A 72,089-nucleotide genomic window follows, 5' to 3' on the forward strand; every position below is an offset into this window, starting at 1 on the left:
AAAAAGTTACATCATTGTATGAATTACATGTTTACGAATCAATTACAATATGTTGACAAAATATGAAATAGTAGACGCCTTAGCGTCCCATCCTCAAAAGCACTTGGTTACCTGTTTAATGATTTCCTGAGAATACAAGTTGTTTGGAAAAGTGTCAACACAAAGGTTGGTGAGTTCATAAGCTTTTGTTTGATATTATTAAAAGCCTTTCGTTTGTAAAAGTAGTATTTGTTTTAGAAAATCCAATATTTTCCTTAAAATGTATATGTAGTCTTAAATTCAAAGACCGAAATGTATAAGTAACTTTTCTTACTTATAATAAATAATGTAAGTTTAAATCGACATAAACTCGTTTAATTTTTAATGAAGTTCCCGTAAATTCCAATATTTATTAATACTTTGTGTGAGTTTATTATAACCATGCTATGACCAAGGTTGCCTAAAACGACGTTCTTCGGGCGTCGGAAATGTTATGACATTTGTCACCCCAGACCTATCGGTCTAACTGTTGCATGCAGTTTAGGTGTGGGTTTGTCAAACCCAATATAGATCTATACACAACTATCACGCTCTCCCTCAAGGAGACTCTGGTTACAATACAGGACTTAATGGTAGTTTGAAGTAAATGTCTCACAAAGTCATTAACGGAATTACGTGTTATGAAAACTTGGTACCGTATGGCCGTACCTTGCTTAATGAAAATATCATTTGTATAAATGTACCCTTTTTAAATGTATGTGTTATGTAATGTATCATAAACTATACCTATTATAGTTTATCAACCAAGGGTAGTACGTAGTAATGTATGCAAACTATATTCAAAATAGTTTATTAAATGTTTGAATGTATCGGTTGTACTTTGATTATAATCACTTGTTATTCTTTATATTTTATATGTCCAAATCCATTTGTAAACTGATGTGTGTCTAAATATTAAGATGAAATGTCATATATTGCAATAACATATAATCACATAAAGATATACACCTTGCTCAACATGTTACAAGGTGAAATGAAATTGACAGCAACTTTTCGTTGAATACAGTTTCTGTTACTGTTCTTAGAAAATTTATAGAAAAATCATCAAAGCTCTAAATCCAAATCCGCAAATTCTGGGAGTTTGGAATATGAGTCTAGTTTTTTCGTAAATTTTATCATGATTTTTAGTGATCTCTAACAGAGGTAAAAATGTTCATAATCACAGACTGGTCCGGGTTTGCCTCTAAAATGATAGGCAGTTTTGTAAAAATCACCATAAATTGTAGAAAAATCATATGGAGATGTGCAAGTAGCCATTTTAAAGCTAAGAGTTTGAACTACTTGCACCTGGAACAGTTTTGAAAACTAAAATATTTAAGTTGACCAAAACAGTCCGTGATCGAAGTTCATCTTTTCTGATGTAATCTGATAGAAAAAGTTTAATTGTGTTCTTGATGATTTTACTTGTATTCCCCCCTTAAAACTTAAGAAAAACATGTAAATGTAGGGGTATGAACTCACCCTATGTGGTTTCAGTAGATGAAAGTGAGAGAGAGGAAGTGTTCAACCCAAGGACACTAAGAAGATGTCTTGATGATTCGAGAATCTAACATCGAATAAGATGGAATTTGTGTAAGATATCAATGATTTGAGTAGAATGGAGTGTAATAATTATATGAATGATGAAGATACTTACTAATTGAAGCAAAAAATCCCTGAATAAAGCCTTGAAGTTCTTGAAGTTGAGAGAAAAGATGAGAGAATTTTGGAGAGTGTCCTTTGGTTGCTAAGTGTAGAATGAAAGAACTTTATGGAGAATGAGGAGAGAGAATCAATCCTCCAGCTCTTAGAACGTGGGAAGAGCTGGAGATTGGGTGTAAAGGTCCACTAAGGAGACAAGGTGTAGTGGGAAAGAGTGGCTGATCATAGAGTGAGGTGGTGGTGGTTTGCTTTTGCCATAAATTAAGGAAAAGCAAATATTCCCTCAATAATTAGTTCAACCACTAATTCTTTTAATATATTTTTATAAAACCCTAGAGATTTATATATTTTGGGGCCTTAGTTTATAAAATAAAGTTTTGGGTGAAAATCCCACGTTAAAATAATGAAAAACAGAGTTAAAACGAAGTCGTAGTCGAAAAACCGGTAAAAAGGGGCCGTCTGCGAGACCTCTCGCATGGAGGCCGGATTCGGACCCTCGCATGCGAGGCTGCTGTCTGATGGCTTCGGATTCGGTCTCCTGAGAGGCTTCAGCTTCGGTCCTGATGAGAGGCTTCAGATCCGAGGCCTCGGATGAGAGGCTTCGGTCCTGAAGCTTCAGTTCCAGGTCCTTAAGGCTATTTTACCCGTTTTTACCCCGTTTCAAGCGATTTTTGACCCGATTAAGGGTCGATATGACCCAAATGATTACAAAAAGTTAAAGTAACTTTTGAGAGAGATTTGGGAGAGATTTCAAATAGAAAGAGATAGAGTGAAAACGATTTAGAGAGGTTTCGTTTGTGATTAATTTGAATGTCCGGCTTCACAACGCAAGGTTCGTAAACCCCGTTAAACCGTGTTTTAGTGTCGTACACAATCCCGATGATTGTGCAATAGTGTTTTATCACTTTGGTTCGTTGTTTAGCACTGTTAAGGCTAAGGAAAATCAAACACATGAACTTTCCAAATGATGATTTCTCATTAAAATAGCGAATTGTATAGTGATTACATAACGTAAACCCTAACATACAAGGGTTATTGGAGTTGACCGGTTTGACTTGTTGACTTTGTTTGACTTTGACTTGACCGAAATTTGACGGTTGTCACAATATCTTACACAAATTACATCTTATTCGGTGTTAGATTCTCGAATCATCAAGACATCTTCTTAGTGTTCTTGGGTTGAACACTTCCTCTATCTCACTTTCATCTACTGAAATCACATAAGGTGAGTTCATACCCGTACATTTACATGTTTTTCTTAAGTTTTAAGGGGGGAATACAAGTAAAATCATCAAGAACACAATTAAACTTTTTCTATCAGATTACATCAGAAAAGATGAACTTCGATCACGGACAGTTTTGGTCAACTTAAATATTTTAGTTTTCAAAATTGTTCCAGGTGCAAGTAGTTCAAACTCTTAGCTTTAAAATGGCTACTTGCACATCTCCATATGATTTTTCTAAAATTTATGGTGATTTTTACAAAACTGCCTATCATTTCAGAGGCAAACCCGGACCAGTCTGTGATTATGAACATTTTCACCTCTATTAGAGATCACTAAAAATCATGATAAAATTTACGAACAAACTAGACTCATATTACAAACTCTCAGAATTTGCGGATTTGGATTTAGAGCTTTGATGATTTTTCTATAAATTTTCTAAGAACAGTAACAGAAACTGTATACAACAAAAAGTTGCTGTCAATTTCATTTCACCTTGTAACATGTTGAGCAAGGTGTATATCTTTATGTGATTATATGTTATTGCAATATATGACATTTTATCTTAATATTTAGACACACATCAGTTTACAAATGGATTTGGACATATAAAATATAAAGAATAACAAGTGATTATAATCAAAGTACAACCGATACATTCAAACATTTAATAAACTATTTTGAATATAGTTTGCATACATTACTACGTACTACCCTTGGTTGATAAACTATAATAGGTATAGTTTATGATACATTACATAATACATACATTTAAAAAGGGTAAATTTATACAAAGGATATTTTCATTAAGCAAGGTACGGCCATACGGTACCAAGTTTTCATAACACGAAATTCCGTTAATGACTTTATGAAACATTACATAACACATACATTTAAAAAGGGTACATTTATACAAAGGATATTTTCATTAAGCAAGGTACGGCCATACGGTACCAAGTTTTCATTACACTACACGTAAATTCGTTAGTGACTTCTGTGAGACATTCGATTCAATTTATAATAACTCACATGTGGTATTAACAAACATAGAATTTACGGGGATTTCACTAAAATCAAACGAGTTTATGTCGACTTAAACTTGCATTGTTTTACTATAAGGAACGAACACTACTTGTACATTTCGGTCTTTGGGTTTTAAGACTACATTTACACATTAAGGAAAATATTGGATTTTCTGGAACGAACACTACTTTTACAAGAAAAGGCTTTAATAAACTCACATAAAGTATTAATGAATATTGGAATTTACGGGAACTTCATTAAAATTAAACGATTTTATGTCGATTTAAACTTACATTATTTATTATAAGTAAGAAAAGTTACTTATACATTTCGGTCTTTGGATTTAAGACTACATATACATTTTAAGGAAAATATTGGATTTTTCTAAAACAAATACTACTTTTACAAACGAAAGGCTTTTAATAATACCAAACAAAAGCTGATGAACTCACCAACCTTTGTGTTGACACTTTTTCAAACAACTTGTATTCTCAGGAAATCATTAAACAGGTAACCAAGTGCTTTTGAGGATGGGACGCTAAGGCGTCTACTATTTCATATTTTGTCAACATATTGTAATTGATTCGTAAACATGTAATTCATACAATGATGTAACTTTTTCAATTATATATATGTTGGTTGTGTTTGCTTGAATTACTATTACAATTGTTGTTATGATACTATACATGAAGTCCTCCACCCCCGGACGTTTCCGCCATCCTTGGTTTGGGGGTGTGACAATCTTCAAACACCGTAAACCCGTTTACGGCCGATCTTCAAAGGCCGTAAACCCAGTTCACGGTCGTAAACTGCCTATCGGCCGTAAACCACTCTTCACGATCGTACACCCCAGTTCACGACCAGAAACTCTTGACGGCCGTAAACCCCACTTCACGGCCGCAAACTCTTCCTAAGTGGTGAAGCTCGTTTTTTCGACTCAAGCAAGTTCCCGTAACATTCCTTAACCGAAAACAAGTGTTTTTCTAACACTTTATCTAACGAAATCGCTAATTTAGATACATATATGTATTTAATTGTCATTAGGATTCCATTAAGTGCCGCACTTTACGACTCGAGGGTCTTCATTTCAGTTCGTTGATTCGATGCTTGTACACCACTAACGGTGAGTTCATATGTTGGGTCAAAATTATGGTTTATACTTTGCTTTTCTAGGCAACTGTATTTTTCTGTAATGTTTTATGAGTTTACGGTCAGGTTTACGGCCAGGGAGGTGTTTACGGCCGTAAACCTATTTACGGCCCATGTTTCTCATGTATATATATAGGGTGAGGGGTGTGAGAAAGGGGGGAATAGTAGAGAGAGAAAGGAGCTTATGTGTGTGTGTGTGCGAATCTCATGTAAAGGAGCATCATTCCAATCTATTCAATACATTGAAGATTCAAGTTATTCTTCTCTTCTTCTCTTCTATTTTGATCTGACATCATCCAATTGATTGGTATTCCGCACCATCAATTGGATCTGATTGATACACAAGCATATTTGGGGACTTACAAGTGGTATCAGAGCTTGGATTGTATCAATCAATTTTGTCAGATCTGGAGCTTATTTGATCTTATTTTTGGAGGATTTATGCGTTTTTGGATAGATCTTTGAAAATTAGGGGGGGTTTGTTCTTCGTGTTTTTCATAAAAACGAGTTTTTGATCGAGTTTTGGAGCAAAAATGGTGAAAAACGTCGTTTTTTCGTGATCTGAAGCAGTGTTTACGGCCTTTGAAGGGTTTACGGCCAGTGAGTTTGCGGCCGGAGTTTACGGTCGCCGGAGTTTACGGCGGCGGTTGCGGCTCGGCGGCTTGAATACGGCTTGGTAGGTTAGGTTCGGCTGTCTTGCACGCGTTCATTTAAAAAAAGGGAGGTATCGAATTGGGGGTGCCGGGGATCGAACCCGGGTCCCTTGAGTTATCAACACACACATCAAACCAGTTGGACTAGCAAGTCCTTTGTTCCATTCCTTCGAAATTTAATTCAAAAGCACTCCCATTCGCTTCTAGTTTCGCAAATTTCACACTTTTAGCCCAAAATTCAAATTTCTTTTAATTTTAAATTCTATTTTCTTCCAAAATTTTAGCCTTTAATTTTTTAAATTTCTAAATTGATTTTTTACTTAAAATTTTGACTTTGACTTCTCAAGTTTGACCTTTGACTTAAACTTTGACTTTCTCGCTTAACTTTCAAATTTTCAAATTTAGCTTTTCGGTTTGACTTTTCAAGTTTGACTTTTAAGTTTGACTCTTTAAATTTGACTTGTAAGGTTGACTTTTGAGTTTTTAGTCAAAAAAAAATTTAAGTTTGACTTTTAAGTTTGATTTTGGTTTCTAGTTGTGCTTTTAATGGTTTTTGAGGTCTACGAGGGAATTGAAGACATGAAAGAGAGTCGTCAGGATATGTTAAGACAAAAGTTCAACATGTTCAATTATATCCCTGGAGAAACCCTGGAAGCTCAGTTGCAGCGATTTACTACACTTACTACTGAGATGAATATAGTTGGGATCTTCTTAACAAAATCTGAGATAAACAAAAAGCTGCTGAATTCACTTCCGAAATCGTGGGATATGAACGTGGTTGTCATCAAGAAGACAAAAGATCTCAATCGTCTTAGTCTTGCTGTTGTAACTGAAGAACTTGACGCTTTGAAGTGTGGAAAAACAATGAGTTCCGCAAACATCCCGGTCAATGAAGTTTCATGTACTCCATCTTGTGAAGATACGATTAAAATTCTTCGTGAACATAATGATTTGCTAAAAAGGGAAGTCGAGGACCTAAAATACGAAGGATATCAACTCAGGAAAGGACAGAAACCCCTAAAGGCTGAATTAGAAGCAAAAACCAAAGACTTTAGGAGGCTTCAGGAAGACTATAGCAATAAATGTGAAAATTATGACTATGTTAAGAGACAACTTGCTGAATTAACTGCTGAGCTTGACACATTAAAAAGCAAATTTGAAAATGCAGATTTTGATTTTAGAAAATTTGATGTGTCAAGCGAAGTAGTTGCCAACATGATAGACCATTGCATGCAATTTAAACATAATCAGTCAAAGGGTTTAGGGTATGATAAAGTGCCTCCTCCTTTCAATCACACATATCAGTATCACCCTTTGACTAAAGAGGAGATTGCCAACGAACCATTCATGGTTTATGGCAAACCAGCTGGTTTTGTTTCAGGAGGAATTATTAATATTGAAAGTACTAATGTTTCTACTTCCTATGCAGATCAACCACTAAGCCAATCCAAGCAAGCAGCTGAAGAGAGTGTGTCTGATAGTAAAGTAGCAGAAGATGAGAACAAGGAGAAAACCATTGAACAAACCAACATCTCCTTGAGCTCTGAATCTGTTGCTTCGAACTCAGCTGCTTCTGATCAACTTGCTGTTGAGAAATACAGGCCACCAATTCCAGTGAAACAGAGTGCCTATTGTAATTGTGCTTGTGGGAAAAATAAGAGACAAGGCAAGGATACGCCACCAGGGGCAGGAAGAAACAACTTCACAGTGAAAAAAAGACATGTTTATACTGTGGAACACCTGGACACATTGCCAGAAATTGTCCTAATCGCGCATACGTTCCCTACTATGCACAAGGGTGGCAGAACGCACCAAGAGGGAGATACTCCAAAAGAAACCCCTCAAGGTCACGTTCAGACAATGGTGACCGAAACGCACAGAAGGCCAAGAATCAAACCCACAAGGCCAAGAATCTGAATCCCAAGGGCAAGAAGGGAATGTCGGCCAAGAAGCTCAATCCAAGATATGCTCCTGTGAAACAAAGACCGGTTAGGTCAAAGTCATCTCAGCGGTCGACATCAAGATCAAAAGCAAGTACTGAGCCACCCATCAGATCGAAAAAGAAATGGGTTAAACCCAACTACAAATGGGTTCCAAAGGCTCACTTTCCCAAATCTTCTAACGATTCTAATATTTCTTCATCTTCTGTTTGTGATAAACAGGATATGTCATGGGAGAGAGTACCGTGCAAGGATGAAAAATGTCAACCCAGTTTCAAAATGGACTGGGTTCCAAAGACCAACTAATCCCGCTCTGTGTCGAAGCAGCTATGGAGGCATATCATCAGACTTCGGTTTGTTGGTAGTGGCTGTTCCAGGCACATGATAGGGGACATCTCTCAATTGTACAACATTCAGACCTTTGTTTGAGAGTATGTGTCCTTTTGCGGGAAAGGAGGAAAGGAAGAGATCACAAATGGGGTTAGTGCTTAATGACATGAAGAATTTCCGGATCTGTTTTGAGATTATGCGTGCTGTTCTCAGTCCTTTTGGATGCAAATTCAATCGGTGAATTACGGTTTGCGTTTTGCTCTCTATACTCCTGAGTTTATCTTAAACTGATTCTTTTCAAAGACAATTTTTCATTTTCTTATAGTTTTTCGTTATTAGGTATTGTTTGGGAAGTGATATCAAGAATGTGATAACGGGCAGTCTAAAACATGTGTAAAGGACTGAATCTGAATTGTCTAGACTCTGTGTTCAATGTGCTGGTAGGCACGAAGGATTTGACAGTGTGGATTTAGTTAGGATTGTTTGGACTGACCATACGACGCTCGGGTAGATTGAGCAGTGAGATAAACACAGGAACCCACGGGATACACTAAATTAATACGCATCTAGAACAGTGGTTCAACTTTTCCTTGATGTACGGACTTATGTCCTTAATTCTGGTTCTGATAGGGCGACTGGGGGGTTCTGATAAAGTAGGTCTGTAGGAAATTATTTTCTTGCTTTCTATCTGTCAGTCATATGTTGCTTCCTCTGCGTGGTTGGAAGAGATCCGACCTGGATTGCAACATATGCAACTCTATTTCTATGCATTTTCTTTATCTCTGCAATTCTTCCTATCTGTGAGCCATATGATGTCCCCTCTGCGTGATCGGAAGATCCGACCTGGGACACAACATATGCAACACCCTACTATCTATATAACCCTCTATATCTGTTAGTCATATGTTGTCCCCTCTGCGTGATTGAAAGAGATCCGACCTGGGACACAACATATGCATCTATCTCTAAATCTGACTTCCTCCTTAATAATTATTTACTCACCTAAAGTAAGGAGTCCTTAGGAAGCTCTTGATAACCAGGGTATATCGGGAAGTGGGGAACACGTTCTAGTGCAACTAAAATTGAACCATTTAAGAGGTTTCCTGTAGATCTCGTTGCTTAATTTAAGTGGACAACAATACCCGTGGTCGTCGTCAGCAAAATAGTTTACTTAGAAAAGTTTACGATATCCTTCATGTTTAAGTGGACCACAATACCGGCAATTGATCAGGTCTATTCATGAAGGTGAAGGTACTGATAAACAAGTTCAGGCTGTCTCACAACTTTGATCCCAAATATTTTTCTTTTTGTTAAATTTGTTCATAGTTTTCCTCTATGCACAAATTTAGGGGGAGAATTAAAAAAATTCAAAAATCAAACAAAAATCAGAAAATTCAAAATCCAAAAATATTTTTATTTCTATTTTATTTCTTGTTCAGAAAAATCAAAAATCCAAAAATATTTTTGTTTCTGTTCTAATTTGTGTGCTAAGTTTTCTTTTAGTTTTGTTTTGTCTTGAAAAGTGAATTCAGGTGTAAATGAGACTCATGGAGACTGTATCAAGATTTCTGAGCCAAAGTTTCATCCGTGATCATCGAAGAATTCTCATTCGAAGGAACAAGAAATGAAGATTATTCTTTCAACTTTCAATCTTTCAACCCCAGAAGCAAGGTGAAGCTGACTTGAAGACTATGTGACGGATTGCATTGAAGCCTCCTCAATCAGTCTGCTGCTATCTTAAACCTGCTAAAGTAATCCATAAGATTAGTTCTCTCTGATATTCTCTCTGACGATTCTCAAGCTGAAAGCGCTATCTTTCAAGAATTAGTACAAGAAGCCTCCTCACCCAATGTGCGTTCAATGTCAAATTCTGCAAAAAATCCCAACTGCTCAAGATGAAGTCATTCTTTGAAGATCCATCAAGTTCATCTTGAAGTTGTAAAGAATTTGAAGATAAATGCTGAAGCCAAGCTTACAATGAAGATTAACAAGAAAAGCCAGCTACTTTTTAAGGGGAGCTTGTTGGGTCAATTAAGAAAAGAAATCTATAAACCAAGGGGGAGATTGTTGGGTCAAAATTATGGTTTATACTTTGCTTTTTTAGGCAACTGTATTTTTTTGTAATGTTTTATGATTTTACGGTCAGGTTTACGGCCAGGGAGGTATTTACGACCGTAAACAGGTTTACGGCCGTAAACCCATTTACGACCCATGTTTCTCATGTATATATATAGGGTGAGGGGTGTGAGAAAGGGGGGAATAGTAGAGAGAGAAAGGAGCTTATGTGTGTGTGTGTGCGAATCTCATGTAAAGGAGCATCATTCCAATCTATTCAATACATTAAAGATTCAAGTTATTCTTCTCTTCTTCTCTTCTATTTTGATATGACATCATCCAAGTGATTGGGATTCCGCACCATCAATTGGATCTGATTGATACACAAGCATATTTGGGGACTTACATCATACCCCTACGCTTTTACGATTTTTAATGTTTTCAGGGGAGAATACAAGCCAAACACAAAGGATTTTATTAAGTTTTAAACTTATTAATACTGTCAAACGATTTCCACGTTTAATAAAATATTTAGATATTTTATCCCTTTTTGTACTATGTTGAGCATAAGGGACGCTTTTATTTTTGGAAATATAATTTCATAGTTTTATGAATAATTTCACGAACCAATTACATATCCTTTCAAGTAAACTATAATAGGTATAGTTAAGGGAATTCAATGCACAACTTTTCCCAATTCAGATTTCATTCAAGACTAAAAATATAAACTATGACAGATTTAGTTTATGATATATCATCACCGAAGTATAATATTTAATAATTATTTAAGTATAATTATTACCTTATACAGCATTCAACGGATTCAAATTACAAGAAAATAATATTGAATTACATGTAAACTAGATTATACAGGATTGTGAGACTCTACTTCGAACCTGTACTCTTAGGAGTACTTAATTAAATCCTATCCTAGTGTAACCAGAGTCTCCTGGAGGGAGAGCGTGAGATTTGTGAATAGATCTATTCGGGACTGACAATTCCACACCTGAACTGCTAGCTACAGTTAGGCAGGCATGCCTGGGGTGACAAATGTCATTTAACCGACACTTGAAGAACGTCGAAAAGGTTGCATCGGTCATATCAAGCATTGTTATACGACTCACAATAGTATAAACTAATCATTTGTTTACAGGATTTCAATCTTCATTAGTTTTATTTTAAGTAATGAAACGACTTTTATATACTGATAGTAGTCAGGGTTTCCAAAAAGATCAATGCATAATCAATATAAGTATGGTAGATACTTATGCTTTTCGAATTAGAGCGGATAATTCAATAACCTACACTTAAGGAAAATATAGGATTTTCTAGGGTAAACATCAGTATCTTATAAATAGATGGTTTATTGTTCTACTAGCGGATATTCATGTTAATTCCATGACTCCTTAGTTTATGCATCCGAGTTACGCATGAAGAATAGCCGGTAGACTGTGAAATGTGTGTTTCCACCTCATTCCTTGTTCCTTATTTGGTTATGGGTTTAGGGCAGATCCACCCAATTGACTGTCTATTTGCTATTGGTTTATGCGCAACTAGCATGAACTAAGAGGTCATAGAAGGAATGGGTTTAATCATACTTGTCATAAGAAAATAATGGATTTTATTGAGGAACACTTTTCAAAAGGATTAAAGAACAGTTTCTTTTAAAACTAAATGCTTATGAACTCACCAGCTTTATGCTGATACTCTCTTTCAAAACCGCTTGTATTCTCAGGATTCTAGTAGACAGGTACACCTCCCGAAGCTTTTGAGAAGACTGCCTCGTATCATACTGCGACTCCTGTTTTCATCTGTACCTACTATAACGTTTGGATATGTAATGTTTAAATACTTATGTAGAACTTATATTTATTAATGCAATGGTTGTTTGTACTTTGATTACTATAATGCATGTGTTGTGATACTTACATGACGTCCTCCGCCCCCGAACGTTTCCGCCGTTCCGGTTTGGGGGGTGACAGAGCTCGACTGGAAGATCTAAACGATATGCAACCCGGCCCACCCGAGACGAAACCCTAAAAGGACCAATATACCTGGGGCCCAACTTGCCCCGCTTCCTGAACCCGATGACAACTTTCCAAGGTGACACCTTCAGGAGAACCATATCTCCCACCTGAAACTCTAAGCCTGACCGGCGTCTGTCGGTATAGCTGTTCTGCCAACTCTGAGTTGTCTGGAGCATGCTCTGAACCTATTGAATCAGCTCAGTGGTCTTGAGTACCACCTCAGTACTCCCCATAACCCGTTGGCTGACCTCGCCCCAACAAATTGGGCTCCTGCACTTCCTCCCATAGTGCATCTCAAAAGGAGGTCGATCGATGCTCGCATGGTAATTGTTGCTATACAAAAATTCTACTAACGGAAGATACGTATCCCAACTCCCACCAAAATCCAGAACACACGCACGCAACATATCCTCGAGGGTCTGAATAGTCCGCTCACTCTAACCATCGGTCTGCAGATGAAACGTTGTGCTGAAATGGAGACGAGTACCCAACTCGTCATGGAACCTCTTCCAAAACTGGAAGTGAACCAGACACCTCTTTCAATGGTTGCATCTTGCCATGAGGACGCTGATGCTTGGCCTTGACTTTCCTGCAACTCAAGCACCGCTCCACGTACCAAGCCACGTCCCGCTTCATGCAGGGCCACCAATAATCAAGATGAAGATACTTATACATCTTCGTCGCCCCAGGATGAATGGAGAACCTCGACTTGTGAGCCTCCTCCATCAGAATCTGACATACTCCACCCCAATACGGAACCCAAATTTGTCGGTGTAGGGTCAACAATCCACGGCTATCATAATCGAAGGAAGTCACATGACCCACAATATGCTCGCTTTTTCAGTGATCTTCCTTCATAGCCTCGACTTGAGCCTCACGAATCTGCTCCAACAATGGAGTAATCACGATCATCCTCAAACATATATCTCTGATTGGAGCCGCGACCGCCTTGCGGCTGAGAGCATCGACCACCACATTAGCCTTTCTCGGGTGATAAAGTATCTCTTAATCATAATCCTTCACCACATCCAACCATCGACGCTGCCTCATATTCATATTCGGTTGATCCATCAAGTACCTCAGGCTCTTGTGATTCGTGTATATAGTACATCGGACCCCATAGAGGTAATGCCACCAAATCTTGAGGGCGAAAACCACGGCCCCCAAATCCAGATCATGTGTTGGAAAATTTGCCTCTTGAGGCTTCAACTGCCTCGAGGCGTAAGCGATCACGCGACCCCTCTACATCAACACTGCCTCCAATCATGTTATCGAAGTATCACAATAAACCACGAAATAATCAACACCTTCTGGCAAGGTCAGAATCGGCGCCTCACACAACTGCTGTCTAACAGTCTCAAAAGTTGCCTACTGCTCAGGCCCCTAGCGAAATGTAACCGTCTTCTTTGTCATTCGGTTCAAAGGAACAACTATCTTAGAGAAATCCTAGATGAATCTCTGATAATAACCCGCCAAACCAAGAAAACTCTAAATCTCAGATGGAGACCTCGGAACCTCCCACAACATCACGGCCTCAACCTTGGCTGAATCGACCAAAATACCATTCTGGTTGACAAGGTGCCCTAGAAACTGAACTTCGTGCAACCCGAACTCACACTTGGAGAACTTTGCGAAAAGTCTCTCCCTCCTCAACGTCTCTTGCACCTCCCTCAAGTGCTGCTCGTGCTCCTGAGTCTTGGAATAAACCAAAATATCATCAATGAATACTATCACAGACCGATCCAGCATCGGCCTGAACACGTGGTTCATGAGGTCCATGAATACGGCTGGAGCATTGGTGAGCCCAAAAGGAATCACCACGAACTCGTAATGACCATAACGAGTCCGAAAAGTGGTCTTCTGCACATCCTCATCCCTGACCCGCATCTTATCATAACCCGATTGCAAATCAATCTTGGAGAACTCAGATGCACCCTAAAGATGGTTAAAAAGATCGTCAATCCTTGAGAGTGGATAACGGTTCTTCACCGTTACCTTATTCAGCTCCCGATAGTCGATACACATACGGTGAGACCCATCCTTCTTCTTCACAAACAGAATCGGTGCTCCCCAAGGCGGACTGCTCGGTCGAATAAGTCCCTTGTCTAACAGCTCATGCAGCTGTGTAGACAACTCCTGCATCTCGAGAGGATCCAACCAACACGGTGCTTTGGCTATCGGAGCTACACCCGGAACCATATCGATCCTAAACTCAACCTGCCTCTCCGGAGGCACCCCAGGCAAATCCTCTGGGAATACATCCGAATAATCCCGCATGTTGAAACATTATAAGTGACCCTCTTAAACTTGAAAGAGATCCGAAGTTGCTCATGGAACCGCAGTCAACCTCTCCCCGCAGTCAGATCAGCAACCGCAATCTTTGTCATCAATTCTTAGATTCAGTCTTTTATCTGTTCTTTGTATAAGTACTTTCTTTTATCCATAGTGCCCTGCGTGGCAACTCAAACAGATTAGGCTATATGTAATCTTCGAGACTCTATAAATAAAGTTCTCCACTTCTCAATGAATACACCTCTCTTACGCATCTTGAATCTTATCACTCATCTCTCTCTCTCTCTACTATCTTATCACTTAAATATAATCGTAACTTCTTGTAATCTCTCTTCGAGAGCAAGTCTTTTATAGACTTAATCACTAAGTTTGATCTCACTTACTAACTTGGTCTGATTGCATTCCTTGTATGCCGCTTTCCGTAGGGCATTTCAAGCAAGAAAGGATCAACAAACCAAGCAACTTCAACAGAAGCAGCAGGAGATTGAAACCGTAGCCAAATACTGGGCCAACGCCATCAGCAATGCCAATACGGTTGCCACAATCCTCAGAGTCCAGGACTGGATGGAAGAAATGGATGAGACAATCCGCAAAGCTCAGGCCAATCCAGTTGGTGCAGGTACATCCAAACCCCCTCCAACCACTGCTGATAACAACTCTCAAGAGGATGGAACTGCCATCGAAGTCAGTTCAGCTCCAACTTTTGGCTTCGATGACATCGACTTAAATGAGGTCAATCAACCGGACCCATCTGATGATGTCATGATGATTTTTGATGAGGAGGAAGAGTCAAGCGGATCTCAACACTCGACGTCAAAGTCCAAGTAGAAGAAGAAGAAAAAGAAGCAAGTAGTCTCCCGAAAAGAATTTTTGTCTCTACAAAACAAAGTAGATCAGATTCTGGCTGCAGTCAAATCTTCTCAACCGCAATCTGAAGAATCTCCTGGCCCGCAGTCTCTCATTGACCGCATCGAAAGACTGGAAACCAAAGAGCGTCTTGCTACAGAACACATCTCCCTCAAAGTGGAAATGGGGATCCGGGCCCTAGACAACAACCGCAAAGCTGATCATCAACATTTCATCTCCACTGCTGAAAAACTCATTTCTGAAGTATCCTCCATCAAAACGGATCTTCAGAACATCATCAAAGACCAATCTGCTCATTCTCAGAAAGTTGCTGAAGAAACGCACAATGCGTATAAATCCGCAATCTCTGTTCTACAGTCAACAATCAACAATCTCCGCAGGTCACTATCCTCTAACTTTCACGGTCCCGAAATCCTGCAACTCACCAAGGAGATTCACCGTTTGCTCTTCAACCCCTCCATTCCAAACAACCAACAACTTGCGGATGCTATCAAAGCTCAGTTTGATAAAGTTTGTGGAAAAATCGAAGGTCTTCGTCAATGGCTTGAGGAAGTACCGGTGGCTCCTCCCTCAAGAGGGGGAAGTGAAGACCAAAGATCAGATCAAATCTCTCATCAGCATTCCTCTCCCGTCATCAATGAAAGAGTTCCTACTCCTCAACCTTCTCTGCAACCTTCTCCTCACAAGAGTCCAAGTAATCAATCTCCACCGCAACAACCACCAATTCAAACTCCACCGCAATCCCCACCACATTCTCCTGAAAGACCCGAGACTCCACCTCACTTCAAAAACTTAGCTTCCCACATGTCATCAGGTCACTCAAACGACTCCCCCACAACCAAACAAAAGAAGGCGGACTGGAGATCAGCAAAATTCGCTGAGATGATCTGGAGGGAAAATGGAGTTGATATTACAATGAATGAATCCCTCATCAACTCATGGGTCAATCCACACAGAATTAGGGTTTCAACATATCTCACGTACGCCCCGCGTACATAGATGTACGCCCATCGTACGTGTTCGGGGTCCCGTCCCAACCTCGCATCAGTACGCTAAGCATACCAACTGGTACGCCCCACGTACTGCCCAAGGACCAAATTGCAACTTTTTATAATAACAAGGGCAATAAAGACACATACCAGGATTCAAGTGTTACAAGTCATTAACTTGATGCCTTTTCATGGATCAAATGAACTCAAACCCTAGATTTAGCATCCTACTTTCACCAAGTGGTCATAAACTCATGCATGGTTGATCCTCAACTATCAAGATGCTAACTTTATGGACTAGGGATCTCAGAAACATCAAGAGGAGTAACTCATAACTTATAGAGTGGTAAAATTCCACTAGATCTCATTCATGTGACCAAAAGTGACCAAAACTCCATAATAACTAGATCCAAGCATAGAATGAACAAGGTCTAAGCTTTATACCTCAATAAAGTTGAAAATGATGAGTGGAATATGGATCTACAAGCTCCTCCTTGATCAAAGCTCCTTCTCTAAGGTTCTTCTTCTTCAAGGTTCACCAAACACCCACTAAAACACACACAAAGGGGTCAAATCTCTCTAGATGAGCTAAGGTTTCGAAATGAGGCTCAAAAGGGCAATGAAGGCTGGAAAATGAAAGAACCTTGGGACATAAGGTTGCTTAAATAGGGTCCAAACCCTAAAATTAAGGGTTTTCCCCTTATTGCATATGCCCAACGTACAGGAGGAACGCCCAATGTACGCACCCGCCCCAAAAAATTACAATAAAGCCCCTAAGGACCAAAATTGCAAACTAATTACATACCAAGGGTCCAAAATGAAAAATACCTTGAATCGAGTGTTACAACTAGCATCCTATACACTATAGTGAGAAGACTCACCTGTATCATGAAATCAGCTAAGAACACAGCTCACTGCCACGCGAATGGTGCTACGACCTACTTATTGAATCAAACAAGATCCCACCTTAGTCTAACCTCTAAAACTAGCCATTTTGACCAAAAGTTGAACTAGGCTAACAAATCAAAGTTCAAGGTCAAAGTCAACGATCATCACTTCCATTAGCTGACCCTCACGTCGTGGCCAAGTCATGGTCACGTCATAGGAAATGGAGTCAACCCGATACCAACTCAGTCACGATTCAACTCAGTCTCAGCTCAACTAAGTCTCGATCCAAACCATCATCACATCATGATGTACACGTCATCACATCGTGACGGAATAAATCCAAGTTAATCAAGGAAAACCTCAGTCGTCACATCGTGACAACCAGGGTGTCACGTCGTGAAAACTAGTTATCACAACTTAATGGATTAATCCATTTTCCTCCGATTCCATGAGCTCTAAAGCTCGAATTTGATTCTTCCCAAGGTCTTAAGGGATAAAGTTTCCAACTTTATCCATTAAGATATCCCTCTAAGACAAGATATCAAGTCCAAGGTCCTTAATGGCAACTTTAATACATGAAATCAAGCATTAAGCACTTAATTCATAAAGTCTTCAATCCAAAACTTCCAGAAGGGTTTTAGGGACCCTAATGATCCCTAAAAATTCAAACTTTATGGACATGCATGCCCCATCCTTTCCTACACCTAGGTCAAAAGATATAATGTGACCAAAAATCCATGCAAGGCCCCCATATCACCACCACATCCCAGATCTATGAGATAATATGCTCTTAGGATACAAAAAGATCATAAAGTTGCAAACATTATCTATTCTACTCATCCTATCACCACAAATGGTGTCAAATATGGCATAAAGATTAGATGTAAGAGGCATACAACAAAAAGATGAGAGTTTGAGGACTTACAAAAAGTACAGAAGCTACACAAAAGGATGATAAGAGGTTTCTTGGAGGAACGAGGCACCAAAAATTCTTCTATCTCCTTCAAAACCACTAGTGCTTCTAAAAATGAGCTCAAAAGCTGCAAGAGAGCTAGGGTTTGGCTAAATGGTAGTTTGGAGGTGATAGAGGCTGAGGGTGAAAGAAATCCTAGCCCCTCACTTCCAAAAAGTAGGGTCCAAGTCCAAAATTAGGGTTTTACATCTGATGTATCATCACGTCATGACCCAGGAGTGTCACGTCGTGACACTCAAAAGATCCCTCCAAAAGAATACGGTCATGTCACGACGTGACGGTGCTTCCCTCACGTCGTGACCCTCCCAAAACTCAATTTTAATTTACATTTTCATAACTTAAGGATCTGGCTATTCCAGTCACCTTCATTTCTTCACGTCCACATCGAAAAATCACCATCGTCACCTGGAAAGCTTCTCCAGTGGATACTAGTAGAAGAGTGAGAGTAGATGAAGGTAGAAGAAGGGCTTTCTATAAAAAAAAAAAGTCAGACATGTAATTGCTTTTAAACAAGAAAGAGTACAAGTGAAAAGACAAAATTGCCCTTCAATTTGTAACACCCGATTCAAGGTACTTTCATTTTTGACCCTTGGTATGTAAATATTTTGCAGATTTGGTCCCTAGGGGGCAGTTTTGCCAATTTCAGAAATCCTTGGAATACGCGGGGCGTACGCTTGAAAGGGACAAACCCTACTTTTTAGGGTTTGGACCCTATTTAAACAACATTATGAACCTTGATTCACTCATTTCTAAGCCTACATAGCCCTTTGAGTCCCATTTAGAAACCCTAACCCCTCTTAAGGAGATTTGACCCTCTTGTGTGTGTTTTTAGTGTGTGTTGGTGAGATTTGAGAAAGAAGAGCTTGGAAGAAGGAGCCCTGATCAAAGGAGAGCTTGTAGATCCAGACTTCACACACCATTTCCATATTCGTTGAGTTATAAAGCTTGGAACTTGCTCCTTGAATGCTTAGATCTAGTCTTTATGAGGTTTTGGTCCCTTTTTGGTCCTATGATGAGATCTAGTGGTTTTCTTCCACTCCAGAAGTTAGGAGTTGCTTCTCTTGATGTTTCTGAGGTCCCTAGTCCATAAAGTTATCATCTTGATGGTGGTGGATTAACCATGCAAGTGTTTAGGTCCATTTGGTGAAAGTAGAATGCTAAAAGTAAGGTTTGGGTTCTTTTGAGCCATACAAAGGCTCCAACTTCACGACTTTATGGATTAACATGTTCCAAAAGACTTAGATATGAAGTTGGACGAAAAGGTCTTAAGGGAATAAGACCCTAAGTTAGAGTTTAGGACTTTCGCCAGTACGCTGTGCGTACTGGGTCAGCAAGCCGAAGGTTAGGTCAACAAGCATATGCAATGTGCACGAAGGGTACGCAGGGTGTATGCTGTAATTGGGCTCTTTTCATTTTGGGCCTTCTTTTGGACTTGGACTCCCTTTGGACTTCGAGTCTTAGCTGGATTTTAGGCCTTGTATCTGTTGGGTCATAGTTGGACCTTAGGTTATGGGTTGGGCCATTATTGCGCCTTGGACCACTATAGAGTTATTGGGCCAAGCTATTTGGGCCCAATAAGGGAAAAGGTATGATAATATTTTTACCCTAGAGGTTAAGGGAGTTGGGTCGAGGACCCCAGTTATGAATTTGACCTAATTATTAATTAGGGTATTGTTTGATTGTTTAGCGCGGGGATCTTCCGGATCATCAGCCCGAACTTTTATCTGATTTTCATCAGTTGAGGTGAGTCCCCTCACAATATTTAGCGGGTCGAAGGCACCAATGCCGGCCCATGATTTATTATGATTAGGATGCTAGTTATCTATGTGATGCTTGCATGTGTAGTATGTGATATGTATACCGGGCGGGGTCCGATGCCAGGCGAGGCCTAATAGGTGTATTGTATGATATTTAACTTAGTGATTCTTGCATGTGTTTATGTGTCTATATGAATGTCAGGTGGGGCCTGATGAATGTGATGGATGGGGCCCATCTCATGTTCTGACAGATTTGTTATGATGCTGGGCGGGGCCCGATTGTATGTTTGATATGTATGGTATGAGGTATTTTGGGGAACTCACTAAGCTTCGTGTTTATGGTTTTCAGTTTCAGGTACTTCCGGATCGAAGGGGAAGAGCTCGGGATGATCACATCGCACACACCATATTGTTCCGTATTTTATTTGACTTTGATGTATATGGATGATTATTGACATACTCTGATTTCATTATGGTTTTATGAAAACGTTTTGGATGAGGATTTTATTATTATAAAAATGAAATTTTTTATCTTAAAATTTGGGACATTACAAGTTGGTATCAGAGCCTTGGTTTGAGGGATTCAGGAATACTCTCGGGTGTGTCTGAACTCAAACTGAGGATTTTGGTAGATTTTCGTAAAGAGAATATTTTATAAAAAAGAATTTTCTAACAAAAGAAAGGGGGTGTGGTGCATACAATCGACCGAGCACAAGTAAGTTTTCCTAAAATACCCATACATGTTTTATGTTATGCCTTGAATTGTGATTCTATGAATCACATGCTAGATCAGTACAAAGGATCTACTCAGGATTGCATGATAGAATGCTAGGAGAGATGCCTTTGTATACCTATTGTATGAGCTTGTAGACTTACATGCTAGTATTGATTAGTCAGTGATAGGATGGCCTGGGTAGGTTATGATTGTTTCCAATTACTCGATGCTTGAATGTTGCTTGCTTTGTGCTTTTAGGAGTTTCCATTAATTTCAGCTAACTAGTAAGCGAATATGCTAAATTGCATATTATTGAGACTAGATAATTTTAGAAGGTCATGTTTTAACTCTATTGCGCAGATCTTGTCTGAGTCCAACTGTTGTTGTGTGAGACCTTTCATTCGAAGAATTATTTGGTGTGGATGATATGTAATTGTATTTGTGATCTAGTTAGAGGGTGTTAGGGGGGTTTCTTCTGCAGCTGATAGCGGAGAGTAGTATGGGGGTTGCCCTAGGAAAACCTAGGAAGAGATTCTGTGTTGGGAGCATTGTCTTTTTGAGGGTTGTATGTATAGATAAGGGACTAACTTGGAGGATTCGGGAGATCCTTGAGGAAAGTACGGATAGATGTGGAAGGTAGTATGGGCCCATACTACTGGAAGAAGAGGAGCCGTACTCGAGTCAAGGAAAGCCACGATGATACCAGGAAGCTTATAGAGTATGGGATCCCTCAATGTTTATATCTATGTTTTCTGATGGTTTGAATGATAAATTTTCAGTATGGTGGTCACTCGAGGAGCATCTGGTAGTGGTTCTGGTTATGGTGAGGGTTCACGTTCGGGCTCTGGAGTTAGACATTTGGATGATCAGATGAGGGAGTTCATTTCATCAGAAATTACCCACAATATTCTTGAGCAGACTCATGTGATATTCGGCACGGTCAAGGAGTGTATCATGGAGATTATGGATGAGCGCTTGGGTGCTTTTCATTCTGAGATGGTGGCGATGATGGGAGCTCGCACCTTGACTTTCCGTGAGTTCCGAGCATGTGGAGCCCCGAAGTTCTTCGGGAAGAAGGACTCGATTGCAAGCAGGCGTTGGTTGGCAGATGTCAGGAACGCCTTCCGATCTAGCCTTTATCCTGAAGAGGCAAAGGTCAGACTTGTGTCCTATCTTCTGAAAGACAGAGCTCGAAACTGGTGGCAGGAGGTTGGGCATGCCTTAGGAGGCGAGGCGATTGAGTCGATGACTTGGGAGGATTTTGTGACGAGATTTTGGGCCTAGTTCGCACCTGTGATTGAGGTCCAACAATTGGCGAGGGAGTTTTAGGACCTTCCCCAGACTAGTGAGACGGTAGCGGATATAATTGCTATGTTCTCTGAGAGGGCGTTACTGGTTCCACAGTATGTGGCGGATAAGGAGATGAAGAAGGCGAGATACCACGAGATGCTGAGGAGCGATATCCAGCAGTTTGTGAGCGGATCTAGTTGTAGGACACTGGAGGATATGATATCGAGAGCCAGAGATAGGGAGATAGACTTGGAGATGGAAAGAAAGAGGAAGTCGGATCAGGTTCAGGGTTCAAAGGATTCGGGCAAGAAGCCCAAGGTTTTTGATTCGAGATCGAGTGGCCAGCAGGGCTAGGGCCACTACGGGAAGTGCAGCAAGACGCACGATGGGGCGTGCAGGGTGGGTGGTTTTGGCTACTTCAAGTGCGGCAATACAAGTCATTTCAACAGGGATGTCACTGCCACTACCACCCATGTATCTGATATGATTTGTTGCCATTGCAATCAGAGGGTCCATAAGAAGGCCGATTGCCCGAGTTTAGCAGCAGCGGGACTAGCTGTAGCACGCGCTCCGACGACTTTGAGGATCACGGATAGCCACCAGGGCAAGGTGGATGCACCTGTCGTGAGGAGCAGGGTTTTGCAGCTGACGGATGAGGAGGCTCATGCAACACTGGATGTGGTGACGAGTATGTATCTTCTCCTTATCTCTTTCTTTATGTTGATTTTTCTGCTTATATTTGTGTGTTTTGTTTTAGGATCGTTCCTAGTGAACGGTATATCTGTCTTGGTATTGTTTGATTCGGGGGCTACCCGATCTTTTGTATCTCTTGCGCTCAGCAAGAGGTTTGTCGATGCTCCAGGGGAGTTGAACTGTCCATTAGAGGTTGAGATTGCTGATGATCGTCCTGTGCGAGTATCTCAGGTTCATTGGAGTTGTGTTATGGAGTTGTTCATCGAGCGGTATCCGATTGATTTGGTTCCTATTCCCCTGCGTGAGAGCAAGGGTATTGTGGGGATGGATTGGTTGATCCCCATTGGGGCAATGGTTGATTACAAGCAACAGTTGGTGCGCATTTGGATCCCAAGTGGGGGAGAGTTGGTGGTTCAAGGAGAGGGTGTTCAACGCGGGATGATTTTATGTTCAACAGCTAGGGTCAGATGCTATCTCCAGCAGGGTTGTTTCGGATTTGTCGCCTATGTTATGGATACACGGGAGAAGGGTAAGGCGACCATGGATGATGTACCAGTTGTTCGGGAATATCCGGATGTGTTCTCGGGTGACTTGCATGGAATGCCTCTGGAGAGGCAAGTGGAGTTTCAGATTGACCTAGTTCCCGTGCGGCTCCGATAATCAAAGGACTTATCGGTTAGCACCTCCAGAGATGCAGGAGTTGTCTACACAACTGTAGGAATTGTTAGACAAAGGGTTCATTCGACCGAGTAGTTCGCCATGGGGAGCGCCAATCATGTTTGTGAAGAAGAAGGATGGGTCACATCAGATGTGTATCGACTACCGGGAGCTGAATAAGCTAACTGTGAAGAACCGTTATCCGCTCCCAAGGATTGATGATTTATTTGACTAGCTTCAGGGTGTATATTGGTTTTCCAAGATTAATCTGCATTCGTGTTATCATCAGATGAGGGTCAGAGAGGAGGATACACAGAAGACAGTCTTAGAGACTTGTTATGGTTATTACGAGTTCGTGGTGATGCCCTTCGGTCTCACCAATGCTCTAGCCACATTCATGGACCTCAAGAATCGTGTATGCAGACCCATGTTGGTTCGGTCTGTGATGGTGTTTATCGATGACATCCGGGTCTATTCGAAGACCCAAGAGCTTCATGAGGAGCATCCGAGGGGGGTATTGGAGACCTTGAGGAGGGAGAGATTGTATACAAAGTTCTCCAAGTGTGAGTTCTGGTTGTGCGAGGTGCAGTTTCTGGGGCACTTTGTCAACCAAAACGGTATTATGGTTGATCCGGCCAAGGTCGAGGCGGTGATGAGATGGGAAGTTCCGAAGTCTCCATCTGAGATTCGGAGTTTCCTTGGTTTGGCAGGCTACTATCGGAGATTTATTCAGGATTTCTCCAAGATAGCGGTTCCTCTGACTCGGTTGACGAAGAAGACTGTCACTTTCTATTGGGGGCCTGAGCAGCATGCATATTTTGAGATCTTGAGGCAGAAATTGTGTAAGGCGCCGATTCTGACCCTGCCAGAGGGTGCTGAGGATTTTGTGGTTTATTATGATGCGTCAATCACGAGTTTGGGAGTAGTTCTGATGTTGAGGGGTCGTGTTATTGCTTACATCTGGAGGCAGCTGAAGCCTTATTAGGCGAACTATCTTATGCATGATTTGGAGTTGTGGCTGTGGTGTTCGCCCTCAAGATTTGGCGGCATTACCTATATGGGGTCCGTTGTACTATCTACACTGATCACAAGAGCCTGAGGTATTTGATGGATCAGTCAAATCTGAACATGAGGCAGCGTAGGTGGTTGGATGTGGTGAAGGATTATGATTGTGAGATCCTTTATCACCCAGGGAAGGCCAATATGGTGACCGATGCTCTCATCCGCAAGGCGGTCGCGGCTCCGATCAGAGATGTGTGCTTGAGGATGACAGTGATTACTCCACTCTTGGAGCAGATACGAGAGGCTCAGATTGAGGCTATGAAGGAAGAGCACCAAAAGAGTGAGCGAATTGTAGGTCAGGTGGCTTTCTTCGATTATGATAGTTGTGTTGGATTTGGTGTCTAAACCCATAACTATAAACGGGATGTACTTGACCCGATTGTAGCATGGTCCTTTTGGGTTGCCTTCACCAGTGCAATTTGATAGGATGGACTTTTGAGAATATGGTTATTTATGATTTATTAATATATTACAAGTATAATATATTAATATGAAATCATATTATTTAATTAGTATTGATCAATAACTAATTTTGTGATCAAAAGAGACTAATTAAATATATGGGGATTGATTATGTAAATCAATGATTCTTATAGTGTGGGCTAATGATCCATGGTTATTTGGGTGGGCTAAACCAACATGGATAGTCCATGGAGGTTAACCCATGGATCCTAAGTAAGTTGAAGAGTCATGGTGCATTAGGGTTTACATGGATGTAACCCTAGCACTTGCCACACTATAAATAAACCCCCTAGAGCCAAAACCGGTTGCCACAACTTTCTTGGAGAGTGTGTATTGATTTTGTGTTAAATAGCTTATTCTCTCAAGCCTCCTCTTGCATATTGGTGTTTGTGAACCATTACATGCATCACACTTGAGCTGCTCAAGCTTTCAAAGGTCAAGAACTACAAGTCCTTCTAAGAGGTAAGTTATCTAACTAGTTGTATTGCTAAATTGTTCAATTGTATGCTAGTTAGGGAGAATGCTTTGGAAAAATTGAAAATGCATGCATAATTAGAGAAAACATAGATCCAAAGCATTTAGGGTTGCATGTGCACCATAGGAGTGTTATAGTGCTCAAAACCCAACAAGATGGGAGTTATTGACCCTTCATCAGAGTGTGGGTTCCGTATTGGGGTGGTGCGCGACAGTTTTTGATGGCAGAGGCGCACAAGTCAAGATTCTCTATTCATCCCGGAGCGACAAAGATGTATAGTGATCTCCGTCCCGATTATTGTTGGCCATGTATGAAGCGGGATGTGGCATGATATGTGGAGAGGTGATTGACTTGCAGGAAAGTCAAGGCCGAACATCAACGACCTCATGACAAGATGAAACTGTTAGACATTCCCGTTTGGAAATAGAAAGAGATGACTATGGATTTCATTACGAAGTTTCCACGGACAGCGCACATAGTGGATTCGATATGAGTCATTGTGGATCGATTGACTAAGAGTGTGCATTTTATTCCAATTCAGAAGAGTATCTATGCGGAGAAGTTGGCCGACATCTACATCAGAGAGGTTGTGGCATGACATGGGGTGCCGATTTCATTGGTTTCAGACAGGGATGTTTGGTTTACTTCCAGGTTTTGGAAGCGGTTTCACGAGGAGCTGGGTACTCAACTGCATTTCAGCACGACTTTCCACCCACAGACTGATGGACAGAGTGAGCGGACTATCCAGACCCTAGAGGACATGCTTCGCGCATGTGTATTGGATTTCGATGGGAGTTGGGATACGTATCTCCCTTTGGTGGAGTTTTCGTATAACAACAGTTATCACCCCAACATTGATCGACCTTCTTTTGAGATGCTTTATGGGAGGAAGTGCAAGACCCCGATATGTTGCGGTGAGGTCAGTCAATGAGTCATGGAGAGTACTGAGGTGGTACTCAAGACCGCCGAGTAGATTCGACAGGTTTGGGTTAGACTTCAGACATCACAAAGTCGGCAGAAGAGCTATGCCGACAAGCGCCGATCAGACCTAGAGTTCCAGGTTGGGAATATGGTTCTCCTAAAGGTGTCGCCTTGGAAAGGTGCCATCCGATTCAGGAAGAAAGGCAAGTTGGGCCCCAGGTACATCGGTCCTTTCAGGGTTTTGGCCCGGGTGGGCCGGGTTGCTTATCGCTTGGATCTTCCCGAGAAGCTTAGTCAGATCCATAGCATGTTTCCTGTATCTCAGCTGCATAAATGTTTGGTTGATGATTTCGCGGTGGTTCTATTGGAAGATATTCAGGTGGATGATCGCCTGAATTATATTGAGAGACCGATTGCCATCCTTGACAAGAAAATGAAAACCTTGAGGAACAAGATTGTGGAGTTGGTGAAGGTGCAGTGGCAGCACCGAAAGGGGTCTGAATGGACGTAGGAGCCTGAGGACGAGATGAGGGAACATTACCCAGAGTTATTTGCGGCAACAGACTTCAAGGACGAAGTCTGATTCAATTGGGGGAGAGTTGTAACACTCGATTCAAGGTACTTTCATTTTTTACCCTTGGTATGTAAATATTTTGCAAATATGGCCCCTAAGGGCAGTTTTGCCAATTTCAGAAATCCTGGGAGTACGCGGGGCGTACTTCTCGTTCGTGAGGCGTACGCATGCAGGGGCAAACCCTAAATTTTAGGGTTTGGACCATATTTAAAAAACATTATGAACCTTGATCCTCTCATTTCTCAGCCTCCATAGCCCTTTGAGTCCCATTTCGAAACCCTAGCCCCTCTTGAGGATATTTGACCATCTTGTGTGTGTTTTTAGTGTGTGTTGGTGAGATTTGAGAAAGAAGAGCTTGGAAGAAGGAGCCTTGATCAAAAGAGAGCTTGTAGATCCAGACTTCACACACCATTTCCATATTCATTGAGGTATAAAGCTTGGAACTTGCTCCTTGAATGCTTAGATCTAGTCTTTATGAGGTTTTGGTCCCTTTTTGGTCCTATGATGAGATCTAGTGGTTTTCTTCCACTCCAGAAGTTAGGACTTGCTTCTCTTGATGTTTCTGAGGTCCCTAGTCCATAAAGTTATCATCTTGATGGTTGTGGATTAACCATGCAATTGTTTAGGTCCATTTGGTGAAAGTAGAATGCTAAAAGTAAGGTTTGGGTTCTTTTGAGCCATACAGAGGCTCCAAGTTCACGACTTTATGGATTAAAACGTTCCATAAGACTTAGATCTGAAGTTGGATGAAAATGTCTTAAGGGAATAAGACCCTAAGTTGGAGTTTGGGACTTTGGCCAGTACGTCGGGCGTACTCCGTAGTACGCTGTGCGTACTGGGTCAGCATGCCGAAGGTCAGGTCAACGCGCGTATGCGGTGCGTACGAAGGGTACGCATGACGTACGCTGTAATTGGGCTATTTTTCGTTTTGGACCTTCTTTTGGACTTGGACTCCCTTTGGACTTTGGGCCTTAGTTGGATTTTGGGCCTTGTATATGTTGGGTCATAGTTGGACCTTAGGTTATGGGTTGGGACATTATTGGGCCTTGGACCACTATAGGGTTATTGGGCCAAGCTACTTGAGCCAAATAAGGGAAAAAGTAGGATAGTCTTTTTACCCTAGATGTTGAGGGTGTTGGGTCGGGGACCCCAATTATGAATTTTGACCTAATTATTAATTAGGGTATTGTTTAATTGTTTAGCGTGAGGATTTTCCGGATCAACAATCCGAGCATTTATCTGATTTTCAGCAGTTGATGTGAGTCCCCTCACAGTATTTAGCGGTCGAAGGTACCAATGTCGGCCCATGATTTATTATGATTAGGATGCTAGTTGTCTGTGTGACTCTGGCATGTGTAGTATGTGATATGTATATCGGGCGGGGTCCGATGTCAGGCGAGGGCTGATGGGTGTATGGTATGATATTTAACTTAGTGATTATTGCATGTGTTTATGTGTCTGTATGAATTCCGGGTCGGGCCCAATGCCAGACGGGGCCTAATGAATGTGATGGATGTGGCCCATCTCATGTTCTGATAGATCTGTTCCGAGCGGGGCTCGATGCCGGGCGGGGCCCGATGGTGGTTGGGCATGACCCATTGTATTTTTGATATGTATGGTATGAGGTATTTTGAGGAATTCATTAAGCTTCGTGTTTACAGTTTTCAGTTTATGTTTCAGGAAGGGGAAGAGCTCGGGATGATCACATCGCACACACCATACTGATTGTTGTCTCTTTCTATCCAATTTAGTTAGATTTGATATTGATGTTGGAATTAGGCTAATTTTTTATTTCAAATGAATGGTTGTGGTGGTGGACGTTGCTATGGTTGTGGAGTTGGAGAGGAGAGAAATGAATGTTTTTTTTATTATTTATTATTTTTTATTTCTTTTTTGTAAATTGCAAAATGGTGATGAGTGGGTAGCGGGTAGGGTAGGGTGTTATTTATTTATTTCCTTTTTTTTTTAAATTGCATTTTAACAATAAAGGTAAAAAAAATGAAAAAATTATTTTATATGGGTTAGGACCAACCAAAGTTTTAGAAAGTTTACATGGGTTAAACCAACCTCTCAAAATTTTAGAAACTACAAAGACTATGCTATTAAAAGAAAATTCAGAATAGATTAAGTTTATGACTTTGATAAGCCATAAAAACGGTTTATATAATTTTGTTTAATTGTTTTTCAAGCATGGTACGTTGTGTTTTTCTAAATTTTTATTAATTTTATATAAAAAAAGTAAATAATTTTGATGCAATAAATTTTTTATAGATTTGACGTGGTTTTATAAGCCCTAAAAATAACACGTTCATTAGAATAGTCTTTTATTCGTGTAGTGTAGATGCTTATTGATAATTTGATACGCATGATTGATAGCATCACTCTGAAAGCTGGGATTTTTCCAGCTAGGTTTACATCTCTCAAATCTCTATTGTTCCATTCCATCTTTAATAATTTTGAAGTTATCTACAAACCTAGAGTCGCTTTCTAGCATCCCAAGAACTCAACCTGAAGAATTTTTTTACAAGATTTCTTGCTTAGTCATTCCACTTCCTCTTCTTTTGTCGTCTTTGTTGTCTGTTCTTTTACCCAGATGCAAAATAATCTTCAAATCTTTATGTAACAAATCTCACTACTTGATTCATCTGTTCTTTTGTTTGACTCTGGTCTAAAAATCCTTCCTTTTAACATCTCGATCTTTCTCACTTACGAATCTTGTGCTCTTTTAAGTTTTTGTGGGGTTTCGTTGTGGAAACAGTATCCTCATCTACTTTTTTCAAAGAAGATAACACCTGTCTTTTACCTTATGAGGAACCCAAGAAGGGGTTTTCGAGTTTGTGTACTATTTTTGCTGATTCCATTCCTCTGTTGGGTGGAATCAGTGAATGGAATCGGTGCTAACTGGGGAACACAGTCGTCTCACCCACTGCCGCCGGAAACAGTGGTGAGGATGCTGGTGGACAATGGAATCCAAAAGGTGAAGCTTTTCGATGCAGATTATGGGGCTTTGAGAGCTTTGAGTAAGTCCGGAATTGAGGTCATGGTTGGAATCCCTAATGACATGCTTTCTACCATGGCTAGCAGCATGAAAGCTGCTGAGAAATGGGTTTCCAAAAATGTTTCAGCCCATCTTACTAATAGTGTCAACATCAGGTCACCACTTCATTACTTTTCTATCTTTTGAGCTTTTACTTAATCCTAATCGTTTACCCTTTTTGTATTTCCGATTGTTGTGATGTTTACATCCATTTGATGTATACATCATACGTTTGTTGGCCTTTAAAATGGAAAAAGTTGGAAACTTTAAGCTACGGATGAGGTTGTTCATATTTAGTCTTTGAGATTTTACTTTTTATAGCTTGGATGGTGTAAACTCTATTTTGGAACATAAATCTTTTTGGCCGATTATATAAGGTAGGGTATGGTATTATGATAGAATCAGGAAATGAATGGAGTAGTTGGTTCCATTCCATTGAAAAAGATGTTTTTATTTTGTTAATTTCCATTCATTCATTAGCAAGGAGTGTCTTATCTCCAATTGTCCATCCATAACATCCATTCCATTCCTACACCCCAACTAAACATGTCCATGTTCATGGAATGTAATGACTGATTCCATTCCGTTGTGATTACAGATATGTAGCGGTCGGAAACGAACCATTCCTAGCAACATACAACGGTTCCTTCCTCCGAACAACATTCCCGGCTCTCCAAAACATCCAAGCCGCGTTGGTCAAAGCCGGACTCGGGACCAAAGTCAAAGTGACCGTCCCCCAAAACGCGGACGTCTACGAAAGCGGCGCCTCCGGCGTCCCATCTTCCGGTGACTTCCGCGCCGACATCCACGATTACATCTTCCAAATCACCAAATTCCTAAACGACAACGGGTCCCCCTTCACGGTCAACATCTACCCTTTCATAAGCCTCTACATCGATTCCAACTTCCCGGTGGAATACGCGTTCTTCGACGGTCAAGCCACCCCGGTGAACGACGGAGGGACCACTTACACCAACATGTTCGACGCCAACTACGATACCCTCGTGTGGGCCCTACAAAAGAACGGGCTTGCAAACATGGGAATCATAGTAGGGGAAATCGGGTGGCCGAGTGATGGAGACCGGAATGGAAACAACGAGTATGCGCAACGCTTCATGCAAGGGTTTATGAGTAGGGTAGCGGGCGGGAAAGGGACGCCGATGAGACAAGGTCCGATTGAAGCGTATTTGTTTAGTTTGATTGATGAGGATGAGAAAAGTATTCAACCGGGGAATTTCGAGAGGCATTGGGGGGTGTTTTATTATGACGGGCAGCCGAAATACGCGTTGAACCTTGGGACGACTGTGACCGGGGCACTTGTGCCTGCCCGGAATTTGAAGTATTTACAAAGGAAGTGGTGTGTGTTGAAGGATTCGGTTAAGATGGATGACCCGTCGATTGCGCAATCGGTTAGTTACGCGTGTGCGCTTGGGGATTGTACGAGTTTGGGGTACGGGACTTCGTGTGGTGATTTGGATGCAAAACAGAATATTTCGTATGCGTTTAATAGTTATTATCAGATTAATAATCAAGTTGATGAGGCGTGTAAGTTTCCTAATGTTTCAACGGTTACTAAAGATGATCCATCAACTGGGAGTTGCAGGTTTGGGATTATGATCGAGCCTTATTATGCGGGTGCTGATGGAAGACGTGCTTCTGTTGGGTTTCTTGTGGGACTGGTTTTGTTGTTGCTTATTGTTTTGTAGATGACTTTGTGATGTGTTATGTCTCCAACAGGTGTGGTGACCTTATTTTCATGAAGAGTTTCATTCTAAAATTTTGAGCTCTTCGATTTTGTATGCCAACTTTTCGGTTTCTTTGTGGTTTGACTTTTGAGACTTTTTATCTCTCAGATTTGTGATCCCTTGTGTAAAAAGGTCGTGGAACAGGGTAAATTGCAGGAAATAGCAATGTAGTTTATTTCTTTCGTATACTTCATTATTGGCAATGTGGTTCAATTTGTTTTTCCATAATAGCAACATGGTTGCATTTTCTTCAAATATATAGGCTATAGCAACATACTTATAAAGTTATAAATCCTTCCTCATGATAGAAACTCCTTACTTTTACCACAAGATGCAATAAATAAAGTGGATTGCTCATATTTGTAACAAAATATATGTATGTCACTATTATGAGTATGCGATAAAGTACAATTCTATTATTGGTAAAGAATGTGTTGTTATTATGGATAATAAAGCACATTGCCAATATTGGTATGATTAGTAAAGTATGTTTTTTATTTTCTGCAATTTGCCCAATAGAATTTATTATTCAGTTATTTACAACAACCTTGTATTTATAAACTAAGCCACCCTTAAAGTTTACATATAAAGAAAGGGTGAATCAGGAAATACAGGAATATTATCTCATTATTGACTAGCATAATGGTGTATTTACAAACAACAAATGTGAATATGGCCTCTACACTTTCTTCTAACTTATGACCACTAAATTCTCAAGGCGAATCAGGGACAGAAACAGTATCCACCAATTCACGAGCCATGGTTTCATGTGGGAAGAACACAACACAAACACCTGAAAGAATAATCACAACCTCAAACAGAACAATTGCCGCCGTTTGGTGGCAACCAGCCACCAGATAAACCGCCACAAGAGGGCAAATCATTCCCCCTACTCTACCCACAGAGCTTGCTACCCCAACACCAGTTGCCCTTACAGCAGTAGGATATATCTATAGAAAGAAGCGTATAAAGAGTAAAGAAAAGATAATAGGATAAAAGTAGATTCCTTAATTTGGTTGAGGAAAGAGAGTATACCTCTGGTGCGTATATATTGGCAATGGTGAAAGTTCCAATGATGAACATGCGTGATCCAAATAAGGAAGCTGTTGTGAGAATTTCAGATTGGTGTGAAAGGAGTGGTAGAAGGAATATGAAGCCTATGAAGAACATGAGTTCCATTGAATGCTTGCGCCCAATCCTGTCCACTGTGAATGCTGCAAAAAGAAGTCCGGGAAGCTCTGGAAAAAAAACAATAATACATAAAAGATGTTTTAGTGCATGAAAAGGTGTTAGAAATTATAGAAAAGATGGTGTCTCATACCTGCCAAACTGGTGATGAATACATCTCTATACATAAAATCTTCAGAAGAACCATTAACAGAAGACAAAGTCAACGAAGCACAGTGACTTTGCCCACTGGTCAACTCTGAGGTCAGCAGTATGATCCCATAGTATGAAAATGCATTTCCAAAAAACACGACCCATAATAAAAACGTGGTTTTAATCAAACTTGATGAAAACAGCATCCACAGGGTTGAGAAGCCTGTTTTAAAATCAACCATTTTGTTTGTTTTTGGAGACAGCAAATGGGCATCCTCTAATGTATCAAAATCTTCATCAAAACAGGCGATTTGATCAGAAAGAAGGATCCCAGAAGGAAGTTGTTTTTTGTTGACAGCTGCTGCTCTTTTCAGAATATTGTAAGCTGTAGTTGTTTGGCCTTTTAAACATAAATATCTTGGGGATTCTGGGACAAGATTATAAAAGATGAGAGCAGCTATAGCAGGAAGTGAAGATATTGCAAGCAACCACCTCCAACCAAAACGTGGCATCACGATCTAAACAAAAAGAATTAAAAAAGTATGAAAATTTATATTAAAACACTAATAAAACATTGCTGTTTATTGAATTTAGCCCTTAAAATTTCAAGCAAAAATAAATAAAAGATGATGGGAGGGAAAGAGGTGTACCCAAGCAAGAGAAGCCTCAACTATTGTTCCTATTGTCCAGAAAGTTGCAAAAATAACCATCCATCTTCCTCTACTTGGAATAGGAACAAACTCCAAAAACCAAGAATTATAAGTGGGCCCACCACCCAGACCGATGCCTCCTATGCAACGAAGAATCACCAATGAAATATAGTTTGGAGAGAAAGCACTTAAAAGTGAAGCTCCACTAGTCACAATAGCAATACTCAGAAGACCTTTTCTAGTGAAGGAAAATGCAGGCAACCAGTTATTACAACACACAAACACAGACAGAATCAAGTTTATAAGATGAGAGGATAATTAGTAAGATAAATAGTATTATTATGGTTAGAAAGATATATAGTGATGAAAGAAGAGTAGGTGTATTTTTACCTCCTTCCAAAGTTATCAGAGATGGCACCCCAGGAATATGCCCCGATAAGCATACCAGCAAAAACCACAGTTGTAATAAGGCTCTCTTGAGTAGATGAGAGGTTCCATTCAGACCTAACTGATGGACCAATGAAAGAAAGAATCATCACCTCCATTGCCTCAGCAATGGAACCAAGACCTGCATAAGCAATTATCCATCCTTGATACTTCCCAAATCCAATGGCCAGAAGTGCTTCATCTAATGTATATGTAGATCCCTGATCTGTCATCTATACATACAGTTCAATCTCATATAAGATACACAGTTCTCTCTTTATAATCAATAGCTAGACAACAATGACAGAGATTAGGCTTTAATCTCAAAAAAATAAAAATTCGACACAGGTATTTGTGGTTCTCCAGCAATGTGGTACTTCAGCATAACCTTGCTATAGTGTCAAAGATATATTAAAAGGATATTATCACGTTCCAGAATCACTACAATTGGTTCCTGACATTACACGTTTCCCCGAATATCATCACAATTTCAACCGAGAAGAAAATAATTCACGAAATACAAAACAAATTTCACAGAAATTAAGCTCGCGTTCTGTAAATTGAAATACTAAACCATGAAACTAAGAAACTAAGAGTTCTGGACTCAAAACTAGAAGGACTTCATGGAGGTAAATTCAATAACAGACTTCGATTCAAATTCAACATCAATATTATTCTCTGAATTACACAAGTCCGATAGAAGATACAAAACATGAAGCTCGTTTTCTTCGATAATTGGTTGTGGTAAACGAAAGAGTACAAGATTTAAGAGGGAATTCTTCTGAAGAAATAGAAATAGTACTAATATGTACCTTGAATGAGCTCAAATGGTGAGGCCGGGTCCACGAAGTCCTTCACTCCGAACCACTGCTCATTGCTTCAAGAGGAACGGTGGGGTTGCAGGTTGAGTGTGTGGAAAGTGGAAACTGTTACGAGAAACAGAGGCGTAGCGCATACGGAATACGGCTCACGAGCAACATACGGTTATGCAATCGGCAATAAGCATCTAAATCTAAAATGAAAATATATAGATACTGCCAAAGAAAATACAGAAGCTTGCAAAATTTTATTGGTTTTATTATCTTTGTCGGTTTTAAAACAAAAAATATGCTATGTTTTATTTTTTAAGGTATACGAGTATGTTATTTATTTATTTTTATTTTTGACAAAAATAGCATGTCGTTTTCATTTTCAAAATAAAAATAACATATATACTACTCTTATTGTTATGGCAAAATTACTTTTTAAGGTAAATGAGTATGTTACTTTTATTTTTTTCATGACAAAAATTGCTATGTTGCTTTCGTCTCGAATTCACAGTGAATTCAAACTTTAAAAAAATTAACACTTGTGAGAAATGAAGACTCAAAAAGGTCATCTCATATTTAAAGAATAGAAAATACTATTTTTTTTCTCTGTCTATATGTCTGTTTGGTTTTGATATGTTGCTCTTTAGTTTTTGTCATGAATTTGTGTGTATGTATAAAGTTATGTCGTGTATTTTTCTAATAAGCATATTTGTGTATGTATAAATGAGTAGTTGTTTTTGTAAGATTTTTGGTATGCTATATAGCTATTGTAAAGACTATACATACGTTTACATAATTTTGTGTAGGTTTTATATCTAGGTGTATATGTGAATATGTAATTTTTTAATTACAACTACTTTTCCATTTGTAGCAATTTACTTCCATTAGATTTGCAAAAAACCATTATAATTACCACTAATGAGTTTTTTCCGTTTATAGCAATGTACTTTCAGCAAAAAATTATTGCTTAAACTCTCGCTGCAATGTGTAGGCTTAAAACCATCGTTATAATGTATGTCTCAGTTGTTCTATGTCATTAGCTCTACTAGAACGTATCACATCATGATCAAGTAGCCTGTAAGAGGCCCTCGAAGTCTTGTATATGGATTATAGATCTAGTTGGTGTTGTTTCATGAGTGTGATCCCAAAAGAAACCCTAATTAACATAAAACATATTTCACTACTCGTTTGCCATGAAAACATAACTTCAATTACATATTTTTAATCCAACAACGAGAATGGGTGACAAACACAATATATAAATATTTTACATTGATATATGACAATTGTAGTGGATGATCATTAAAAGTCAAGGTATGACGGAGTTAAAGGTTTAAACACCTTCCTTCCCTTGGTCTCCACCAAGTCTAAATGCTTTTCAAGCATATGCATATAAACTATCCAATCCCCATTTTTCCTAACACTCGGCATCGGCATTACATATCCAGTTTGACCACCCCATGGAAAATGATACGACCCAAAATGTGGTTTACCCCATCCAAAATCAATGTTTTCTACAGGAAAGCGCTGCCCTGATGACACAACTACGGCTTCACCCTCATTTTCTTCCATTTTAGTGTATATTCTTGCAACTGCTGGCTCGGGTCGATGCAACTCAACCCAATCAATGAGTCCCCTAAAATGTTCCTCAGTCATTGTAGGACCCACAAACTCATGGATCATGTCAGCGACTCGACTGAGTGGCATTTCCTTTAGATCTCCACAATTCGCCTCACCATAAGGGATTGATAGTACATTTCCAAAGTAGTTTCGCATGGAAGAAGAGTTGGTTTTCGATAAAGAGAGTTTGTCAAAGTTGACCTCGTTTAGCCTTTCTCTCCCATCAACTACAACGCCCATCTTACACGTGTTGAAGCCGTCATCACACTCTGCAATTATCTTCCATAAATAGGCAATAAATGATACAACCTTACTTCTTTTTGGGTTTCCATTAAAACTGGAATTCGATTGAAGGTCATTAATATCTTTGGATTGGATGTAGTATATGCGGCTTATGAGGGGTTCGGCTGGGAAATAAGACCGTGGTGGAGGGAGAGATGATAAAGGGACGAATAGGGTGTTGTAGAAGGTGTCCATAACAGGTGGGCGTCTTGGGTTAAGCATGGAACGCCTGAAAGATGGAAGAGACGAAATTTGTTTCGATTGAGAAATTTCAGCCCATGCAATTAAAAACATGTTTATTGAGTACGCATCAGCTATTCGATGATCAAATGTGCATCCAATTACCAAACCTCCACAGTTTAGCTCTGTGACCTAGGCAACATAACAATATAGAGGAAATAGAGATAAAATTAGAAATATTTACATATAGGTCAAACTTTAATTATTATTTTCAGTAATGTTAGTATTAGTACTAGAGTGGTGTAGTAGTTTTGAAAAAAATTGCATGCATAGTATTAATTAGTAGTGTAGTAGTTTTGAAAAAAATTTCATGCATGACATCCTTTATTCTTTACATCCGATGTCATCTACTCTCTCAAAATTCCTACTAACTTCTCCTTCAAAGCATGATAAGATTTTTTTAGTAAACAAATAACTAAGGAAAGAACAAAAGCATTCTAGTATTAGTTAATTAATTGATCTCATGTCTTTTTCATGTGTTATGAGTAAGCTGTTAATTACTGTGTAGTTAAAAATATGCATATTACCCCATAAATTACAAATATTGATTAGACGACTAATTTTACTATTTTTAGGCTTTCCCCTTGCGTTTGGAAGTTGGAGCTTGGAACTTATCCCGATCGACCTTTTGCCTATTTATTTTGCTGTCAAAAAGAAAAGACTAATTACTATTGTATTGTGATCAGTTAGATTTGTCCAAAAAGTTGCTAACGATCGATCGATACATGATAACCTAACATTCTCGTTTTTTAAAATCTTTTTTTTTTTGATCAATTAAAAGCGGAAAGTTACAATTCCTTGAGTGTGTTTTCCAGCTGGTGTTTAAAATGGGTGGAAATAAAGTTAATTATGTCTCCAATTAAGTAGTACGTACGAGTGTCTAGGCATATCATACATAAGTTAACTAATTATTCACGTATACCTGAACAGAAAGAACGCCTCGTTTTTTAGTGGGAACAAGTTTTCTCTCTACAGAATCATCTGGGTGGTGGAGATCAATCCGCCTAAGCTCCATGTCAGCATGCGCATGAATGAAATCCACACCACGGTTATTACAGAGCAGCTCAGGTTCACCATCGTTGTTTTGGACAACTTCTCCAGCGAACGGGTAAAACGGAGCTAGTGCTTGTGCTAGTGATTTCTTGATTATCTTCACACTTTCTTCATGAGGAAGAGATCTTTTGTAGCAGAAGAAAACTCCGACGTCCAATGGCGGAAGGAGTAGGTCTAGGTTTGACATCTGTAGCCAGTGGTCTTGCACAGGCAATGTGGCGGCGATGATGTCCCTTTGCTTCACACTTACTGAAAAAATTCCACATGAACCCATTGTGTACTTTTTAGTGTAGTAAAAGAATTGAGTCAGCAGTTTGTTTTGGAGAGGTGTATGTGTGTTTAAGTGAGAGAAGATTAGAAATTATGTATGTAAGAGCTGGTTAGAAAAGGATGCTTTATATAAGAAAAAGGGAGCATGTTTTCATTAATTAGTGCTAATAATATAACTACGACTAAAGTAAAAGTGGTTGGCGTTCGGTTGAAACTATATTTGACAATGGTAGATTGTACTTCATTTCACCAACCACATTTAATCTTTTTCACCACATCAAGATCCATTTTTTGGAGAATACATCTTCGCATTCCCACAATTCACTTTTCATATTCACCAAGACTTATAAACATATAAACCAATTAAATAATATGCTTATGTAAATACGTTTCAGTAATAATATTATAGACAAAAAACTAATAAAACCAACAAATTAACAATAGTATATTATATTATTGCATCTAGATCTTTGACCTTTGGTGAATTAGGTCAACTGCCCGGGTTAAAAGGATCCAACAAATTTACATGGTACTCTACATAACCAAACCACCAAACTCTCTTCATTGTTTTCGATCCTTTCTGTAAATATTATATTCATATTCATATGTTTTTTCAAGATGATGATGGTTTATGTCACGATTATTGTTTCTTTAGTTATAGGCTTGACTTATGCATATGTGTTATACTCTTTCATTTCCGAACGTTACTTGTGGGGTTTTTCAACATAATCGATCTTCATAAAGTGAAAAATCTCATTTTAAGACCTATTAAATTTTCAAAACCAAAGAAGAACTAATCACACTTATATTATGGGTCATTAAATTGGTTGCTTTTAATATGGGAATCGATTCGATGGCACGCCTAAAAGCAGAAACTTTGCTTCATTTGACTGGAATTACTAAAATTAATTGTCAATCTATTTTAAAGTAGATGATTATGTTGCGATCTAAACAAATTTTGATGATATGGGGATTTTGAACGATTCAAAGAGCCAGGGCAAAATGGGTAAATTATCATTCCTTTCCCGATGCTATTATTGCATACCAAGCAAGGGCTTAGGGTTTTCTGTGACTTCTTGAGTTGCACAATTTATTTGCGGAGTAGTACCTTGACATACATACGAATGTATATTATTGATCTGCCTCTCCTACCTTCTTCTCGAGAATTTTACAAGTATTATTTGATATAAAAAATATAATTTCCAACGATATAAAGAAGAGTGGACATTGATATTGAAAATATTTCATGTTTAACTAGATGTTTGCCCGTACAAAGCAGCAACGATAAATAGCTTTTTGGGCAAATAGTTTTCTTACGGAAAATAATTATTAGATTTTGTTATTAGTTATTATGTAATAATAAAAATTTCCACTTTTAATTAAAATATTTATGTTTAGAACTTATATCTATATTGCATGTTTATACATTTGATGTAAATTAATTATTATCGGTATCTAGTTTAAAAAATGTAAATTAACTTATATTGATGGATTTAATATTTTAAAATTGTTATGTACAGATTTACAGTGAAAATCACCATGAGTAGTCTCTCTCTCTCTCTCTCTCTAGAAAATCATGCCACACAATTACATATTTGTTGCTAAACTGTTTGTATTACGTCTCGAAAAGCGTTAAAATTTCGGTTTTAGATATCGTCGGGATTGTCGTTAATTACTGACATATTTTTTATTTTTTTTCCTTGCATAAATTTGATCGGTGAAAGTTCTATAGTGTGAAAATCATTATTATGGCAACAAACCAAAATATATCTGTAACATCATAAATTTCATACCAAAATTTTCATTTAAAAGTAAATGCATTTGTTCTAGTTACAACTTCAAAGATCTAAATAAAACCATTTGAATCAAAACAATTATCAGATTATAGACATAAGAGTTATTAAGTGTGAAATGTCCAATGGATATGATGCAATCAAGTTGTGCACTTCCTTTAATATAAGAAAACGTGAAACACTTTAAACATGAAACCGTAAACACAAAGCTTAGTGAGCTCCTTAAGATACTCCAATAAGAAGAGCAAATTTTCGAAGTCTGACCCTAACAATAGGAAGTCCGAGGAGAATGGTGAAGCAAGGTGGTGCGAAAAATGCAAATTGAAACATGTTGGGCAATACATAGAAGTTGTGACTTGCTATAGGTGTGACAAAACTGGTCACTATGCTAACAAATGTACAGTCGGCCATAAGTTAGGTTTCGAGTATGGAGAAGACGGGCATTTCAAGGATGACTGCCCGAAGAAGAAAGGAGTTTCAAAGCCGAATGTGCCAAAGGCACGAACATTCCAGATGATCCTGGACACATCAAGAGATGAAGCGGTTGTCGTCTAAAGAGGCCAGGAAATGGAAGTCGCTTATAAGAAGTTAAGACAGGAAGTAGTCATCCCATATAGCTAGTATAATGTTATGTAGCCTGATATAAGAGGCATGGTGTTGGGTAAACTTAAATACATTGTAATCATTTCTAGAAATTATAACAATCCCTAATTATGAAATACTCTTCAATGTGATAAGTTGCTGCGTGATTCTTTTCGTGTATAGTAACTTGGTTAACTGCGAGACAATTTTTGGGATAAGTATGAGTAGGTGTGAAAGGTAGTACGGGCATGTACTACCGCAAGCACAAGACTCGTACTTAGATTAATAGGAGTCACAAGGTTACTAAGGCACTAGTAATTGAGTTCATTTTTCCAATTTCCATCATTACTTTCGTTTCCGACCTTAACGGTCATAGCGAATCGAGTCCGACTAAGATAGAAACTGCAAAGTAAATTACTCTGTTCAGTGAACCATGTTCGTGGTAGTGTCCGAATTTAGTCAAAAAATTAAAGGAAAAATAGAAACGATCACTAGAAGTATCGCAACCATCGTTAAAGACTAAGCAGCTTGTAGCTAGAAATGTTACCTGCTATCACATTAGAACATGAAGGAATGTATCCTCTGTACTAGAGTCTGACCCAAAGAGACATGGGTCTAGCCATTGCATCATGTGATAGGAAGTTATTAGAGCATGACCATTCGGTCTATTATGGTAGTTGGATTTAAGACCTTATCATGAATTCAGTTTGTTCGAGAAGGAGCAGGAGTCTTCGATGAAGATCAAGTTTGTAACTCGAAAGGTTAGTACTGAAGGTAAAATAAAGAGTAAAGAGCGGATGCAAGGTTGAGCACCGGCAATAGTTAAGAATTCTAAGAGTTTGATACTCGTTTAGAATGTCATAGGAGCTACGGTTGTTACCTAGGATGGAAAGGAAACGTGCATAATCATTATGCAAGCCCTGTTTTGCTGATGATTCCAATACGTAATCATCCTAAAGGGGGGATAATTGTAACGCCTGTAGATTTGGGCTAGACATTTAAGATATGATAAATAATCTTTGCTAAAGATGTAATAGTCATAATAACTATCTTGTAGATATAAGGAGCGCTTAAATCCGACATCGTAGGAAGAAGTATACAACAACATATGTAATACGCGTCATAAAAAGGTGAATCAGAGATAGGTTGCTTATTAGCCTAAGGAATCTAAACGAAAGTCATAGTAATCATAAAACTGAGAGTGTACATATAGAGAACGTCCAAATCTGACTTCGTACGAAGAAGTTATGATTTTTCTAATATTTCAGCGTAACTGTATTACCACATAAATCGAATTTTAAATCGATTGATTGTTAGCCGCAACAATCTAAACGAGAATCGAAGATCTTGGGAATAGGAGTCCATCGATATAAAGACAATCGAGCTTGGACTTCGTATGGAAGGGTTATGATTTTTATACGGATTTTAACAGTCTAAACCTGTTAAAAATATTACTTTAAAAACAAAGTGAGAATTAGACGTCGGAGTCTAAATGAAGTGGTAAATCTCGTCGATAGATACACGTGGTGATGTGTTATTTTTATACCACTAGTTTTAAATTTATAAAATCCTATCGAATCTTAACTAGTTTTAAAACATAACTAAACAGTGTACCTAGTCGTGAAGGAATATAGTATAAGGTAAGAAAGGGTGTCAAAATCTCGGGGATCTTGAATCAAATTAATAAGCAAATAATTAATCTAAAGAAAATACAACAAATTGGTGTTTTTCTGATTTTACAAGTTCAGAAACTTATATTGTCAAATTCAAACAACTAAGCAAACAAAAAGCAAAGAACGTGATTTTAAAGCAGTATATTTGAAGTACTTCCACTAGAATTCGAATCCCCCTAGTTTTCTATGTTTGATTTGTCAGCTTGCAATAGATAAATGAGTTGGTTACTGAATGTATGATAGTTATGTAACGTCCCAAAAATTAGAACTAAAAATTTCAGTTTTATTTAATTAAAAACCATCAACCAAACGTTTCATATAAAACCATAGTGAAAATCAGAGTATATCAATATTCATCCGAAATACGTCAAGTTAACAAAATGCAGAATATCATAGTGTGTGTGCGATGCAATCACCCCGAGCTCTACCCCTCGAACCGGAAGTACCTGAAACATAAACTTATAACCGTAAGCTCAAAGCTTAGTTAGTTCCCCAAAATACCGCATACCATACATATCAGTCAGCATAAAGCTGAACCATGTCTATTTCACCCCCGAGTCTATTTCAACTCATATGTTAGCTCAAGGCTGAACCTGGTCTATTTCACCCCTGATTCTATTTCAACTCATATGTCAGCTCAAGGCTGAACCGGATCTATTTCACCCCCGAGTCTATTTCAACTCATATGTCAGATCAACGCTGAACCGGGTCTAAATCACCCCCGAGTCTATTTCACCTACATACATAAAGCAATTAGGCATACATGCATACATAAAGAGTCACAAAGACAACAAGCACATCAATCCTAGTATCCTACAGTATAGTGAGCAAACTCACCTCGATCCGCTGATAACAATGCACACAAGCTGCTGCAACCGGTAATCACCCCACTAATCATTCACACAAAACCCTAATTAATAATTAGGGCATAATTCATAACCGGGGTCCCAACTCATCATCCTCAACCTCTAGGGTAAAAGACTATTTTACCCTTTCTTTATTGGGCCCAACTAGCTTGGCCCAATAACTCTATAGTGGCCCAAGGCCCAAAAATGGCCCAACCCATAAAACTAAGGTCCAACTATGGCCCAACAGATACAAAGCCCAAAATCCAGCTAAGGCCCAAATCCCAAAAGAAGTCCAAGTCCAAAAAGGGCCCAAAACAATAAAAGCCCACTTCTAAGCATATGTCCTGCGTACTCCTCGTATGCGCATCGTACGAGCGTTGACCCGAAAAACGGGCGTTTGACCTAGTACGCCCAACGTACTGGTCAGAGGGCCAATCCTTAATTTTTGAATTAACCACTTAAGCTCTTAACTCTAAACATCAGTAATACATCATATTAAGGTCTTAAGTTGGCAACTTTATAGTTTTGCATGGCGTAATGGGACCCAATACTCATTTTTGACCATTAAGACCCATAATAAGATCCCTATCTCATGCATGGTCTAATATAACACATCAAGATAGCATTTTTATGCACAAGGAGCATCATAAAGGCTAAGATCTAGCATTCCTAGCTCCTGGAATGGCTGAAACTCACAAGGAAGACTCATGGGGCCAAAATATACCAAAACAAAGCCCTAAACTAGATCTAGAAAATGGATTTATCAAGGTAGAAGCTTTATAACTTAGAAAGCTTGCAAAGTTGATGAAGACTCTGGATCTTCAAGCTCCAACTCCACCAATACTTCACCACCAAGCTTCACCTTTTTCAAAGTACCCAAACACACCACAAGATCACAATAATGGCTCACAAACACTCAAATGGAGGCTAGGGTTTCGTTCTCAGTGTTTAGAGGGATGAAGGATGGTCATATGAAGGTCCAAGAGCATCTTAAGGTGTTTAAATAGGATTCAAACCCTAAAAATTAGGGTTTGTCCTAGGTGGTGTACGCCCAACGTACTCCATATACGCCCAACGTATGTGGATGCCTTCGCGACCAAATTTTCAGCCCAGTACGCCCAACGTAATCCTACCATACGCCCAACATATTGGCCAGGGACCCAAATAAAAAAAGTTTTAAGTTTGAGGGCAAAAGAGAAATACCTGAAATGCAAATGTTATAACTCTCCCCCACTTGAATCAGACTTCGTCCTCGAAGTTCGTCTCTGCAAACAACTCTGGATAATGCTCCCTCATCTCGACCTCAGGCTCCCACGTCCACTCTAAACCCTTGCAGTGCTGCCATTACACCTTACCAGAACCACTCTATTATTTCGTAAAGCCTTCATCTTCCTGTCAAGGATGGTAATCGGTCACTCAATATAACTCAGGCGATCATCCACCTGAATATCCTCCATTGGAACCACCGCAGAGTCATCAACCAAACATTACCGCATCTGAGAGACGTGAAATGTGTTATGGATCTGACTGAGCTTCTAGGGTAGATCCAAGCGATAAGCAACCCTGCCCACCCGAGCCAAAACCCTTAAAGGACCGATATATCTGGGGTCCAACTTGCCCCTCTTCCTGAATCGGATAACACCTTTCCAAGGCGACACCTTCAGGAGCACCATGTCCCCAACCTGGAACTCTAGATCTGATCGGCGTTTATTCACATAGCTCTTCTTCCAACTCTGTGCTGTATGAAGTCTACCCCGAACCTGCTGTATCAACTCTGTCCTCTTGAGTACCACCTCAGTACTCCCCATAACTCGCTGACCGATCTTGCCCCAAAATATCGGGGGTCCTGCACTTCCTCCCATAGAGCATATAAAAAGGAGGTCAATCAATGCTAGCGTGATAACTGTTGTTATACGAAAACTCCGCCAAAGGGAGATACGTATCCTAACTCCCACCAAAATCCAATACACATGCCCGAAGCGTATCCTCCAAGGTCTGGATAGTCCCCTCACTCTGTCCATTAGTCTGCGGGTGCAAAGTCGTGCTGAAATGCAGACGAGTACCCAACTCCTCGTGAAACCTCTTCCAGAGCCTGGAAGTAAATTGAACATCCCTGTCTGAAACCACTGAAACCGGCACCCCATTCCATACCACAACCTCCCTGGTGTAAATGTCAGCCAACCTCTTCATATAGATACTCTCCTGAATCGGAATGAAATGTGCGCTTTTGGTCAATCGATCCACGATGACCCATATCGAATCCACTTTGCGCGCTGTCTGTGGCAACTTCGTGATGAAATCCATAGTAAACTCTTCCCATTTCCAAATGGGAATGTCTAATGGCTGCAATTTTCCGTGAGTTCGCTGATGCTCGGCCTTGACTTTCCTCCAAGTCAAGCACCTCTCCACATACCAGGCCACATCCCGCTTCATGCATGCAACCTAAATAGGATTTAGGTAGAACAAATAAACTTAAAACCCTTATGTTTGCATGAAACCTAAATAGAATCTATGTTTTCTCTATTGAACCTATACCTGAGAACATCAAACAAGAAACCCTAGAAACCCTAGGTTACTTTCAAAACTTAAAAATTATGGTTTAGGATTACATACCTTTATTGTTATTGTAGTAAATGACAATGATTCCTTCTTGTAGATCTCTTGGAAGCAAGCACCACAAGTGTCGTGTCTCTAATGGTTCACACCCAAGCTAGAAAGAAGATGATTTAAGAGAGAGGAGAGGGGATAAGCAATTTTCATCCAAGGCTTGTAAAGGGAAAGGAGTGGAAAGAATCAAGGGGCTAGAGGTTCCTTATATAGTTGAAGATACTTGGGGCCAAAGCTAGGGTTTAAGGGATAAACCCTAGATTCCCTTGCTTGGTGACCAAGCAGTCCAATCCCCTTATACAAGGGGCCTTGGACGAAATCTTATAGGCCTTACCCTAGATGATTTTCGTCCACCTCATTCCATGAGGTTCTAGAGCCTTCCTTCCTCAACTATCAATAAATAACCAAAAAGTCGTTGTACTTTTAACTAATCCAATTAATCCCACAATTAATTCTAATTAATTTCTGATTAATTATTAATTAAATAATATGATTTGTAATTAATATATTATTTTCATAACACATTAATAAACCATTTATTTAATTTATTATTCACATATTAAATTAATCTCTCTCTCTCTCTAAAATCATCCTGTCCAATTGCTAGGTTTGAGGGCAACCCAAAAGGACTGTGCTACTGTCAATTCAAGTATATACCAATTTTAGTTATGGGCTTAGACACCTAATACAACAGTTTCCCACTTGGATAAGTTTATAACTATAATTGCCAGTATAACTTCTAAATCGATCAGCAAATTGTAGCTTCCAGAAGCCGCTGTCGAACTCTGACCTAGTCAGTTACGTGTCCTAAGATAAGTGATCATATAATCCTCCATTCTACAAGATATCATTCGGACATGAGAAAAGAATCAATCTCATTTTCCAATACTTTGTTTCCTGATTTCTGATTTGTGATGATATAGGACTTCTAATTGAACACGTCAATTTAGTCCTGGTTGGGCCCAACACTATAAGTCAACACCAAATCACCGAGTGGCCCAAAGATATCGCTTTTCCCGTTAGGGAAAAAGGAACAAATAAACATTGATTCATATGCTTGCATCTTTTACTCATCAAATCATGCATGACAATATGTTTTATAACATCAAGTTGTTGATGCGTTTACACATTACCAATGTACAACCGACTTGTAAATTACAACTCATATATCTCCATTTCAAGATCATAAGATATTATCATCTCAAAATTACTTGTGATAAATTCCATGAAGTAATTCTCTGAGCGTGGGTTTATCTAATACTAAAATCTCCATTTTCTAAGTACTCATGAACATTGTAGAAATCTTATTGCAATGCCTAATCTCCATAGACAATCTACAATTCAATTCATGACAATCATAATTCACTACTTACTTCGAAAAGTATGAGCGACTGTGGAATTTCGAATAATCGAATTATTCAGGAAGTAAAACATGCAAAGTGAAACATAATAATAAACTAATTAACTATGGTTTCAAAACTTATTGAATAAAAATAAAACTCTTATTATTTAATCACCATAATAATTAAAACTTTATTCATTGTATAATGTTTCGAGTAATCAACTAATCACTTGAATTAAATAACATCAGTCATGCAATGTTATAAAATGCATATATGTCTTTCTATGGTCCTTCCTTTGTGAACATACCGATTGGACACTATTCCAAAGATGGTCATTTCACAATTCCAAATTCTTGTCACTGTCTAAAATGTATTGGAATTCCAATTTTACATGCATTATCCTTCTCTGATGTCGAGGCTTCAAAGTCACAGAGACTGAGCCAACGATATTACAGAATGTCCCATTGGAACTTTGTTACTAGAAACAATTCCATGATAATGAAGGTTCAAGTTCAAGGTACACTCCTTGAACACTTCTCTTGTATTAAAGTTTCCAACTCACATGTAGATTTAATAATCAACCCCCATTATGGAAACATTTCCATATTCCCATATGACTATCAATTCTAATCAAGAATCATCTTAATCCAGAATCATGTCACTATGGTCCATCCAAATTAATACCATACTTCCAATTGTCTACAAGCAACCAAACTTCAGTAAACCTCATAATGTTCTTGGCAGTTGTTTAACAATTCTAGTCACACAAAAATTCTAATCCTTTTCCTCTCAATGATCAAGGCATTTGGAAAAATCAGAAAAAGTGAATATTATATCATATGTAATCGATCCTATACCTGAAGTATATGAGACTCGATTCATTATGTCTTACATAAGGATCTGATATCTATTTTGTCTTTTGCTATAATATTTCCATATATCGAAATTTCCTATGTTGAACCATTTCAACAGGATATTTACATATGTCTATGACTATGTAATCTAAACCTTTAGATTCGAAACGAAGTAGAGTTCCCTCCTCCTTAAGTCTATCATAGCGAAACAATACCCAAACTTTGAAGCTTGCAAATTGAGAACCTTGTTCCCTACGAACAATATTGTTAACATGTAATACTAGCATAACAATTGTTCTCCCACTAGCTTTAACATATACCCATAAATCAACTGGACTTCTAGAAATCAATAATCTTGACTTTCTTATTGAAGTACATATTTTTGTTACGCGATGCTTCGATAAGTTTCTAACTAGACTTCTTAAGCTTATACACCTTCATTGGATAGCATATGTGTGTGTTCAAAACCTTTCAAAATTTATAGATATATGTCATGAAAGTTCAAACAATTCATTGTCATTCCCCACAATTCGAAATATGAAAAGGGATCGTAATCATATTATGAATTTGTGAATGCAATTAACACAACCAATATCCATGTTGATCTTTATCAGATCTTTTATAATCAACTAGCGAAAGTATTTCCTCATAATCATTCTCATGAACTAGACCGAAAAACGTTGCCACCTAGATTTTATGGTGCATATGTTCCCATCCATGTGAATCTATCATTTCCAACCTATAATCATAAGACAATGTTTAGGACTAAACCAAATTGAAATTTAGCGTTCGTTTCATGGAATGAACTTCGCTTATTCTAAATTTCTTGTCCTATGGTAGCACAAAGGCCTGCCAGTGCTTTCGTGTTGTTAAGCAGCTCACCCATAATGATCAGAGTATTTTCACTGACCAACACGGTTTGCTTTTGCAGTTAAATGAAAAACATAGAACTCATAAGCATCACCAACTCAACTGGAAGGTACACAAAAATAAGAATGTGTCAACCAAACACGATAGGTTATCAACCTCAGGTCGCGTGCCAGTGATAACTAAAGGTTTATTTTCGGTTGATTCTTGATACTCTTAATATCAATACGTGTAACACTCGCAGATTCGGGCTAGTCAATTAAGTTATAATAAACGTTAAAAATAATTTTTTTATAGAAGATTATCTAGGATAAATAATCTTAACCAAAGTAATAGTTATGGTCAACAATTGTAACCTATTTGACGTAATAAAGAAGAATTATATGAATCTTATGTGTTTCATGATTATTATAATATAATAAAATAGAAAAAAATCAGCCGAATCGCCCGTAAATCGTAAAAATAAGTGCGCCAAAACATATATATATATATATATATATATATATATATATATATATATATATATATATATATAGAAAGTACATGTCTTCTCGATCCCGAAAATATAAATTTCGTAGAAATCTGACTCCGTATGAATTAGATATGATTTTTAAAAGATACAAAAGTCAGTCGCGCACAAGGAATGAGTGACGTAAAAAGCTACGAAGAGAATGATTGACTTTTATTTAAAGCCACCAAAAAGAAAATCGTAGTACTCTTTGAAATAGGAATTTTGAGAAAAAAAAATGCCAAAAATGGAGTCTGTACGAGAGAGTTATGATTTTAGCAAAATCATTTAATCTTATAAAAATATGGACGAAAAATAAAGTCAAAATTAGCCAACGGAGTCTAAACGGAAGTTGTAGATCTCGTCGATAGCTACGCGTGGAGATAAAGTACGTCAAAAATGGAGTTCGTATGAATGAGTTATAATTTATAATAGCATATTTACGTATTAAAATAAAGTATAAATCATATATATGTATACATATATACACACACACACACACACACACACACACACACACACACACATATATATATATATATATATATATATATATATATATATATATATATATATATCATTAGAAAGGTATCGACGATGCGGTCGTTATAAGACTAGTGTTGAGTACTTTCGACATTAGTTTAGTACAAATATCGTTAAATCTATTTAAAATAGTGTTATAAATGGGTGTTTAGTCGTTTAAATAACTATAAGGTCATTTAAGTAACTATAAAGGGTGGTTTTTGAAAATTCAATTACTATAAATAAGAGACTTTAGGCTCTCATATTTCTTGACCATTCTCTTGATTCAAGAGTCTTTCTCTTCTTATCCCCGAGCATTTCACTCCCTCGTGATTCGACTTCTCTTTCTATAGTTTTAGTATAGTAAGGTGAGCGTTGAAGCGCTACAAGAATCTTTTTAGAAAAAAGATTCAGCGACGAAGTTCTGACGACGAAGTTCTATGTTTTCGCTAGAAACACTATAAGTTGAACTACACCTATTACGCTTTAAGTGTAACTTATGTTTAAATTCATTATCGTTATTATGAACTTATAAACAAGATTTATCAGTGATTCTAAGTCGTTATACTGATTGATCTACTTACGGGGATGATGTCTAGGCTGTGATTTAGTGAGGTGTTTAAAGTAAGATTTCCAAACATTATACTTCTATACCAAACGGACCCTACATCGGATATGATAATACCTGGTTTTTCCTTACTTGATAGATCTTGAAGTAGACTTTGAGTTAATGATGAATCTAGACTAATAATTAGTCGCAATAAATATTTGACTAAAACTTAGTGATAATAATACTAGGTTACGTCAAAGGAAAAGACAATTGCTAAAAGCGAAGCGTTGTCTGAATTTCGAGTCGTCACTTTAACAAGTGAGTGCATAGTTACTTTTATCTTACACATATATATGAAATATTTAATATTAATACATGTTATATGTGCTTATTATCTGTGTTCCTGATATCTATGCTAGATGAACGATTTATACATGTTTTACTTGATTTAAACTGTATATGTATTTTTATACCTATAAATATATTAGGTAAAGATGTGTAGATGAAAGATTATATAGATGATGATAGATGAAAGATGATATAGATTATGAGAGATGAAAGATGAAATAGATGATGAAAGGCCTTGACTTTAAAGATGACGTCATCTAGCAGAGTATAGATGACAACCACAGACTATTCTAGACAGTCCAGTAGAACGCTAGCGGGCTCGCAACCTGTAGGTGTTTTTGAACTACGTGTTCACCAGATGTACTCTAAAAACCCTGAAACCTATGGACTTTGTGACAACCCATTTTCATGGCCAGAAAAGACCGATTTTGTTTATGCTTTATATAAAAATCAGAGTAACTTTTTAAAGAGAGTGTTGCGGAATTTGTTCCCAAAAGAATATGATAAAGATTTTATCAAAGCATTTCCGAAGAAATGTATTTCATTATATTAAAACCTTGGGATGTCATTGTCAATACAGATCAAAAGCATAAACCGAAACAACACAGGCCTTACAACATCTATTTATTCTAGTGGCCTATAATCCATTGATCTCTCATCAGATCATCACTCATGTGCTCTCTTGCCACTACCTGTATACAAGAAACTAAGTGGGTCATGCTTGGGAGCCTGGTGAGAACATAAGGTTTTCAACCCACAATAATTATTTTTATTAGTTTCATCACATCAATCAACCCGATTACCAATTCCCGTTATCCTCACTTTTTGTCCCTAAAGCGTCTAATTCAAGGGACCTAGCCTAAGGATTTTCATCGCGAAGGACACTACTGCTAAGGAGGCTCCTCAACAATAAATGTCCGTAAGGCAACCATGAGGGGGATGGAGTACACCGGTGAACACATTGTTCACAAACACCTACAGGTTGCGAGCCTGCTAGCGTTCCACTAGACTGTCTAGAATAGTCTGTGGTCGTCATCTATACTCCGCTAGATGACTGGATCATCGTAAACATCGAGGCCTCTCATCATTTTATTTCATCACACATCAACTATTTCATCTACCAATGTTTTACCTAACATATTTGTAGATATAAAATACATATACAGTTTAAATCATTTAAAACATGAATAAAATAGTTCATCCAGCATAGATATCAAAAACACAGATAATATGCACACATAGCACGTAATTTATATTAAATACTTCATATCTATGTGTAAGATGAAAGTAACTATGCACTCACTTGTTAAAGTGGTGATTGCAACTTGGACATCGCTTCACTTCTTAACAATACAATTTCCTTCGACGAAACCTAGTATTATTACCACTAGATTTTAGTCTAATATTTATCGCGACTAATTATGAGCGTTATTATTTTATAAGTGTTAAACAATACTTTTCAACCACTATGTACAGACTGGGGCCATACATGAAACACCTGAGGGCAGGACCATTTTGGCATTATAGCACTTCTGAAATCTAACAACCCTATGCGGCCCTTCAAACCAGATTCCCCATACCGCGAGTAGTTAAAAGATATTATAATAACACTTTATATATATAATATTTCATAATATATATATATATATATATATATATATATATATATATATATATATATATATATTGTTTATAAGTTCATAATAACGATAATAATTTTAAACCTAAGCTATACTTAAAGTAGGGTAAGCATAACTCACTTACTAGGAGGTTTGCTAGAAACCGGGCTCTGCGGGGGAAAAACTTTCCAAGCCGAAAAGCTCTTTTTCTTGGAGCCTTCGGGCGCTCCAGGGCTTTCCTCTAGCACTTAGAAGTTTCTAGGGTTTCGGAGGGCTTAGAGAGAAGTTAGAGAGAAAGAATGGGTTTTTGTTGTGAGAATTATAGAGACCCTCACATGGTATTTATAGGCTGGAAATTGGCTCAACTCGACGAGTTCTGGGCCTCCAACTCGTCGAGTAGGTGCCAAGTGTCACCATTCTGGTGGCAAAACGTGGAGGATATGTTGTGGCTTATAATGTGCCATGTCACCCCTTTCGCAGCAGCACCCTTCCGACTTTTAAATTCAGTAACTTCCGCATACGAGCTCCGTTTTTGACGTTCTTTATATCCACGCGTAGGTATTGACAAGATCTACAACTCTTCTTTTGACTCCATTGGCTAATTCTTGACCGATTGTAAATTTAACAGTATGAGAAAATTACATTGTTTAACGATCGTGTGAAATTCATAACTTCTACATACGGACTCCGTTTTCAACTGTCTTTTTATCGTTGAACTCCTATTAATGAGATCTTCAATTCTCATTTAGGTTGTGTTGGCTAAAAATCGATCGATCTAAAATTCGAATTCCGGGCTGTGCACTGCTATGCTAAATCATAGAAAAATCATAACTTCCTCATACGAAGTCAGATTTGGACATTCTTTTTTATGCCAGTTCTCGGTTTAATGTATAATATGACTTTCGTTTAGATCTCTAAGGATAAAAAGTAATTTATCAAAAATTCACTTTTTAAATTACGCGGTGCCGTGCCGGTTTAGCCATAAAACTTCGACATGTAATAACTTCTTCGTTATAACTCGGATTTCGACGTTTTTTTATATCTCCGAAATCCTTTTCACGACCACTACAACTTTCTTCATAGATATTGGGTATATCTATTATTTTATTTTTGACGCTTATTTTCATTCTTAATTTATTATATCTTATAAATGAGTATAATGCACATAAAATCACATAATTCACATAATATTCAAGTAATTCTTTTTCATTACTTCAAAATAGGTTACAATTGTTGACCCTATGTATTACATCATCACACTAATGCTTAGCCTCAAAACACGGGCATTACAATTCTCTCCTCCTTAGGATGATTCCGTCCCGGAATCATGCATCGAGAGATAGATGTGGATAGCAACTCATCATGTCACTATCTGTTTCCCAAGTGAGGTTCGGCCATTCGTATGTTTCCATTGCACAAGCACTAAGTTGACCATCTTGCGTCATAACTTCTTAGTCTTACGGTTAACAATTGCCTCAGGCTCTTCGATTAGCCTCTTATTTTCATCCATCCTTAACTCCGAAATTGGAATTATATCGGGAACGTCTCCCGTGAACTTCCTCAAATAACACACATGGAAGGTGTTATGAATACCATCTAGTTTTTCCGGCAATTCCAGCTTGTAAGCTTGGTTCTCAATCCTCTGAAGAACTTTGAATGGTACAATAAACGTTGGACTCAAATTTCCTCTTTTCCCAAATCTTATAAGTCCCTTCCATGGTGAGACTTTGAGCAAAACCGAATCTCCAACTTCGAATTTCATCGGTCGTCTCTTCTTTTCAGCATAGCTCTTTTGACGATCTTGAGCTGCTAACATCCTTTCTCTAATCACTTTCAACTTTTCAGCAGTCCGATGGACTATATCGGGGCCCATAAACTGCTTTTCTCCGGCCTCAAGCCAACAAGACGGCGTACGACACTTCTGACCGTACCAAGCTTGATAAGGTGCCATCTTGATGCTTAAATGGTAACTATTGTTATAGGGAAACTCTACCAGAGGTAAGTGTTCATCCCAGTTACCTTGGAATTCTAGGGTACATGCTCTTAGCATATCTTCCAGTGTTTGAATCGTTCTTTTGCTCTGATCATCAGTCTGCGGATGGTAAGCTGTACTTAAACACAACTTCGTACCCATTTCCTCTTGTAGACTCCTCCAAAACATTGTTGTGAAATGACTATCACGATATGATACAATCATTAACGGTACACCGTGAAGTCTCACTACCTCCTTCACATAAGCATTTTCAAGCTTATCCATAGACCACCTCTCATTGGCTGCTATGAAGTGTGTACTCTTAGTGAAACGATCCACGACTACCCAAATCATGTCGTGACCGTTCTTTGTCCTGGGCAGTTTAGTCACAAAATCCATGGTGATGTCTTCCCATTTACACATGGGTGCAGGTAAAGGTTCTAAGCTCCCATACGGTTTCTGATGTTGTGCCTTAACTCTCGCACATGTTACACACTCTGCCACATACTTTGCAACATCGAGCTTCATCGCCGGCCACCAGTAGTAGGGTTTTAGATCCCTATACATCTTAGTGCTGCCGAGATGAATCGAGTACAAGGTTTTGTGATCCTCTTCCATCAGAAGATCTCTTATTCCTCCCATCTTAGGCACCCAAATCCTATCTTGGAATACCTTCAATCCTTAACCATTCGTACCGAACACCAACGTTTTTCCTAAACGTTCTTCCTTTCGGTCATTTTTCTCTAAAGCTTATTCCTGAGATTTCTTGATGCTTTCCACAATCGTTGAGACAACTTCTATTCTTAACGCTCTTGACCTTTTTCTTTTAAGGTTTACTTTTTGACTCAGAGCATCAGCTACAACATTTGCTTTACGAGGGTGGTAAAGTATCTCACAGTCGTAATCCTTGAGTAACTCTAGCCAGTGTCATTGTCTCATGTTCAATTCCTTCTGATTAAAGAGATATTGGAGACTCTTATGATCTATGAAAAGTTTGTACTTCGTGCCGTAAAGATTATGCCTCCATATTTTTAATGCGAATACTACAGCTGCCAAGTCCAGATCATGAGTGGGGTAGTTCTTCTCATTCTCTTTCAATTGTCGAGATGCATATGCGATTACCTTATCTCTCTGGGTCAGAACACAATCTAACCCAACTCTAGATGCATCACTATAGACTACAAGTTCTTCAACTCCGTTAGGTAAAGAAAGAATTGGTGCTTCACACAACCTCTTCTTTAGTTTCTCGAATGCTTCTTCATGTTTCTCACTCCATGTATATGTAGCTCATTTGTGGGTCAAAGCTATCAATGGAGAAGCTATCGAAGAAAATCCTTGGATAAACCTTCGGTAATATCCAGCTAATTCCAGAAAGCTTCGAATCTCAGTGGGACTTTTTGGTCGTTCCCACTTCATCACTGTTTTAATCTTTGCTAGGTCAACCATTATCCATTCTTGGTTAACCACATGACCCAAGAATTGAACTTCTCGAATCCAAAAATCACATTTAGAGAACTTTTCATACAACTTCTCCTTCTTCAGAACTTCTAATACTTCTCGCAGGTGCTTTCCATGCTCCTGCCGGCTCTTTGAGTAAATCAGAATGTCATATATGAACACTATCACAGATTTATCGAGGAATGGTTTACAAACCTTGTTCATCAAACCCATGAATGTTGCTGGAGCATTGGTTATTCCAAATGACATAACCAAGAACTCATAGTGTCCGTATCTCATTCTGAATGCGGTCTTCTCAATATCTTGTTCTCTCACCTTCACCTGATGATATCATGACCTAAGATCGATCTTTGAGAAATAGCTCGAACCTTGCAACTGATCGAACAAGTCATCAATCCTTGACAATGGATACTTGTTCTTTACCGTTGCCCTGTTCAACTCTCTATAGTCGATGCACATCCTCATGCTTCCATCCTTCTTCTTTACGAATAGCACCGGAGCTCCCAAGGGTGATGAAATAGGTCTAATGAAACCGTTGTCCAACAAATCCTGAAGTTGCGTCATAAGCTCCTTCATCTCCGTCGGTGCTAATCGGTATGGTGCTTTCGCTATTGGTGTCGATCCTGGTAACAAGTCTATTTGAAAAACCACTTGTCTATCAGGGGGTAATCCAGGAAGATCTTCGGGAAAGACTCCCGGATAGTTGCAGACCACTGGTATTCTTTGTATCTCCTTCTTCTCATTCTTTGTATCGATTACAAATGCCAAGTATGATGTGCATCCTTTAGACAAAAATTTTATGGCTTTCATTAGGGAAATGATTCTAGAATTCACTCTACGTTTGTCCCCGTACACCATAAATGACTCTTTTCCAGGTGGGTTAACTCTTACTATCTTCTTCTTGAACAATATCTCCGCATCATTGGCACTAAGCCAATCCATTCCCAGTACTATGTCGAAACCATTCAACTCAATGGGTAACAACTCCTCGTGGAATTCATTTCCGTTCAAGTCGATGACGATGTTTTTAATGCAATCGCTAACATGTATGAATTTGCCATTGGTAACTTCTACAACTAGAGCATTATGAAGTTTATCTACATGCAATGCTAGTCTTCCACCAAATTTGTGTGATACAAAGGAGTAATTTGCTCCCGAATCAAACAATATATTGGCAGACAATCCATTTACGAGAAAGGTACCTGAAGCGACATCTGCTGCATCCTTTGCGGCTTCCAGGGTCATCTGGAAAGCTCTCGCCTTCGGCCTCGGTAGAACATTAGGCCTTGCCGCCTCCTTCTTTTTTGGGCAGTTCCTCGAAATGTTCCCTTCTTCATTGCACCCATAACAGACCTTCTTGTTGAATGTGCACTCATTTGCATATTGCATAGCCTTTCAACACTTAAAACATGTCACTTCCTCGCCACATTTCCCCAAGTGCTTCTTTTTGCACTTCTCGCACCACTTCGCTTCACCTCCCCCTCCTCCAAATTTCCTTGAACCAAACCTAGAGATATTTCTCTTCTTGTTGGACCTTGAAGATCCATCAAACTTCCTTTCCTCTCCTACCTCAGCTCTCTCCAGACCCTTTTCCCTTAACTGGGTCTCAACATTCTTAGCTGCTCTAACGGCTACCTTCAAAGTGCTTACCAATTTGACTGTTGGGACAAAGTCCGATGGCAATCCATTAGCAAACTTCTCTATCTTGGCGAGTTAAGTAGGCACCAAGTAGGGAAATAACTTCATCCTTTCGGTGAATGGAGTGGCATAGTAATCAACACTCATCTTCCCTTTCTTCAGGTTCTGAAACTCATTGTTCAGGTCTATTAGATCTACCTTCGAGTAGTATTGCATTCTCAAATGCTCCATGAAGGCTTCCCAAGACATCCTCAGGGCTTCTCCTCGTGGCATCGTATCTGCCAACAACTTCCACTAACTCAAAACCCCGGTCTTTAGTTGTCTGACTGCAAAGACGGTCTTCTGTTTGTCGCTACAGTTGCAGCTTTCAAATACCGTATCCTTTTCGGAGATCTAGTCCATAATCTCCACTACCTTTGGGCTTCCATAAAGACTTGGTGGTTTGGCACCCAAGAAGCTCTTATACACACGCCCATCCCTGTCATCCCCTCCATCTTGGTTATTCCTTCCAACCACTGGCGGTTCAACTTGGCCAACGGTTCTGGTGTAGTTTCGTTCTTCTGAATGACCCTCATTCAGTTCAGGCTGTTCAACGGGAACAATAGGTTCTTCCCTATTATTCAGCAAAATTTGCTTCATCTCTTCCCTCTGTTCGGCCATCATAGCCCGAATCATGGCTTGTACTCCTGCCATCGTGATTGGCTCAGGTGCATTTGCTACTTCCGGTGCACGCTCAATCACTTGGGGTTGAGGCTGCTGATTCCTATTTTCATTTGCGTTTCCGAATCCACTTCGGGTTCTCGCCATGTCGATCTATACACCAAGGTAGGAGACTTTAGATATTTATTTACGATAGACGTTTAAATCTTCCTTGTCACTCCGAAAAGTTACATGCTAGTTCTAATACCGTAATTATATGTTTAGAATCCTAAACAAATAAAGTTTCCAGATCCGGTTGGCAACAGACCATAGATCCGATTCAATAATAGCGTATAAGGCATCTTTATAGCTATAACATAAATCATTTAGCACATAATAGAAATTTAGGCATCTTTCCTAAAATAAGCTAGTGCTCGTGTCTAAAATATAGTAGACACTCATCTCACAATCATCGCTTAGCATTCTAAGTTTAAGTCTAGAAATCCTACAAATTCCTAGTTCGCTTAAACTAATGCTCTGATACCAACTGTGACATCCCTATTTTCACGGCCAGAAAAGACCGATTTTGTTTATACTTTATATAAAAATCAGAGTAACTTTTAAAAGAGAGTGTTGCGGAATTTGTTCCCAAAAGAATATGATAAAGATTTTAGCAAAGCATTTCCGAAGAAATGTATTTCATTATATTCAAACTTAGGATGTCATTGTCAATACAAATTAAAAGCATAAACCGAAACAACATAGGCCTTACAACATCTATTTATTCTAGTGGCATATAATCCATTGATCTCTCATCAGATCATCACTCATGTGCTCTCTTGCCACTACCTGTATACAAGAAACTAAGTGGGTCATGCTTGGGAGCCTGGTGAGAACATAAGGTTTTCAACCCACAATAATTATTTTTATTAGTTTCATCACATCAATCAACCCGATTACCCATTCCCGTTATCCTCACTTTTTGTCCCTAAAGCGTCTAATTCAAGGGACCTAGCCTAAGGATTTTCATCGCGAAGGACACTACTGCTAAGGAGGCTCCTCAACAATAAATGTCCGTAAGGCAACCATGAGGGGGATGGAGTACACCGGTGAACACATTGTTCACAAACACCTACAGGTTGCGAGCCTGCTAGCGTTCCACTAGACTGTCTAGAATAGTCTGTGGTCGTCATCTATACTCCGCTAGATGACTGGATCATCGTAAACATCGAGGCCTCTCATCATTTTATTTCATCACACATCAACTATTTCATCTACCAATGTTTTACCTAACATATTTGTAGATATAAAATACATATACAGTTTAAATCATGTAAAACATGAATAAAATAGTTCATCCAGCATAGATATCAAAAACACAGATAATATGCACACATGGCACGTAATTTATATTAAATACTTCATATCTATGTGTAAGATGAAAGTAACTATGCACTCACTTGTTAAAGGGGTGATTGCAATTTGGACATCGCTTCGCTTCTTAACAATACAATTTCCTTCGACGAAACCTAGTATTATTACCACTAGATTTTAGTCTGATATTTATCGCGACTAATTACGAGCGTTATTATTTTATAAGTGTTAAACAATACTTTTCAATCACTATGTACAGACAGGGGCCAGACATGAAACACCGGAGGGCAGGACCATTTTGGCATTATAGCACTTCTGAAATCCAACAACATTATGCGACCCTTCAAACCAGATTCCCCGTACCCTGAGTAGTTAAAAGATATTATAATAACATTTTTTATATTATAGTTTATAATATATGTGTATATATATATATATATATATATATATATATATATATATATATATATATATATATATATGTAGTTTATAAGTTCATAATAACGATAATAAATTTAAACCTAAGCTATACTTAAAGTAGGGTAAGCATAACTCACTTACCGGGAGGTTTGCTAGAAACCGGGCTCTGCAGGGGCAGAACTTTCCGAGCCGAGAAGCTCTTTTTCTCGGAGCCTTTGGGCGCTCCGGGGCTTTCCTCTAGCACTTAGAAGTTACTAGGGCTTGGGAGGGCTTAGAGAGAAGGTAGAGAGAGAAAGAATGAGTTTTTGGTGTGAGAATTATGGAGACCCTCGCATGGTATTTATAGGCTGGAAATTGGCTCAACTCGACGAGTTCTGGACCTCCAACTCGTCGAGTAGGTGCCAAGTGTCACCATTCTGGTGGCAAAACGTGGAGGATATGTGGTGGCCTATAATGTGTCATGTCACCCCTTTCGCAGCAGCACCCTTCCGACTTTTAAATTCAGTAACTTCCACATACAATCTCCGTTTTCGACGTTCTTTATATCCACGCGTAGGTATTGACAAGATCTACAACTCTTCTTTTGACTCCATCAGCTAATTCTTGACCGATTTTAAATTTAATAGTATGAGAAGATTACATTGTTTCACGATCGTGTGAAATTCATAACTTCTACATACGGACTCCGTTTTTGACTGTCGTTTTATCGTTGAACTCCTATTAATGATATCTTCAATTCTCATTTAGGTTGTGTTGGCTAAAAATCGATCGATCTAAAATATCAAATTCCGGGTTGTGCACTGCTATGCTAAATCTTAGAAAAATCATAACTTCCTTATACGAAGTCAGATTTGGACGTTCTTTTTATGCAAGTTCTCGGTTTAACGTATACTACGGCTTTTGTTTAGATCGCTAAGGCTAGAAGTAATTTCTCAAAAATTCACTTTTTACGTTACTCGGTGTCGTGTCGGTTTTGCCGTAAAACTTCGACATGTCATAACTTCTTCGTTATAACTCAGATTTCGGCGTTCTTTATATCTCCGAAATCCTTGTCACGACCAATACAGCTTTCTTCATAGATATTGGGTTTATCTATTATTTTATTTTTGACGCTTATTTTCATTCTTAATTTATTATATCTTATAAATGAGTATAATGCACATAAAATCACATAATTCACATAATATTCAAGTAATTCATTTTTATTACTTCAAAATAGGTTAAAATTGATGACCCTACCTATTACATCATCACACTAGTGCTTAGCCTCGAAACACGGGCGTTACAGACTTCATGCCTTATGAATGAACTTTGGCAGCTATGGTCTTAGTGCCTTACACATGAACATTGGCAGCTGTGCCTAATAGATAACATCAGAAACTATGGACTTAGTGCCTGTTAGATAAACCCTGGTAGCGATGGACTTCATGCCTATTCCTTAGGACAATCCTTAGGAATAAATAAATTATGAATATATGATTCTTAGGGTAGATCCTTTAGAATAAAGAAGATAACGAGGATGAGAAATTGGGTTAATTGTTTGTGGATTAAAAATAATAATTATATTATTGTGGGTTGAAAACCCTATGTACTCACCAGGTTTCCCAACCTGACCAACTCAGTTTATTGTATCACAGGTGGCTATATGAAAGATACATTCTGCTGAGAGATTCAAGGAGTATTAGGCCACTAGTTTAATTACTGTAAGGCTTGTAATATTTCGTTATGCTTATGTTTTTGTATTGAAGATGACAATCCAATGTTTTAAATAAAAATGCATTTCTTCAGAAATTCTTTGATAACATCTTTATCATGTTTTCTAGGTACAAACTCTGCAATACTATTTTTCAAAAAGGATACTCTGATTTTTAAATAAACATAAACAAATCGGTCTTTCATGGCCGTGAAAATGGGGATGTCACAATACGACTTCCACTGACTTCTTGACATATGTGTTTTCTCTTAAGGAACTTTCCTCGACGAGCTAACACAAATATTCAAAAGTTCGTGTGGATTTCTGAGAAGAAAACACTTCATAGAATATGGCTTAGTTTATCCTTTGTTTCTCGATTAACGAAACCATCACAACTCAAATTCTACATGTGCTAGAGTAAGAAAACATCTTTACTCCACATATTTCAAGGTGTTTTCAACCTTCTTAGTTAGAAATGAGTTGCAAGATACATTTTGTAGTTACTAGATCATGGCTCTACAACTTGATTGGAAACGAAGTATGACTCATCTCTTGATTGAACCATTTGCAACAATGTTTGATTCAGATTTTTAGTCACAATTGCACTAAGATGTTCTTGGAGGAGTCAATTATGATACAATTTCACAATTACTAAAATGGTCATAAAACATGATACTAAAGTACTCTTATTTCCTTTCATATTGGAGAAACTTTTATCTTTCTGCCTAATAGATTTTTCTTATTCGTTCTGCTACTCTTTGAATCTTTTCAATGTATCAGAATTATGTTTAATCTTGTAAACACAACCATATTTACTGAAACATCAGTAAATCATGACAAATAGAGTTATCGTCCTTTTTGGTGGATCTGAATAGTCCATATCAACATGTACAAGATCCATTAGTCCTTCACTTGACTCACATAAACATGTGATCAATGAACAAGATTCTCATATACTATACAATACGACTTGTACAACACCAGGTATCTGTCCAATTGGTGATGAGATTTCTTTTCACTTGGTCAATTATGACAATACCACAAGCGATATAATAATAATCAAATACACAATTAATATTTCTAATATTATAAATGTAACCAACACTTTAAAAAAAAATGCCATTGTAAGGAAATTAAATAAGGCAACCAAAATAAACCAAAATTTCACTTTCTTGAAAATAAACGAAATTTGGAACTTGTCCTTACAACACATAAAATGAAAACTATGTTTCTAGATATCTCCTAAGAGTAATAGCAATCTATTTAATTATCCCAACTCCTTAGTAGTAGCTCCAAACTCTGATCTTCGAATCCATGTGACTAAATTCCATTTCTCATGATCAGATTTAGCTCACCTTGCTCAAGCTTCCTTCTTTCTCTTAGCTCCTTTAATACTATAAAAATGTGATCATCACATCATGTATTAAGAGTCTATGAATAGGAACCTATAAAACAATGGAGTCAGATAATGGATGTACCTGAAGTAGGGTCACAAGACTTGACTTTACTATCTCTAAGATCTTTCATGTATTTTGGGTAGCTTTGTTTCCCATGTCCTTTCAATTAGTAGTAAAAACAAATGGGCTATTTGAGGTCAACACAGGGAACGATCCTAGAACTATCATTTCTCTTTACCATACGATTAAACAATTAGATCTTGGATGACCCCTTTCCATTGGGAAGAGAAATTATTTCTGGACTATCATTGTCACCATTGACAATGTCCATGGAAACCTTGGAATTATAACCAATAAGCATCTATGCTTTAGATATGCTCTTAAGCATTTCTGCTTCAACAACTATCAACATTTGTGTTAGATTAATTAGGGTCATGTCGATATTCCTCATATAAACATTCTCAATGAACTGATCATATGACTTTGGAAGCGAGAGAAGAACCAAATCGATGGCTTGCTTCCTTTGGAAAACGAGACCCATTCTATCCAACTTGTCAATGTACGATTTCTTTTTCAGAACATGTGCACACACAAAGTTTCCATTTTGATGTTTACACACTAATAGGGATTGAGTAGTCTCGTATCTTTCAACTTGAGGAAAACGTGACGTTGGGAGAGTCACAGGAGGAGAAGGTCGAAGAAAAGATGATGTCTAGTTCCATCATTTCTTAAGGAAGGGAAAAACAATTTCACCTTGACTTGAAATTGGAAGACCATCTCTAAAAGATTAAGGATAATTATTTCCTTAATAATGAGGAATACCATTTCTATTTTCATAAGATATTTTAAAATTAGGAGAAAAGGAGAATTCAAGTTAGTTGATTTTAATCCTTAATTATTAACTCATAAATTTAAATTAAGGCAAGGATCCATATTTTCGATTCGAACTTTGAAGAGGGATGTCGTAATCAAATTCAAATCTATTTTAGGTAGGTAAGGCTTTAACCAATTTCAATCTTATGAAACTCCTAGATCCTTTGAGATTCATTGAATCTTATCAATGGCATGTTTAATCTCGGATTATGCTCTAACTGGGATGCTGAGGATCACAAACGAGATGTGAATAACCATGCGAACCCGCTTGACAACCTTAATGTAATTTATCATATCACATTGATGTGCCGGTTAACCATACACGCTCCATCAACAATGATAATTCTCGAGATGCACATCATATCTCTTTATAGTCCCTATTAGTGTGCTGGTTAACCACACACGCTCCCCTAACGACATATAAAGCATGATGTGTGTTTTCATGGATTAGCATACTTTTCACATTTTTCCTAAAGTAACTAGATTTGGGATTTAAAAGGTTTTAGTACTTTTAACAACATTATACTTTTAATGAGAATTAGTGTCCTATCAATTTCGTTTGACTAACGACCCTCCACCATATAAGAGAGCAGTGGGTAAGAATGGATACCCAATGACGGTCATTTTATAGGCCGCTTCCTTAAACTCTCCTTATAGTATGACTTTGTGAATGAGGCGTACTAGCGATTTGACTGACTTAGTCTTATACATATATTAATAATTAAACTTTTAATTTTACATATAGTATAAGATGTATTTTATTTATTTTTTTATATACTAGGTTTATAATTTATATTTTGAAAATTAATAAAAAATTAATTTAAATTTAAAATAAACCAAATGATTTAATATTTATCCATTAATTTAAAATTAACTAATTATATTAAATCAAATAAGGATTAACTAATAAAATTAATCAAATAATTTAATCCTAATCCTTACCCTCTAATTCTTGAAAATTAGGGTATATGATTTATTCCAATTTTAATTATTTATTTTTAGGAAAGTAAAATAAAAATTACCAAAATTTGGAAAACCTGATATCCTAGCCATATTCGAAAACTTGGGGAGGAAGGCTAGGGTTTCAAAACCCTATCTCTAAATTTCGAAATTTTTTGGCTTTTAGGGTTTAATTTCTATAAACCCTAATTTGATCAAGTTCAATAATTATAGCAATTCAATTGAAAACAAACCAAATGCTCTGATACCGGGATTTAGGTAAAACAAATAAACTTAAAACCCTTAAGTTTGCATGCAAATAACAAAACCCTAGAAACCCTAGGTTATTTTTGAAAACTACAAATTAGGGTTTAGGATTACATACCTTTATTGTTATTGTAGTAAATAACAATGATTCCTTCTTGTAGATCTCTTGGAAGCATGCACTACAAGTGTCGTGCCTATAATGGTTCACACCCAAGCTAGCAAGAAGATGACTTAAGAGAGAGGAGAGGGGAGAAGCAATTTTCGTCCAAGGCTTGTAAAGGGAAAGGAATGGACGAAATCAAGGGGCTAGAGGTTCCTTATACAGTTGAAGATACTTGGGGCCAAAGTTAGGGTTTAAGGAATAAATCCTAGATTCCCTTGCTTGGTGACCAAGCAGCCCAATCCCCTTATCCAAAGGGCCTTGGACGAAATCTTCTAGGCCTTACCCTAGATGATTTTCGTCCACCTCTTTCCATGAGGTTCTAGAGCCTTCCTTCCTTAACTATCAATAAATAACCAAACAGTCCCTGTAATTTTAATTAATCCAATTAATCCCAAAATTAATTCCAATTAATTTCTGATTATATATTAATTAAATAATATGATATATAATTAATATATTATTTTCATAACACATTAATAAACCATTTATTTAATTTATTATTGACATACTAAATTAATCTCTCTCTCTCTCTCTCTCTAAAATCATCTGTCCAATTGCTAGGTTTGAGGGAAACCCAAAAGAACCATGCTACTATCAATTCAAGTATATAACAATTTTAGTTATGGGCTTAGACACCTAATACAACACTCTATACATTTTTGTCGCACCGGGATGGATAGAGAACCTAGACATGTGCACCTCCTCCATCAAAATATGACGTGTACTACCCATGTATGGAACCCAAGCTCTCCGATGTAGAGTCAACAAACCCTAACTGTCATAATCGAAGGAAGGCACATGACCCACGATGCACTCACTCTTCCAGTGCTCGTCCCTCAATTCCTCAATCTGAGCCTCACGAATCTACTCAAATAGTGGAGTAATCATTGTCATCCTCAAGAAAAAAATCCCTGATCGGAACACTAGCCGTATTGCGGCTGAGCGCGTCGACCACCACGTTGGCCTTCCCCGGGTGATAAAGGATCTCGCAATCATAATCCTTCACCACATACAACCATCTGCACTACCTCATGTTCAGATTCGACTGATCCATCAAAGACCTCAAACTCTTGTGATATGTGCAGATAGTACAACAGACTCCATAAAGATAATGACGCCAAATCTTGAGGGCAAAAACCACCGTCCCCAACTCCAAATCATGCGTAGGGTAATTCGCCTCATGAGGCTTCAACTGCCTTGAAGCGTAAGCAATAACATGACCCCTCTACATCAGAACTGTACCCAAACCCGTGATCGACGCATCACAATAAACTACAAAATCCTCAACATCCTCAGACAGGGTCAGAATCGGAGCCTCGCATAATCACTGCCTCGGAGTCTCAAATGTTGTCTGCTGCTCATGCCACTAACGAAATGTGACAATCTTCTTTATCAAACGAGTCAAAGGAACCGCTATCCTGGAGAAATCCTGAATAAATCTCCAATAGTGACCTGCCAAACCAAGGAAACTCGAATCTCAGATGTAGACCTCGAAACCTCCCATATCATCACCGCCTCGAACTTGGCCGGATTGACCAGAATACCGTTCTGGTTGACAAGGTGCCCAAGAAACTGTACCTCGCGCAACCAAAACTCACACTTGGAGAACTTTGCAAAAAGCTTCTCCCTCCTTAAAGTCTCCAATACCTCCCTCAAGTGCTCCTCATGTTGCTCCTGGGTCTTGGAATAGACCAGGATATCGTCAATAAACATAATCACAGACCGATCCAACATAGGTTTGTATACACGGTTCATGAGGTCCATGAACACGGCCGAAGCATTCGTGAGCCCTCAAGGCATCACCACGAACTCGTAATGACCATAACGAGTCTGGAGGGTTGTCTTCTGCATATCCTCATCCCTTACCCTCATCTGATGATAACTGGAATGCAGATCAATTTTGGAATACCAAGATGCGCCCTGAAGCTGGTTAAACAAATCATCAATCCTTGGAAGTGGATAACAGTTGTTCATTGTTAGCTTATTCAACTACCAGTAGTCGATACACATCTGCTGCGTCACATCCTTCTTCTTTACAAACAATATCGACGCTCCCTAAGGCGAACTACTCGGCCGAATGAAACCCTTGTCTAACAGGTCCTGCAACTGTGTAGATAACTCCAGCATCTCAGGAGGTGCTAGTCGATAAGGTGCCTTGGCTATCATGGCCGCACCTGGGATCAAGTCAATCTGAAACTCCACCTGCCTCTCCAGAGGCACTCCCGGTAAATCCTCTGGGAAAACGTTTGGGTATTCCCAAACAATCGGAACATACTCCACTGTCTGCTTACCCTTATCCCGAGTATCCATTACGTATGCCATAAACCTAGAACAACCCTGCTGAAGATAACGTATAGCCCTCGCTGCAGAAAAGAGAGTCGGCCCACGTTGAGCAACCTCTCCGTGAATCACCAACTCTCCTCCACTTGGGGCTCGAACAAGCACTAGCTGTAGACCACAGTCGATCATCGCCTCATTGGGGCTCAACCAATCCATCCCCACAACGAACTTGCTCTCACATAGGGGAATAGGAACCAAATCGATCGGGTACTGCTCGCTAAAGAACTCCAAAGTACACCCCCTATGAACCATTGATACACGCACATGACGATCATCGGTAATCTTCACCTCTAACAAATAATCCAGCTCTTCGAAGCATCTCCAAACCTCTTTCCAAGTGCAAGAGATACAAAAGATCGGGTAGCCCCCAAATCGAACAAAACCAAAGCAGGAATATTGTTCACAACGAACGACCCCAAATAAAAACACATATATAAGTATGATAAGCAAAAATAATAAATAGTTAAAGAAAAGATACATACCCATAACCACATCAGGCGCTGCACGTGCCTCCTCGGTCGTCAGCTGAAATGCCCAGCTCCTCACAACGGGTGCCTCCGCCTTGCCCTGGGGGCCATCAGTGACCCTCAAAGTCGTCGAAGTTGGAGTTGCCACTGGACCCACCACTGCTAAACTCGGAAAATCGTCCTTTTTATGGCCCCTCTTATTGCAATGGAAGCAAATCAAACTTGATGCTTGGGTGATAACCGTATAATCCCTGCTAAATTGCCCAGTCTTGCTGCACTTGTAGCAACCTGAACCACCCGCCCTGCAGGCTCCATCGTGTGTCTTGGCGCACTTGCCATAGCGGACCCGATCCTGTTGGCCCTTCGATCTCGAATCAAAAACCTTGGGCTTCTTTCCCGCACCCTCTGAACCCTGAACCTGCTCAGACTTCCTCTTCCTCTCCATCTCCAGGTCAATCCCCCGCTCGCTGTCTCTCGCTACCATGTCCTCCAGTGTACGACAACTGGATATGCTAACAAACTGTTTGATCTTGCTCTTCAACATGTCATGATACCTCGCCTTCTTCATCTCTACATCCACCACATATTGCGTAACCAATAAAGACCTATCACGAAATATGGCAGTGATTTCCGCCACCATCTGAGTAGTCTGGCAAAGTTCCTGAAACTCCCTCGCTAGCTGTTGGATCTCAATCACGGGGGCGAACTCAGCTCAGAATGTTGTCACAAAGTCTGCCCAAGTCATCTTCTCAACCGCCTCACCTCCCACGGTGTGATCAACCTCCTCCCACCAGTCACGAGCTCTGTCTTTCAGGAGACAGGATGCAAATCTAACCTTTGACCCTTCGGGGCAGAAGCTAGTACGGAAGGCATTAGTGATATCCGCTAACCAACGCCTACTCGTGATAGGGTCCTTCTTCCCGAATATCTTCAGGGCCCCACATAACCGAAACTCTCAGAAATTCAAAGAACGTGCTCCCACCATCACTACCATCTCAGCACGAAAGCGCCAAAGCACTCATGCAAAATCTCTAGGATACCCTCCTTGATCGTGCTGAAGATCACAAGAGTCTGCTCAAGAATACTACGGGTGATCTTTAATGAAATGAACTCCCGCATTTGATCGTCCAGAAGTCTGGGCTCCGAGCCCGGACCTGATCCCTCACCGGCAGTAGCGTCGTCCCCTGAACCTCCTCGAGTGGTCACCATACTAAAAATAAACCATTAACCATCAGAAAACACTCAGATGTTCCCCACCACTACAAGTTCCTTAGTCTCATCGTGACTCTCCTTGATTCGAGTAAGGATCCTCTGCTTTCAGTAGTATGGGCCCAATCCTACTTTCGACATCTATCCGTACTTTCCTCAAAGATCCTCCCGAATCCTCTAAGTTACTTCTCAAATGATCTGAATATCTACTCGCATAGAAAACACTCACTACTCTAGAGCACCTCCTAGGCCACCACCACACCACTCTCTGCTATCAGGTGTAGAAGGAACTCCCTCTAACACCACCTAATTACCTCACGAATATAATTACATATTAATGATATTGGATAATTCTTCAAATGAAAGGTCTCACTCTACAACGGTTGGACTCAAACAAGAGTTGTGCAATAGGGTAACACCTAACCTTCTAAAATTATCTAATCCCAACAATATGTAACCTAATGCATTCGCTTAATAGTTGACTGATATCAATGGAAATTCCTAAAAGCACGAAGCAAGCAGCATTCGAGCATTGAATAATCCGAATTAAACATCTCCTAAACAGGCCATTCTATCAAATAACTGATCCAATACTAGCATGCAGATCTACAAGTTCATACAACAGGTACATAAAGTCATCTCTCCTAGCATTCTATCATGCAAAAAATGAGGAAATCCTTATCCCTAATCTAGCATGCGATTCAAAATTCTACAAATCAAAGCATAACACTTAAAACATGTATGGGTATTTTGGGAAAAATTACTTGAGCTCGGTCGATTGCATGCACCATACCCCTTTCTCTTATTGGAAAATCTTTTATTAAAACTTTTCTTTTTATGAAAAATCTACCAAATCCTCAATATGAGTTTAGACACACCCGCGAGTATGTTTGAATCCCTCAAACCAAGGCTCTGATACCAACTAGTAACGTCCCAAAAATTAGAACTAAAAATTTCATTTTTATTTAATGAAAAACCATCAACCAAACGTTTCATATAAAACCATAGTAAAAATCAGAGTAAATCAATATTCATCTGAAATACATCAAGTCAACAAAATGTGGAACATCATAGTGTGTGTGCGATGCGATCACCCTGAGCTCTTCCCCTTGAAGCGGAAGTACCTGAAACATAAACTGAAAACCGTAAGAACAAAGATTAGTGTGTTCCCCAAAATACCGCATACCATACATATCAGTCAGCATAAAGCTGAACCGCACCTGAGTCTATTTCAGCTCATATGCCAGCTCAGGGCTGAACCGAGTCTATTTCACCCCCAAGTCTATTTCAACTCATATGTCAGCTCAAGGATGAACCGAGTCTATTTCACCCCCAAGTCTATTTCAACTCATATGTGTAAGGGTCGAAGACCTATTGTAATATGTCGAAGTCATAAGTTTATTTTACAAGGCATTTTATGTAACGAAGCGTACTGTTTTTGTCCTTGTAATTTTTTGTGTGCTTTCATGTTTACTATAAATAGGGACATTACTTAGAGTTAGATAAGAGTCTTTGTATGAACTTTTCTATTTTCTCTCTATAACATTGAAAGCATAATAGAGCTGAAACCAGATCATATTTACATCGTGTGTTCAATCTAAATTCTAATTACTCTGATTTGATTCATACTTGATTCCACAGTTCATCAATTGGTATCAGAGCAGGAATCATGATCTGAGATCTAATTTTCACTCTGTTTCAAAAGGTTTTTGAATGAAATATCTGGTTTGAAAAGTTCCGCTCCTTTTGACGTGAAAAAGCGTTCTAGATCTTCAGTTGTGATTTGATTCTGCAACTGATTTGTTGAATCGAGTATTCTAATTCATATTTCTGATCAATTCAGCAATTTGCTTTCAAATTCTCTTTGATTTCTCAAAAATTCTCAAAAATCTTCTTCCGTACATCAATGGCGAACTTCAATCTCAACTTGATGACTTCATACTCTCATCTGCTAGGATCTTCAACTAAGACTCCTATGCTCATTCCGGAATACTATGATCAGTGGTCTGATCGTATGCAAGATTACTTGAATGGAATCGATGAAGAGCTTTGGTCTTGCATCTCAGGGAATGTTACTCTTCCGACGAATCTTCAACCAATTGGATCGTCGTCTGGAACTACGAGTGTGGAAGATGAAAATGTTCGTATGAAGAAACTTGAAAAACGATGCATTAGTGAGTTACGTGGTGCATTGCCTCCAGTTGTGTATAAGTATGTCAGAAGTTGTACAACTGCAAATGACATCTGGAATAATCTCAAAGAAAAGATTCAAGGTAGCGAGAAGACGAAAATCAATTCAGTTAAGCAATGTTTGATTGAATTGAAGGATTTCAAGCAAAAAGACGGTGAAACGATTGAAAGTTACTATGATAGGTTGAACGAGCTGATTTACAAATGCAATCGTTATGGAATCACGAGGTCTTCCATGGAATTCAATCTCACCTTTGTTATGGGACTTCGTAAATAATGGAGGAGTGTTAGCATGATTGTGAAAAATCAACAGAGTTTCGACACATCTTCTTTGAATGATTTGTACAATCAACTGAAAACTCACGAAAGTGAAGTGAACGAAATGGCAGAAGAGTCGAAGCTTAGTCTGGCAGGTCCATTAACACTTGTCTCTAAAGTGTCTGAAAAGGAAACTGTCGAAAAAGGTGATTCTGATGATGAAGAGAGGTTTCTCATGAATTCGGATGATGAGGCAATTGCTTAATACTCAAACAATCGAGTCAAAAAGTTTTTCAAGAAACCGTTTAATTCGAAGGTGAAGCAAAGTCAGGGAAAAGGAAGTTTCGTGAACAAGGCTGCATGAGAAGAGAAGAAGAAGTATGAGAAGAATGATGCGAAGGGTGCTGAGGAGAAGAAAGAGAAGAAAGAGAAGAAAGAGAAGAAACTGAAATGAGATTCTGGTATGGATTGTCATTATTGCAATGGAGCCAATCATCTAGCAAATGATTGCATGCTTCGAAAGAAAGATGA

General features: G+C 38.7%; 3 protein-coding genes across 3 annotated transcripts; 1 reads left to right on the forward strand and 2 right to left on the reverse strand.

Annotated features, from left to right (window-relative positions):
• Positions 1–29,020: 29,020 nt before the first annotated feature.
• On the forward strand, positions 29,021–31,665 carry LOC145129965 (glucan endo-1,3-beta-glucosidase 6-like). Its single transcript, XM_079064806.1, has 2 exons — positions 29,021–29,848; positions 30,331–31,665. Exons 1-2 carry the CDS (start codon positions 29,502–29,504, stop codon positions 31,436–31,438), a joined length of 1,455 nt encoding a protein of 484 aa, XP_078920932.1. The 5' UTR covers positions 29,021–29,501; the 3' UTR covers positions 31,439–31,665.
• Positions 31,666–31,992: 327 nt separating this feature from the next.
• LOC145129964 (organic cation/carnitine transporter 7-like) lies at positions 31,993–34,882 on the reverse strand. The gene is made up of 6 exons (XM_079064805.1): positions 34,686–34,882; positions 33,838–34,106; positions 33,448–33,685; positions 32,799–33,315; positions 32,513–32,715; positions 31,993–32,427 (listed from the first exon to the last, which is right to left on the reverse strand). The coding sequence occupies exons 2-6, from the start codon at positions 34,104–34,106 to the stop codon at positions 32,191–32,193; spliced, it is 1,464 nt and encodes a 487-aa protein (XP_078920931.1). The 5' UTR covers positions 34,686–34,882; the 3' UTR covers positions 31,993–32,190.
• A 960-nt stretch (positions 34,883–35,842) lies between these two features.
• On the reverse strand, positions 35,843–38,249 carry LOC145129966 (coniferyl alcohol acyltransferase-like). The gene is made up of 2 exons (XM_079064807.1): positions 37,747–38,249; positions 35,843–36,956 (listed from the first exon to the last, which is right to left on the reverse strand). Exons 1-2 carry the CDS (start codon positions 38,149–38,151, stop codon positions 35,985–35,987), a joined length of 1,377 nt encoding a protein of 458 aa, XP_078920933.1. The 5' UTR covers positions 38,152–38,249; the 3' UTR covers positions 35,843–35,984.
• Positions 38,250–72,089: the final 33,840 nt, after the last annotated feature.

This window comes from Lactuca virosa, chromosome 8 (assembly GCF_052849685.1).
Source record: "Lactuca virosa cultivar CGN04683 chromosome 8, Lactuca_virosa_CGN04683_v6, whole genome shotgun sequence".
Taxonomy (NCBI): domain Eukaryota; kingdom Viridiplantae; phylum Streptophyta; class Magnoliopsida; order Asterales; family Asteraceae; genus Lactuca; species Lactuca virosa.

Excerpts from the sequence above, each read along its gene's own strand:
- LOC145129965 (XM_079064806.1), top strand. The coding sequence starts at position 29,502 with ATGAGGAACCCAAGAAGGGGTTTTCGAGTTTGTGTACTATTTTTGCTG. Across the intron at positions 29,849-30,330 it reads ACTAATAGTGTCAACATCAG|ATATGTAGCGGTCGGAAACG; the intron begins GTCACCACTTCA and ends TTGTGATTACAG.
- LOC145129964 (XM_079064805.1), bottom strand. The coding sequence starts at position 34,106 with ATGACAGATCAGGGATCTACATATACATTAGATGAAGCACTTCTGGCC. Across the intron at positions 33,686-33,837 it reads TCTGATAACTTTGGAAGGAG|AAAAGGTCTTCTGAGTATTG; the intron begins GTAAAAATACAC and ends TTCCTTCACTAG. Across the intron at positions 32,428-32,512 it reads CCAATATATACGCACCAGAG|ATATATCCTACTGCTGTAAG; the intron begins GTATACTCTCTT and ends TTCTTTCTATAG.
- LOC145129966 (XM_079064807.1), bottom strand. The coding sequence starts at position 38,151 with ATGGGTTCATGTGGAATTTTTTCAGTAAGTGTGAAGCAAAGGGACATC. Across the intron at positions 36,957-37,746 it reads GAGGCGTTCTTTCTGTTCAG|GTCACAGAGCTAAACTGTGG; the intron begins GTATACGTGAAT and ends TATGTTGCCTAG.